Here is a 72,089-nt window from a genome sequence, read left to right as displayed (position 1 = left end):
CAGATTCATATAATATGTACCTATTCTCATTTCTTTTATTGACTTTATTTTCTTTTTTTTGTAAGAATTTGATATGTTTTCTGAAAGAGCTACGTTTTAGTATGATTTCATATACATATATGTTTTTTTTTATCATATTTCTATAAAGTTATATATTTACCAAGTATAATTGCATGAATTCTATAGTAATTTAAATTGTATTTTTCTTATTTACTCGTAATGCATGGATGTAATAATGTTTTGAAAAGATGTGTCCCGCCGAGTTTGTTGTCGGTCCCGTATTGGGATACCCTCCTCCAATTGAGGGGGGATTTAAATCTTCTCGAGGCAGAGGTGTACGGTTGGAGCCGGTATAGCTTTATTTGACGTTCATAAGCGCATTGTAATATGCCTACTTAAATAAACTATTTTTTATCTTTTATCTTTATCTATGGCACTCGTACGTTCTGGAATCTAATAATCGGGGAAACAAAGAGTATGTCACATCATTTTTAAGGTAAACAAACAATTCGGGCAAATGAAATTCGGGCAAATAAAATTCGGCCATATGAGTATTATTTTATATAATTTTCGGACAAACAATAGACAACCGACAGGTGACAATTAAAGACGTTTAAAAAGTGCGAGGACAAGTGAAATTTACTTCGATTCGATGTAAGATTCAATAATATTCGTGTTTCACGGTAGACATGACTGTCTACATATTCTAGTCTACCTGACGGTCTACATATTCACGTGACTTAATGTGCTAAATTAGATAGGGCTTAAGCGACGCCGCAACAACGGTTCGATAAGGAAATATTTAACATAACCTTATTAGGTACGCGAGTAATTGCCTGTTATCAAAGCGGTTTGTAACTTGTGCGTTGGTAAAATTTAACCACAGGCCACATCTATGCGTAGAGTAAGAATATACGTATTTTTTCCTTAAATTAACTTAATTTTTATTGCTGTATGTATGTTAGTTTATAAGGTATGTATATGTAACAATGCGCCTTAGTTGCCTGATAATAAATTATTTTATTTTATTTAAATGTAATCAGAGTCGTATCATTAGAGATCTCGCGAAACCTACAATTAGGAAACAAATCAAATTATTTTTTAGTATTTTGATATGTTTTAAGTAGTCACACTACTAAACTTAAATACCTAGATGTGTTATAAGTACTAAAGAAAATGTGACCAAGTCCGCCATTCCGGCCTCGGTTACTGGAGCACTTGGCCACTTTTTATTTAGTATACCGATTTATATGACATCTATTTCAGATTATAAGCGAAAAGCTTATTATGAAAACCGATGTCATATACATATATTATTCTAAATGAAAAGTGGCCAAGTGCTCCAGTAACCGAGTCCGGAATGGCGGACTTGGTCACATTTTCTTTAGTATAACACATCTATTTCAGTTTATAATGTATACGCATGATACGACAACGATAATATTATCATCGTTGCTTGCTTCAGGAAAATAACTTTGTGTTAACGGTCATGGTGTTAACCTTACAATAAAGTTCACACTTATCACTCCTGTGGACCACCTAGTGTAAATACAGGGTTACGTTAGCCATTGGACAAACCCTGAAATCCCACGTAGGGTTTCTCAGAAATGCTCTAACGGTAATATTTTTTTAATTAGAACAAAAGATAAAAAATAAATTATCAAACAAAAGTTATTTCCAACAATCGACAACAAAAAGAAACATACTGCATTAATCATTGGCAGTGCTTTTGACAATTTGTTTGAAATTGTGCGGCGATGATGACATTTGTCATTGTCAAAAGTCAGAATCTTATTGTTTAGTTTGTATTTTTTGTCTCAATAAAGTCTCTTGTTAGGAATCTTATTAATGTCATAAATAAAAAAGATAACCAAAACGGTCGAAGAAGGTTTCATACTATTATTACCTCAGGAGCTACTAACACAAACACATACAGGTTGCTCCAAAGTAAAAAAATCCTAATTTATTAATTTCTTCGTAACCGCTACACCAATTGTTATGATACTTTGTATACTGGTTCTAAATACCCCAATGCACATGTACATTTCAGCTTTGTCCAATGGCTAGGGACTCCCTGTATAAACAATGATTTTATTACACATGTAGGTAGACAGAACTTATCCGATAGGTACACGTATCAGGATTTAATCAGAAAATAACCCCCTTATTTATAAAACTTAGCATCCTCGTTTTTCTGACAAACAGAAATGTCAAAATGACATTGGGACAATCGATTATCAACGGTTTGTAAGGGCCCATTACCAAGACCGCTTTTTCAACGCGCGTTAAAAAAGCGCTTGAATCGGTCAGTCCGCTAAATTTGATTTAACGCCCAAGGCTTAAAGTCGAAAACCAATAACGCTTGATAAAAAGCGCCACCACTATCGTGTGAATAAATACACAATGTTTCCATTTGTGTCTTTCAAACGCTTTTTAACCCGCGTTGAAAAAGCGCTCGTGTGAATAAGGCCTTAGGTTTGATAAACGTTTTAGAATTTAAATTAAGGCATGTATCACATGTTTCAGCTGATGAATGACCAAATGATTTACATTGACCTGGCGTGGTTGCTTTAACTTAACAACATGTCTTGATGATGATGATGATGAAATGATGATGGTTTGAAACCCTTATTGCGCGGTACATCGGTAGGTACCTACTCGTATTTTTTGACGGATGTATTACGTCCGTCCGATACCGATTAATTAAAAAATATCGAATAAAAGGAAATATTGGAGTAAATACTCTATATATAGTTCACACAACCGATCATACATTACATTAGTTCAGTGTTCTTCGTTTCACTTGCGAGGTAGTTGCTAGTTTGAGTGCACGATGAATATCAATACTGGTACTGTGTGGCTGCGGGTGCTATGGCCACTACTTCTGCTGATGGGAAGCGCAGCTGGTGAAGACATCCATGATTTTGAAGAAGAGGGAAGCGGCGCGGTGAGTGTCGGGGCAATCGATATAGACGGCGTATGCCAAGGAGATCAGGGTCCGCCGAAGATAGTCACAGAGAATTTGATTAAACTTATGAATAATATTTCTTCAGCATTATACGGCGATGATTTTATTATATATTGCTCGTCGACAGAAGCTAGACATCTAGAATTGGCAGAAAATAGAAAACCGCTACAGATTATTGAGGTAAATTCAACAACTGTACGGGTTGATGTCAGGTCACCAAGCATAGGTAGATATGAATATACCTGTGTTAACCAAAAAACTGACTGTAAAAATATTATGATTGTCGGAGTTTTCCCCGTGATGTTCGTCAACGTCAACTTACCATGGGTTCATAATCATCATATAAGTTTTAATGGTTTTTTTCGATTGTACTTTGTGCCAATGGACCAGGATTATCAGGTGTATTGCAGTTCCGATGTTGTTAACCATGTAGTTATCAAAGATAAGAGTGGTAAGCAGCTGCCAACACATGTCATTGATAAAACTACCAAAACGTATCAAACTCACGCGTATCGCTTAGAAGATATGGACTATTCGTGCTCCGCTAGAGAAATTACTAGTACTATAGTGGCTTTAGTGGACTATTATCCTGAGAGTAAATATTTCCAATGCCGCATATATGCATGGGGTATACTTTATTGCACATGGAGTTATCAGAGTAACAAATACACGTATACTTTAGTCTATACAGATCATCACGGTAAAGATAAAAGACCAACAGTTCTCTGCGACAATACTCCAGGCCGTATAAATAATACGTGTACATGGTATATACAACCTTTTTATGAACGTTTTAAGTTGAACCAAAAGATTTCATTGCAACTTGTAACATGTACTCATTATGAAATATTTTGCAATAACGAAACCTTTAATATGAACACTACCTTGCTCATTAACCTAGACTCCATTACCAACATAAAAATGACAGAAACGAGTTCGCATGGTATTGTTATGAAGTGGGTCGGTGCTAAGATACACAAACAAACAGGAACCGTTTTCGGTGACCAATGCAACGATTGCGTTTATACAATATATTACCGTTTAAAAGAAGCCGAAGGAAATTGGCGACCAGCAGATGCGTCGTCAGTGAGTTGTGATGTTGATGGAAACTGCAAGTATACTTTAGCCCTGCCATACCCGAATACTACGTATGAAGTCCAAATATCCACAAGACTCAAGGATGTTCCTGACGGGTTATGGTCCGAACCTAAGTATATAACCGTATACACAAAATCCAGATTGGCATGCGCGTGTAACCCGGCGCTCAATACATCAGCAGATCCTACGATTATCACTACTGAGCCGGCTCTATGTAAAGCATGTGCTCTAAGAGAACACTTAATAAAGAAGAACTTAGCGTTGGATGAATATAGAAGGAAATGGAATCTTAAACTTAAAAAAATTAAGGCAGTTATGAAAGTTTTATCAGCCAATGAGGAGTTTAAAACAGTTTATGATCCTGAATCTAATTAGCCAGATACGAGTATGGCCAGATAAATGCGTATTCGATAGTTCATATGTGACGTTCCACGAGAAAAGGTACCTTATGAGGGTTTCTAGTTTCGGAGATATGAAATGTTTTGTAAAGAGGTGAAAAAATGCTCAATTTTTTTTTATTGTGTGATCTGAAACCTTAATGCGTAACGTTTGTTTACCTGTTTTTATTTTTGTTATAAGTTAGTTATAAGCCTAGTAATGTCGTCTCAGAGTTTAGTAGAAAAGGTACCTTATGGAAAAAAGATTGAAAATTCCCAAAAAAACTAGTCAATACGGGAAAAGAAGTTTGGTAGAGAACTGTATTAGCATTCTGCAAAACTAATTTGATAATTTCAGTTCTGGTCGAAGGGCCTAGCAAATATTATAACCGTACATAGACCGACATCACAAATCCAAGTAGCCTGCTATTATACCAAAGTTACTCTCGTCAAGTCTTTCTTAACTAGAATAATCTTCATTTGGTTTGGTCGCATGCAGTAAATCAGCCATTGGTTGGTGCTGAAAAATGCCAATATCCGACGCATTACCTTATGGAATATCTGAGGTCATTGAACCTCAATGCCGCTTATCTTCAATAGCAACCGAAATATATTATTGATAGGAAATAGACGATTTATACCATCTTAACCCCAAAATATTATTAGTTTATCCTAACTGTTCCATCATCATCATGCCTCATCATGTAACTTAATCACAAGGTACCTTTTCATTACATACAAATTATTGGTCTTTTTTAAGATTATTATGACGAAGAACTAATTAAATTTGGGGCAGTTTAATGTAAATTAATATTTTCTATTCATAAAAGATAAACTGTAATATGATTGATATTTTGTAGTGATGTATTATTAGATTTATTTCCATAAGGTACCTTTTCGTAAATGTATGGAGCAAATACTGTTATTGTTATGTAAGTTTAAAGTGGCATAAGGGGTTTAATATAGTATTTAGTTGCGGTTTTAGGGTTTATTTCATTTGAATGACAGAATTTCTTTCATATGTGCTCAGAAAAATTGATTGTGTGTCACATTAAAAGTAAAAATATTCAATTTTGTGATTTTATATGAAAAAGTCAGAAAATACATTTTCACCTCTAAATCGGTATTGTTTTTTGCTTAAACTGTCTGTCAGTGTCGTTTTCTAATAGATAAAATTTAAATCTTGAGAGCTCATTGCAATCAATCGTGAAAATTAAATAAAACTTTATTTTCAAGAGATTGGTTAGTATACACATAAATCAGTCGATATCAAAAGTTTCTATTTGCATTACAGAACAAGTCGCAATATTTTTTTAATCTCAGATATATAAGGTATTATTATTTGTAGTCAACTATGTAACTTACTTCAGGAACATAGTTTTATAGGCGGCTAAACTTAAAACTTCTCTATCGTAAAGTTGCTCATTTCACAACATTATTTTCAAAAAATCATATCTCTGTAACTACGCAACCTAGCAGGTTGATCTTTTGTGTTATCGATAGCTTATTTATTGTAGATTACTGGGGTATGCATAACTCCATACCCGCCATAAGGTACCTTTGACCGTGGGACGTCACATATATCGTCACTTAGAGTCATACACATAACAACATGTCATGATTTTGTAATAGGTAAGGTTAATTCTTCGTTATAGTAAAGTTCAACTTGTTAAGACTTTTTTTAAGTAATAAGATAAGAAAGAATTATAGATGTTTTATGTGTGTTCTTATAAAAAACCTGCCAAGTGCGAGTCGGACTCGCGTTTCTAGGGTTCCGTACATAAGTCCGACTCACGCTTGACTGCACATTTCTAATAGGTTTTGCTGTCATCTACAGGTAAAGAACTATTTTGTGTATTTTTTCAAAATTTTAAACCCAGTAGTTTCGGGGATAAAGGGGGGGTAAATGGTCATTTTTTGGCTATTTTCTTAAATAACTTCGAACCTATGTATTTTAAAATGATAAAAAAACATGTGCATCTTTGGGTCACTAATTTACATATGTGTAGCAAATTTCAACTTAATTGGTCTAGTAGTTTCCGAGAAAATAGGCTGTGACAGACGAACAGACAGACAGACGCACGAGTGATCCTATAAGGGTTCCGTTTTTTCATTTTGAGGTACGGAACCCTAAAAACCGGCCAAGTGTGAGTCGGACTCGCGATCTATGGGTTCCGTACATTACCCAATTTTTAACAATGTATTTTTATATATAAAACGCAAATGACTTGCCTTTCAAAAACCCGTAGGGGTCGGATCATAAACTAAGTAATTAGTCCGACTCACGCTTGACCGTATATTTCTAATAAGTTTTCCTGTCATCTATAGGTAAAGAACTATATTTATTGTATATTTTTTTCAAAATTTTAAACCCAGTAGTTTCGGAGATAAAGGGGAATGGTAATTTGTAATTTTGGCTATTGGTAATTTTTTGGCTATTGTCTTAAGTAACTTATAAACTATTTATTTTAAAATTACAAAAAAAATATATCTTAGATTCTCAAAATGAGCTCTTTTATTTGATATGTTACACGATATAGTTTAAAAAACATTATTTTTTCATTTTCTCAATTACCCCCCAAAAGTGGCCTCTGTTTAAAATTCATTTGTTTACGTAAAATGTCCGTCTTTGAGTTACGAATTTATGTAGATATATGTACCAAATTTCAACTTAATTGGTCCAATACTTTAGGAGAAAATGAGCTGTGACAGACAGATAGACAGACACACGAGTGATAAAGGGTTCCGTTTTTTCCTTTTTAGGTACGGAACCCTGAAAATGTATTAATTAATAAGTGACAAATAAAAGTACAGGGAGTAGAAAAAATAAACCCAGACCAGCTATTTGCATTTATTTAAACTGTGCCTAAAAATCTTGTACCTTTTACTTCTTTCTTTCCTCAGTTAAATTAAATATTTTATTATACATACATACTTGAAGTTAGTACTTATTGGCGTTGTTGAGTTACATGTGTCGGTTTAAATTATATGTAGTTTAATTTAATATTAAATGGAGATTTATTTGTCACCTACTTCGGGTTAAAGAATTTTATTTTTCTCATAAGAAATTTTACATTTCACTTGACGAGAACTTAGAATAAGTACATAGTGGTTGTCAACAGTAAGCATACAAACATTTCTTAATGCTAAATCTTAATAGACAGTTAATTTTTTATACTTAATTAACTTAATTTTTAAATTTAATACTAGTTAATTTTATTGAGCAATAATGCCTTCATATATGCTAAATCTAATTACATAATAAATGCTAATCACTCTAAAAAACGGGTAGAAAGATAAAGGATGACTCACGTTAGACCGCGCCGTGTCCGGGGCGGAGCTTCCGGCGCTTACTTTTCTATCACATGACAGGCGATCACGTGATGCTTTCTATAGAAAACGATGCGCCGGAAGTTCCGGCCCGGACACGGCCCGGTCAAACGTGAGTCATCCTTTAGGGCTGATTTAGAAGGCGCGCGAACTCGCATGCGATTTTAGTTACATTGCGGACTATTGGTTACGTCCAATTCGTCCGATCAAAACCCGCAATGTAAGGAAACTCGTATGCGAGTTCTCGCATCGTCTAAATGAGCCCTTAATGTTATTTAAAACGTTTAGTATCCTTACTCGTTTACACAACTAGCTAAATAACTGATTGCTTTCATGTTAACCGCTACCAGCAGTGTGTTCGAATAATCCATTTGAAACAGGTTTCAGCTGTGAGATGGTAAAGGAGCTTATAGAGAACAGGACAAGATCACACATGCAGTATTGCAAGCAGGGATAGCCCTGTCTGTTGTGTGTATACACGGCTTAAATTAGGTACAATTGATGTACAGTAAAGTTAATGTCATGCGTGTTTGGGTAAATACACCTTGAAGCTAATTAAATCCAACATTAGAATGTTGTGAATGTGTTCACACTTAATTCATTCATCCTAGTCTATATAAATTGTACTATTGTAAGGCATTTTGACGTCTTAGGGAGACATTCTCTAAATTTGACGTAACTTAAAAGTGACTTCCTTAAAATGTGACGTCTTACATATATTGTAAATATCGAACTCAAAATTTGACGTTCCATGAAAGGTATCTCGAAATTAACTTCTTCAGAAAGTGATAGCACATGAACGTGTTTACAAAATTAAATACACTTGCAATTCTCCCAGTTGTACAAGTCAACTATGAATACAGAAATATATAGTTTATAAATACAAAAGCTTGTAAAATACGTGGGACACATCGCAAGTACAAACTAGTCTAACAATAAAGACATTAAAGCGAGTCTCCAGTTAAACGCTGCCCCAAAAACGTCACAACACTAATTTCATTCCAGGTGGTCCCAGTCGAAGTTACTTTGCCGCGCTGCAGGATATTTGTATGGAGATTAGATTTGCTTCGCACTGGCCCTCTGCATACGTAATAGGGGATCGGCTGAAAAAATTGAACTAACTCGAACTAGAAAACGTGACCATAGAGACTATTCTGTCCTCATTTTTGTGCATTGTCGATTACGTCCCATGATTGCCTGCAAACTATTGGCAATCTAAAGGGGCCCACTCATTACCTACCAGTTCGCCGGACGATATCAGCCTGTCAGTTAAACGCCAAATTTGACAGCTCCGAACAACTGACAGGCTGATATCGTCCGGCGAACTGGTAGTCTGTGGGCTCCTTAAGCAGCTAAAATGACAGTTTGATTGGCCAATTCACTGGCCAATAATTCTGCTTTTGTTTCATATTTAGGTAAATGGAGTGATTGAACTGCCATATTAGTATTTGCTTAGAGGATATAACCAAATACAGGCGTTTCCCTCTGTCGAAAATAGGCGGCCAATGGTCAATACACATTGTATGGACTGACGTTTATCTGACATGGCTATTTTTACGTTACGTATTATTGTACCGAAAATTAAAGGCAAGGCGTTTCCGTTTAGTTATATCCTTATATCCTCTAAGAGTATATGAGATTTATAAACAAGGCATTTTCATAAAAATTAGATCAAATCCGTAACAAATTGTGAAATCAGAATTGGGCTCAAGATCGTCGTAAATACTTTTGCCGCAAACTGTATAGATGGCAGCAGAGTTGTTGCTAACTGTACACTGTAAATTCTCTTCATTTTTATCTCTATCCTTGGCACTTACGTACTCTTATAACAACAACAATATTTTAAACTTCGCTCGCGCTTATTCCCTCGGGACATTTAACAGATGACTTGTAATTTTCCTGGCAAAAACGTCGATAAAATCCACTTTATCATCTCGGAGTCTTAAAACATTCTCGTTTATTGTTGAAGTCAGGACAAAAAAGACAAGCGCGCTACCTAAATTATACACGAAGAGCTTTACAAACGATATAAATTCGCAAACAAAGTGACCTGTTCACTATGATCTTTAGTGTAGTTTTCAAGCGGGAGGAGACAGCGGATAGTTAGAAAATAATAAAAAGGTCACACAAAAAAAAATTTCATAGTAAGTAGAATAATTTTGATTTTTCGAGTTGCATACTCTCTAGAGTTTCAAGTGCCCATTGACCACTTAAATTACTTACGGCCGGTTCGAACATTGGTTATAAGAAGTCACAGCGGTACGATACCGATCTGTCAGTGTAGAAAGTGACGTTTTTTGGTTGAAGAAATGTCACTTTTTGACACTTATTGAACGGTATCATATTGGCAGTTAGTTCTCCGTAACGTAAATATTTTGATGACTTAAAATAAATGTTTATATTGTATGTATGTATGACTTTCTATCGTCATCGTCGTTTTAACTTCACTCTTGGTTTGTTGGCTAAAAAAAAATTTGGCTATGGGTACTTAAAACAAAACGGACTTACGTGGTCATTCTCTAAAATATTCTGGGGTCGTCTAATTGCCAGGACTCTTTTCATACATTTTGTATGTGTCATGGCATGGCAATTAGATAGCAGAAATTTTTGAAAATGACGGAAAAAATCTAGTGTCTATAGAATTAAACAGTAAAAACCAAACAGTACCTAAAAGAAAAGAACGTACTTCCATCTTAAAGTCCGACAACGCAGTTACAACCCCTCTGGTGTTGCGGGTGTCCATGGGCGGCGGTAATCGCTTACCATCAGGTGATCTGTCTGCTCGTTTGCCTATATCATTAAAAAATTGGCCAAGTGCGAGTCGGACTCGCACACGAAGGGTTCCGTACCATTATCTATAAAAACGGTCACCCATCCAAGTACTGACCCCGCCCGACGTTGCTTAACTTCGGTCAAAAATCACGTTTGTTGTATGGGAGCCCCACTTAAGTCTTTATTTTATTCTGTTTTTAGTATTTGTTGTTATAGCAGCAACGGAAATACATCATCTGTGAAAATTTCAGCTGTCTATCACAGATCACGAGATACAGCCTGGTGACAGACGGACGGACGGACGGACGGACGGACGGACGGACGGACGGACGGACAGCGGAGTCTTAGTAATAGGGTCCCGTTTTACCCTTTGGGTACGGAACCCTAAAAACCAAAGATCAAAATAAAATAATAAAAGCTATTCACACGAATCGTATCTGAAGGTTAACGCTCGGTTGTGTCAAAATTGTAAGTACGGAATTCCCATCCAGTTCGCAACACGAATAAAAACGCATGCTCATGTCATACGGCCCTGTCCAATTCAGATGCCGATTCTAATTTTAAAAATATATAGTTTTGATCTTAAGCTAATTTTACGGTAACTCACTTGTTTTTAGTCACTCGATATGTTTCAGAGCATTGACGTATTATCTAAGGACTGGCCTTACGGGCACTAAAAATAGTACTAGTTCAGCGGTGTCACTCACGAATTCAAGCCAATCGTGCAGCCTTACGCAACTTGTTGTGACCAATACTGCGAACTCATCAACCAATCGCGTGCGTGATGCAGACACTTCAACCAATCGCGTTGTAGCGATGTCACATGTACTGACCCCATTCATGCCTCATTCTTATTGTCCGTAAGGCCAGTCCTGAGATATATACGTCAATGTTTCGAAGATTCTGGGTCACCTTTTTCAAACACTAACAGTGCGAGCAGCGTTTACGATGTCGGTTCTCCGCGTTTTAATTCTAGTTTTGTTCTTGTAATAACATAAAGTGTAACCATGTGTAACCATAAAGACGAAATTTGCTTGTATCTTTATACGAATAATCTGTCAGAGCGTCCTTATGTCAAGTGACAATGTGGTACCTTTTCATTAAGAACGTCACATATAAAAAATGTAACGTTTTGAACTAAAAGTTACCACATTGTCGATAAAATTTCAAATTGAAAATAGGAAGTAGCGCCTTACTGACAATCTACAATAAGTACCTTTTTGGTTTAAAATGGCACAAATGCGAACTTATCCCTTACATAGATCTCTTCCAGCTAAGCTTTAAGAAACTGAGACAGTTAGATAGGAAATGGGAATAGGAATAGGATTTTTTTTTCTTTCTTTCTGTGTATGTATTGTATAACTGTGTACTTATACTGAAAATTCTATTCTATTCTAAATGGCAGTCAATCTATCGTATCAAAACAAATGTCAATTTCTCAAATCAAAATTGGCCTCCCTGTCCAATTCATCTAATCCACTTGGACTTTTGCCCAGGTTTTTAAAACGAGTGTTTTCAGAGGCAGTAATTGTTTTAAAACACCATCTAAGTCTTCGACGACACCATTAAAGCCACGTTCGAGGCGGTTGTCAACGTCTCTCTCAGCGATGACCAATGGAGGCAGGCGGCTTTGCCGGTCCGGCATGGGGGCATAGGTGTGCGACGTATCCAGGACGTTAGTCTGCCGGCCTTCTTGGCGTCGGCCCATGGGGTGGCGGACCTTGTTGCTGATATTTTATCCTTGAACGGCGACAGGGCGAGCATACCTTTCGTGGCCGACGCGCTGAGGGAGTGGTTGGCTCTCAATCCTGGAGCAAACGTGCCGGAAAACCCGAAGGTTCAGCGGGCGTGGGATGACGTGGGGTGTAAGGACACGCTGAACGGACTTATTGGGAATGCTGTGGGCACGGATCACGCAAGACTTCTGGCTGTATCGCAGTCAGAATCCGGGGCATGGTTGCATGCGCTGCCTTCTCCACAATTAGGCACCCTGCTGGATAGTGACTCATTGCGGGTGTCCGTTGCTCTCCGCCTGGGCTGCAAGGTATGTGAACCACATATATGCATTTGCGGTACCATGGTGGGGGCCGACGGCCACCACGCTCTGAGTTGCCGGCGTTGTGCTGGCAGGCACCCGCGTCACCATGCCCTCAACGATATAGTTCAGAGGGCTCTCAGGTCGGCGGGCATTCCGTCGGTACTCGAGCCTCCAGGCCTTAGTCGCACGGATGGCAAAAGGCCTGATGGGCTAACGCTCGTACCGTGGGAGAGAGGGCGGTGCTTGGTGTGGGACGCTACGTGTGTCAGCACCTTCGCCGCCTCGCATATCAGTCGCACGGTGCGCGCGGCTGGAGCGGCGGCCGAGTCTCAGGCTGCAGTGAAGCGGCAGAAGTATGCCCCCTTGGGAGCAGGTTACATTTTTGTCCCTTTCGCGGTAGAAACGGCGGGCTGCTGGGGGGCGGACGCGAAAAACATGGTGCGCGACATAGGCCGTCGACTTAGGCAGAAGGGGGAGGACCCCCGCTCCGAGTCGTTTCTGGTGCAAAGGCTATCCATAGCCATTCAGCGCGGCAATGCCGCGAGTATTATGGGCACTTTTGCACCGGAAGCGTCTAGGAGCGGCAGCAATGTTTAGTTAGTAACTTGTGTGTGTTTAGTTTGTAAGTATGACATTAAATAGTAAATAAAAGTATGTAATTAGTTTTAAAACATACCGTAGAACAATAGGCTTGTTAACCATTGTTGCTTTAGGGTTGTTTTTGATGTAAGTGTGTGAGACAAAAGGTTTTTCGGACTTGTACAGTCTGGAGTTAGGCGTATGCGTATTGTAACGTTAATATCAAATACAACATTTTGAATAAAAGGCAACGTTTAGTAAAAAAACCGGCCAAGTGCGAGTCGGACGCGCGCATGAAGAGTTCCGTACCATTACGCAAAAATGGCAAAAAAATCACGTTTGTTGTATGGGAGCCCCACTTAAAATATTTATTTTATTCTTCTGTTGTATTTGCTGTTACAGCGGCAGCAAAAATACATCATGTGTGAAAATTTCAACTGTCTGGCTATCATTGTTCATGAGATACAGCCTGGTGACAGACAGACGGACGGCCAGACAGACGGACGGACAGACGGACAGTGGAGTCTGAGTAATAGGGTCCCGTTTTTACCCTTTGGGTTACGGAATCCTAAAAATACGTTAGCTAACAACATTCGGAATAATGGGTTTAGAAGTTATCAGTTGTAATTAATTTCAAGGCGTTTATAAATACTTGACGATTCTTAAAAACATTATAAATATTACAATTTTATTAACAATTAAACTAAAACTAAAACATTTTTGTGATGAACACATTAAGCGCTTACCGGGATTCGAATCCAAGACCTCCTGCTTCGTAGGCTGTAAGGCCGTTGTGTGCTTTTAAATACTGGCGACCCGCCCCGGCTTAGCACGGGTTACACAAAACCTTAACAAATTACACACCTAAACCTTCCTCAAGAATCACTCTACTGATTGGTGAAGACCGCATGAAAATCCGTTCAGTATTTTTAATTTATCGCGAACATACATACGAGTACTTACACACAAACAGAGAGACGCGGCGGGGAACTTTGTTTTATAATGTGTTACATTTTAAGCACCACAGTGCGAAAATTGTTCCGCAAGTTACATGGTATAGTCGCCGTCAGATATATCGGAGCGGCCAAGGTGTTCACAATATCTGAACACGCGCTCTAACGCCCTGACAATAGAGGCGTTTTCAGATATTTGTGAGCGCCTTAGCCGCTCCGATATATCTGATGGCTGCGTATTCCGTACGCTTCCGCATTCCCACATCAAACACACGTACGCTCCATCTTAATTACTGCACAATGTAATACACAAATCATTAGAATTAGCGACACACCGGCTGTCCAAATATTGGCACAGGTAACAAGGCTCGAGGGTTTGTTCCCGGCGAGGCTTGGATTGTTTTGTTAACATTGTTGGCTAATACTGAACAAAGCTGCTACATGTTTGGTCTTGTTCGGATTGCATTTTATATTAAGTTTAGAATTTGTGTGTTTTAAACACCCGTATTGTACAAAGCGTAGATTTAGAAATTATAAATCACAATGGTATTTAATTGGTTCAAATTAGTAGTAGTGACTTCAGAAAAGGAATAGGTACCATAACTTAGAAGTAAGTTAATATTTTTGCACTCGCTGATTAGGGACACGTTTAAGACACACTGAGAAAATGAAGGCTAGAAATAAATTAGTTTTTGCTGTCTACAACCGAGTGATTTGGCTCGGAGGGAGCCTGGAAAATTCGTTGTTAAAATCAAAGAAGTCAACTAGGTTAACGTAAGTTGGTAAAATTATGCAATTGAAGGAGATCGTCGATTTTGGGCCCAGAGTAAACCATCACGTATATGGTACAGACTATTAAAGTAATTATATACGCATTTTATTACTGAAAAAGATATAATATTGTGTAAAAATGAAACGGGAATTAGAAATATATAATTAAAAGACATTATATTATTCATTTCCGTAAATCAATGTATTATATATTAACAAAAGCCTTGCCGTCGTCAACATCTTTATTAGCATTGACATAACGCTCAAATTCACACAAACCGTGAGGTTTTTTCAGGACACTATGTACCTACTTACAAATTTGAACATCGTTACTAAAATTCTATTGTATAACAGAAAAGTAATTAGTAGTGAAAAAGTTTTTCAACTTAAGCCCCTGTGACGGATAGTGAAACAGCGTAGCCACATATTTTGACTAAGGTGTAGAGGTGAAATTAGGGCTTGTAGAGTTGGGGCGTGTAGAGTTAGAAGCTTGGATCTACATGAGACATTGACAGTGGCTATACGGCATTTCCTCGCTGTATCGCAATGCTGATATATACCTACTTTTAAATTCTAAATCGACTGTAAAAATGACTAAAATAAGTAGTTAAAATATAGTAATTTGACTTTTTATTTAGTTACATAGTTTGGAGATTGAAAGGAATTCGGAATACGACGATATCATGCTACTTTTATTTAACTAACCGCAACCATTTTTAACAATCTGACAAATATTTTCAAGTAACGCCAACCTTAAATAAACCTTACTTCATTGAAAGAAGATTTAAAATGAATCTGTTCACTCTCCGTAGAAGTAACGATGAACTTCCGAATAAGATCAAAATATAACTTTTTATTGAACGCGGATACGATTTCAGTTTCACTTACATGTCAGACTTTTGTCTATTTTCTTTTAAAAAGTCAAAACACTTTTACATAATAGTGTGAGTAGTATACGCTTTTGTATATAAAAGCTTTTCTTGTCATGTTCAAGTTTTTATTGCAGTATTTCTCATAATTCCCGTTATATTTCGTGATTCTGTTTTTATCATCATGATCTAGCAATTATAACGATTAATTTCCTATACATATTACATGTATACGTTCAATTTGCGAGTGGGCCCAAACGCCTAAGAAAATCGACGATCTCCTTTATTAAAAGTAAATAACACGCGTTTATATTGACTAAGACACTTAATTGAAAACAAATTAGTACTTGGTTAAAACAACCAAGAACGTTTAGCAATAATTGCTTGTTTGTGAATTACAAAGCTTTATTCCGCATTTTAAATAAGTCTTGGTTGTATTTAACTAAATAAATTTTAACGAAGCCAAATTGGTACTTTGCTAGAGCTTTTTTTTTTCCGTGCACGTGTAGTCAAGCGGACCCCAGGATCTCGTGAGCCGTGGCAAAATGCCGGGATAACGCGAAGAAGAAGAAGATTTCTGAGGCATAAATCAAACAATCAAAAATTATGTAAACTCCAATTATAATTAAAAATCCAAACATTTTATACAAAACTCTAAACTAAAATCTCAGTGGCATAATGCAGTCAGTATACATGTGTGTAATGTCGTTTTGAAGCAAAATATTTCAAAATATTTTTCCCTCTCTACATAATTACATAATTACAAACTCATATTGCAAAGACTCAAGAGCCCTCAACGTAACGTACCCAACGTTCAAGGAACTTGCAAACACGAATCTCCCCTAATTAGTAAATATAGGTTGTCATCACTCATCAGACAGAAACGGAGTTGCGTCCTTAATGAGACCGAGGCAAAGTGTTGAATATCTTTCTTATGGCGTATTTCATACCAAGTGTTCATACGTCAGGAACCCTTAGGGGCTATTCATAAATTACGTCATTTCAAATTAGGGGGGGGGGGGGTCTGGACATCGGATGACGGTAACATGAAGTAGGAGGAAATGTGGTCATTTGAAGCATGATTTTTGGATGATTATAGGGGGGGGGGAGGTCAAAAATCGCCAAAAATCGATGACGTAATTTATGGACAGCCCCTTAGCTTTTCGCGTGGTAAACGTGGAAAATGCGGTTGGTTAAATGATTGTCATTCAATTTTGAACTCTATTTTCCAAGTTTTAAGAAACAACATGTTGTTTGGTGGGTGAATTAAGATCAACGATTTGACGAAAGAAAGACCAGACTTTAAAAAGTAAGTTTATCGATTTTGCACTCTATTACAAAATACATAAGATGGTCGTTAAGTAAATTGTGATGGAAAATGATTACTCTAGTAGCTACTTAATAAAAGACTTCGTAGTTGTTTGTTAAATGTTATATTTATGTGTGATAGACTTATAGCTAATTTTCTATGGGACGATAAACCTTCGCGCCTACATTTTGTTATAAAATTTGCCGCTATATTCTAATACTCACGGAAATTGCTTGACAGAGTCTATGTAATTCTCCCGTTTTTAAGTATCTCTGTAGGTATCTGTATCTGTATCAAAAAATCTGATTCTAATTCCTTCATAGATCCATAATACGGTACAGGAAAATGAATAAGATCATTTATTATATTTTATAATACTGCACCACTTATTTACGAAGACCTAATTGCTATCTGCAAAATCGCAGGGGGCATTGCACAAAATGCACAAAGTTGGCACAAGACCTAGAAGTATCATAAATTAGACCTACTGAGAATTGTCTTGTTAAATATTATTCTGTTCTCCGTATATGGACGGTCAAATGACCCACTGCACTAAATCAAGTTGCAGCTTTCAGGCTCTGTCGAATAAAAAAATGGTGTAGATACCTCGGCCAGTAAATAAGAAAACCTCAAATCACATGTTTGGAGACCTCAGCTCCGCCGCGGCCGACAACTACATGTGATCAGAGACATTTCTTATTTTACTGCCCTAGGTGTGTAATATAGGTACTATTATTTCATCACACTTGCGCAGTAAGCGTGCTATTTCAAAGTCCATTTAACTCCCACGGGAGTTGTAACTTTTTTTTAAATGATGTCACTAGCTCATACGAATCAAGTAAGCTATAAGTAATATACTTGTTTAAAATCAGGGTATAAATGAGTTTTACTTTAAAAATACTGACGTCTATTAGTTTTTTTTTTATATTAAAAAATATTTAATTTAACAAATAGACGTTTTAAATATTTTTACACGATTTTCGTGGCTGAATTCTGGATGGGTCTGTGTCTTCGATGTCTAACCTATCAAAAAATTCACAGATTTCGTGCCTCACACGACTATCGAGCACATTGGAAATGAATCTACGGAATTCGAAAAAATATTGTCGCTGAGCGACGAGAAAGTCTGGATAAGGAAAAAGTTACAAAATAAAACTACAACGTTGAATGATAATTATTTTATTCTTAGACTAACACAAGTATCCTGGACATAACGCATGTGAACAAACAAATTGCAAAATTTCCACACGCGTATCCAAGTTTGAATAATTGTCGCCGTGGCGCATAAGTATAGGTACATATTTCATTTTTCGATTAATAAGCAGGATATATTAATGTTCAAAGTACAAGAAAATTATTACACGGCAAATCCGTAGTCAACTCGAGAAGTGGTGATCGGCAGCGGCCCATTTGCTGCAAGATATGAAATTTTCTTGACAGCAGTTTGACGCGACGAGAGATGACTATAACAGCGTTTGTCTATGTTGCACCAAACCTGAGTTCCAATAGGTACTACCAGGGTTCAGCATCAGCTATCTTGGGTAATGCTCTACCATGTGCTCATCATGACGAATCGGGTGTCCAAAACAGCGTGTGCCTATGTTGCACCAAACCTGAGTTCCGCTAGGTACAACCAGGGTTCAGCATCAGCTCTATCTTGGGTACTACTCTCCTAAGTGCTCATTATCTACGCCCGTCTCAAACAGGATAGATAGAGTTAGACCAAGAAAAATCTGCAACGATTTTGAAAGCCCACGCAGTGCAAGTGTTATTCTGCCGTCATAATCCCGATAATTCACAACAAACACCGATAACGAACTCTGCGAAACATGAAGTCATAAATGTCCTGTGAAAAATGTCGTTCTGACTTTTTGACTATTTTAAGGTTAGGCTACAGGGCAAACCCTTAACCCGATCGTCTTTGTTTTAGGCTCAAATTGTAGCTGACTAAATTGTCCAGAGCCGTTTTTCTCAAATTTTTGATATCATTCTTCGTTTCCAAATTATCGAGCACCAAAATCAAAAATTCGGAAAAAATTGAATTTTATTTTCACTATTTCGACCATAACTTTTTTTGTTTTTGACTTTTTCGTATAATTATTTTTGCACCTTACAGCTCTCGTGATTATGCGTCTTTTGAGCCTATTTTTTAATATATCTTCACAACTTTCCGAGATATAAGGGGATCGCACTTTTTCGTGAAATCGGACCGTATACTGGAGCGAACGAAAAGACATTTCCAATGTCAAAATGTCAATATGGCGGATGAATATATGTCTGAAATGTCACACAGCACACTACTACTGCAGCCAGTGTCTACAGTAATGCTTGCTTACTCTAGATTCGAACAATACCTTAAAGGGTCTGATAATATAGTTATAACAATTAAAAAATCATGCAACATCCTCTAGTTTAGTTGCTTAAACAAAGATACTTTACACCAATTTAGGATAATATTTTTTTTTTGCTAGTATGGTAAAAGCATAGCTACCACAATAATCTACCACAACACCTGGCTCGCATGACCTAAGCTGACAGACTACATCAGCGGCAACGAGCAAAGTTTGATTGCGAGCACTTCAGAAATTCATTAGGCCGCGCGGAGCCGAGGAATTACGTCTGATAAAAACTTTGCTTGGAGCCCGGCCAGGCGATACTGGTAAGTAGATATGTTAGGTAGCATACCTATAGGTACAGGCAATATCGGGTACCTACCATTTCTATTCAATTGCCGCAAAACGATACTGAGTTCTATGTAAGCTACATGCTTCGATACTGATAAGTATATATGTTAGGTAGCATACCTACTCGGGCAATATCGAGAATGAGTACCTAGCATCTTTATTCAAATGCCGCAGGACGATACTGTGTTCAATGTAAGCTTCATGCTTCGATACTGGTAAGTATATATGTTAGGTAGCATATCTACCCAGGCAATATCGAGAATGAGTACCTGGCATTTTTATTCGAATGCCGCAGGACGATACTGTCTTCAATGTAAGCTTCATGCTTCGATACTGGTAAGGTTAGGTAGCATACCTATTCAGGCAATATCGGGTACCTAGCATTTTTATTCAACTGCCGCAGAACGATACTGTGTTCATTGTTAGCTACATGCTTCGATACTGGTAAGTAGATATGTTAGGTAGCATACCTACTCGGGCAATATCGAGAATGAGTACCTAGCATCTTTATTCAAATGCCGCAGGACGATACTGTGTTCAATGTAAGCTTCATGCTTCGATACTGGTAAGTAGATATGTTAGGTAGCATACCTATTCAGGCAATATCGGGTACCTAGCATTTTTATTCAACTGCCGCAGAACGATACTGTGTTCATTGTTAGCTACATGCTTCGATACTGGTAAGTAGATATGTTAGGTAGCATACCTACTCGGGCAATATCGAGAATGAGTACCTAGCATCTTTATTCAAATGCCGCAGGACGATACTGTGTTCAATGTAAGCTACATGCTTCGATACTGGTAAGTAGATATGTTAGGTAGCATACCTACTCGGGCAATATCGAGAATGAGTACCTAGCATCTTTATTCAAATGCCGCAGGACGATACTGTGTTCAATGTAAGCTTCATGCTTCGATACTGGTAAGTAGATATGTTAGGTAGCATACCTACTCGGGCAATATCGAGAATGAGTACCTAGCATCTTTATTCAAATGCCGCAGGACGATACTGTGTTCAATGTAAGCTACATGCTTCGATACTGGTAAGTAGATATGTTAGGTAGCATACCTACTCGGGCAATATCGAGAATGAGTACCTAGCATCTTTATTCAAATGCCGCAGGACGATACTGTGTTCAATGTAAGCTTCATGCTTCGATACTGGTAAGTATATATGTTAGGTAGCATACCTATTCAGGCAATATCGGGTACCTAGCATTTTTATTCAACTGCCGCAGAACGATACTGTGTTCATTGTTAGCTACATGCTTCGATACTGGTAAGTAGATATGTTAGGTAGCATACCTACTCGGGCAATATCGAGAATGAGTACCTAGCATCTTTATTCAAATGCCGCAGGACGATACTGTGTTCAATGTAAGCTTCATGCTTCGATACTGGTAAGTAGATATGTTAGGTAGCATACCTACTCGGGCAATATCGAGAATGAGTACCTAGCATCTTTATTCAAATGCCGCAGGACGATACTGTGTTCAATGTAAGCTACATGCTTCGATACTGGTAAGTAGATATGTTAGGTAGCATACCTACTCGGGCAATATCGAGAATGAGTACCTAGCATCTTTATTCAAATGCCGCAGGACGATACTGTGTTCAATGTAAGCTTCATGCTTCGATACTGGTAAGTATATATGTTAGGTAGCATACCTATTCAGGCAATATCGAGAATGAGTACCTAGCATCTTTATTCAAATGCCGCAGGACGATACTGTGTTCAATGTAAGCTTCATGCTTCGATACTGGTAAGTAGATATGTTAGGTAGCATACCTACTCGGGCAATATCGAGAATGAGTACCTAGCATCTTTATTCAAATGCCGCAGAACGATACTGAGTTCTATGTAAGCTACAAGCTTCGATACTGGTAAGTAGATATGTTAGGTAGCATACCTATTCAGGCAATATCGGGTACCTATACCATTACTATTTAACTGCCACAGAATGATACTGTGTTCAATGTAAGCTACATGCTTCGATACTGGTATGTAGATAATTATGTTAGGTAGCATACTTATTCAGGCAATATCGGGAATGAGTACGTACCATTTTTATTTGAATGCCGCGGAACAATAATGTGTTCTATAGTCTGTATCTTATAGTATTTAAATAAAAGTAAAGAAACAATTTGTACATTTCCGAGTAGTTATAACATTTATTGGTTAACCAACCAAATATTAGGTCATTACCTATGAAATTGGCGTTTTGTCCGGAGAATTTCAACGAAACACGAATTTCCATACAATTAATTTTGCGGATATTTTTTTGATGGCTAATTCAAACCAAACAAAATTTTTCCAGTAATTTTTGACACCTTTAAGGTATGTTTTCAATATCTCCATTTCTTGAAAATTGGTACCATTAGAAAAATATAAGTAATTTTAATACTCGAACCGACAGCACATGAAAAGACCTATTTTCAAGGCTTAATTCTGAACACTTAACAATAAAAAATAACAATTAATTGTATGTAAAATCGTTGTTTATTGAGTGCACTGTAGTTTTATTGTAATTGTGTATGTACTTTTGTAAAAAAAAAAAACTAGGATCAGACTTATATCTATGAACAAAAACGCCAATTTCATAGGTAAGGACCTAATACAAAAACGCCTGGACCAGTGACTGAACGACTTTACTTTAACCTACATTTATTAGATCATGTAATGTTTTCATCTACCCTCAGCTGGCTTAAGGAGTCATTTGAGGATAGATTTTGTTTACTTTTATTGAAATACCTAAAGATACAGAGTATAGAGTTAAGACCAAGATAAGCCTGCAACGATTTTAATAGCACACGCAGTGCAAGAGTTATTTGAAACGTCAAGCTTTTAAATCCTGACGTATAAATGACACATGCACTGCGTGTGCTATCAAAATCGTTGCAGACTTGTCTTGGTCTAACTTTACCTGTATGTAAGGGTGGTATTCCAACTGTCCAATTTATTCGTCCAATGTGTATTTGTGTGGAAGCGCTGGTGGCCTAGCGGTAAGAGCGTGCGACTTTCAATCCGGAGGTTGCGGGTTCGAACCCCGGCTCGTACCAATGAGTTTTTCGGAGCTTATGTACGAAATATCATTTGATATTTACCAGTCGCTTTTCGGTGAAGGAAAACATCGTGAGGAAACCGGACTAATCCCAATATGGCCTAGTTTACCCTCTGGGTTGAAAGGTCAGATGGCAATCGCTTTAGTAAAAACTAGGGCCTACGCCAATTCTCGGGATTAGTTGCCAAGCGGACCCCAGGCTCCCATGAGCCGTGGCAAAATGCCGGGATAACGCGAGGAAGATGATGATTTTGCTAAGTGAGTGAGATACAAACATTGGACAGACGGAATAGGTACATGCTGTAAAATCAAAACATGACGGTTTTCTCTGCTACTTATGACAACAACTGAAGCAAAATTGCTACTGAAAACAACTGAAAAAAATGAAATAGTTAATTAATAACGATGTGAAATACAATTTTTTCGACTACCAACGCGAGGAAAATACTAATTGTAAAACTTTAAACCTCTAATCCATATGAAGACCATAAAATTTTTATCATTTCAAAAAATCAGTCTTACATTTTTCTACGTAAAAATATCAGTGTATTTTTTACCTGCTTCCAGTACACCATATTATTAGTTCTGCCAAGAAAATACAAGCGACTATCTGCCGTATTCGAACTTCAAGATCACAAGAGACGACACATACTAGATCCATTCTAGATACGTTATAGTTTGGATTTCAACTAGTTCTCTTTTGCAGCTCAATTCGGGCAACCAGTGTCACTTTTACGTCAGATAGTGTTAGATATCTATTAGATGTGAATTGGATCTCTAAGTCATATCTTGTGGAAATCGTTCAACAGTATCTCCAGAATCGCATAAATGTCAAATTTTACAGGTTAGATCTTAAACATAACGTTATCGTATCTTGGTGACGTCTAAAGGATATCTAGTAGATGTCTATTTCAAAATCCGATTCGGGCCCTATGTTTATGAGAAAATAAAATAAAAAGATAGTATATTATGCAAAGGCCATAAAGTGAAGCCTTAAAATGAGATGCATAGTAAAACATGTCATAAATACATCCTCTTTTATACTGGACACGTATGAAATCCCCTTTTTAGGGTTCCGTAGCCAAATGGCAAAAAACGGAACCCTTATGGATTCGTCATGTCTGTCTGTCTGTCTGTCTGTCTGCCACTTTTTTCCGAAACTTCTTATAGCTACCCAAGTAGCACAGATTAGCTGTATAGCAGCCGCATAATGAAGTACGAATACGCTTGAAGCTGGAATATAAAAGCTGCATAAGAGCTGTATAAGCGTCTTTTCAGCTTTTATAACTCTTAAATGGGCACAAATTAGGCAGCCTTAAGTTCACATAGCTACTTAAGAGCGTTGTAGCAGCAATTTAACGGAATTATAAGGGGTAACAGGAGTTATAAGAGGTGTATATTGGCTGGGTAAGAGACCACCAGTTACCCTTTATTCAGCTAATATGTCACATGTGCACCCTAATACCGGGAAAGATTGACGTTGGGCTGAATAAAAGATAATTAATAACATACTTTTACACCTCTGCCTTAAAAATCAGCTATTATATTTAGTATAGTGACGACGAACGCAGAGGTGAATATATTTATATTGAAGCAAAAACGTTAAGCGCAACGACACCATAAGTCATTTTGTTAAAGTGTTTAGTTAAATGTTTGTACATGATCTTTTATATATTAATGCGAGAAAGATGTTTGGGAATGCAAGTTTATTGACATTATATATATACATTATCTAAGAAAATTTCAGTGCGCCACGAAAATAATCAGTATTTATTTAAATTAATGATATAAATAAGCTATGTGTAAAAACTATTTCAGTGGTTTGGACAGAATTATGAGATAAAAAGTTAATAATACGTTATAGGAAGTACTAAACTAATGATTTAGGTTAAGAACTCAGGCACAAAACCATATTGTTACCCTTAAAAGTTGGAAAAGCAATTTCAATTTTGTAGGTTATATACAATAAAATGGCGGTCAATGTTAAAAAGCAACGTGAACCGTTAAAATTATTATATGCAGCATACGACTGTTATATATCTGATAAAGGTACTTAAGTGAACCACTATAAAGTCCAAGTCGTTATTTCTATACACTAGTGAACCTCTAAACAGTTATAAGGCATCTTATGAACGTTTTAACAGCCGCTATGCAGACAGTCCCAATGGTAATATAATAGGCTGCTTAGCGGTAAACATGTTCAGCGCTAAGCCGTATTATGCGCCACATGTGTTCGATTATACGTCTATTGGTTTCATAATAGGTTCACTCGTTCTCCCTTATAATAAGTCAGCGAAATAAAAGCTGCTTTAGCGGTAAACATGTTCAGCGATAAGCTGTATTATGCGCCCCATGTGTTCCATTATACGTCTATTGGCTTCATAATAGTTCATTCGTGCTTCCTCAAAAAGTCAGAATAATAAAAGCTGCTTAGCGGTAAACATGTTCAGCTATAAGCTGTATTATGCGCCCCATGTGTTCCATTTATACGTCTATTGGCTTCATATTAGTTCACTTGTGCTCCTTTAAAAGTCAGCGTAATAAAAGCTGCTTAGCGGTGAACATGTTCAGCGATAAGCTGTATTATGCGCCACGTGTGTTCCATTATACGTCTATTAGCTTCATAATAGTTCACTTGTGCTCCCTTAATAAGTCAACGTAATAAAAGTCCACAATTACCTCCTTATACAGCACATGGCGTAATTTTATCCACTAAACAGACCTTATAACGGTTAAAGCATTTGATAACCCTTAAAGCTGTATAGGGTCGTAGCAAATATACCTTTATATCACTCTTTGCGTATTAATGGTAGTTTTCAGAGCCGTAATGCAGCTTTTAATCAGCTCTAAGCTATATAAATATCACTGAGATCTATTATACAGCTGTAGGACCACGAGTGTGCTCTTATTATAAGTGTCTTAATATGCACAGAGCGTTAGATAGAACTAAAAGTGAGTAGTTATAGAGCTATCTGTGCTACTTGGGTAACTATACCTGTTGAAACTTGGTACTTAAGTAGATTCTGTGAACCGCATTAAGATTTTCACATAAAAATAGAAAAAAAAACAATATATTTTGGGGGTTCCCCATACTTAGAACTGAAACTCAAAAATGTTTTTCTCATCAAACCCATACGTGTGGGGTATATATGGATAGGTCTTCAAAAATGGTATTGAGGTTTCTAATATCATCTTTTTCTAAACTGAATAGTTTGCGCGAGAGACACTTCCAAAGTGGTAAAATGTGTCCCCCTCCCCTGTAATTTCTAAAATAAGAGAATGATAAAACTAAACAAAATATATGAAATACATTACCTACCATGCAACCTTCCACGGAAAATTGGTTTGAACGAGATCTAGTAAGTAGTTTTATTTTAATACGTCATAAATCGTAAACCGCAATTTTATTATGTTACTTGCTGCTACGGAACCCTTCATGGGCGAGTCCGACTCGCACTTGGCCGCTTTTTTACCCTTAAAATGTACAAACATTAGCGTTATTAAAGTATACGCCCTTTTAAAAACGTAATATAATTTGCACTCCGCTAAATGTATGAAGGTAAAAGTATGCACCCATTCCATTATCATAAAAAAAGTGTCGGTTTGCTGTATAGATGTGTAGTATACAGATAAAAACAGCAAGCTAACCACCTAAATTCACGAACGCAGTTTTAAATTAGGAACCTGAAAAAGTTTCAAAATCGACCCATACAATTTACAAGATTTAATTTTATTTGTCTTTTTAAGTGGTTAAATATTGCTTAGCACTGGTCTTCCCCTGAACTTCCAGGATCTCATATAATTAAAAACTATACATTATAACAGTCTAATTTTACAAACGTAGCCGCTGTAGGTACTCAGAATTCAGATTTTCTTTCGATTTCTGTAATTTACCAGATCATTAAAATTTCATTTCTCGTGATGTTTCCACACTTCATAACATTATGGTGTAGGTAAACGTCTAAATTTTGCATAAAAAAATAATTAATTATATTTGTCTAGCATGTGCCTGAGTCTTCGTCCGCGTGAAATGATGATGAATTGATGACAATTGATAAAACTATTCTATCAGGCGTATTATGATTTTAATAACAGTTTATGAATTCGATCTGGCGCCTTTCTTTGACTTTTTTCTGGAATTACATTGAAGTAAATCATTTGATTTGTTATAAGTACTTATTATAATTTCAAAAAATAAGTGAACTTAAGTAATGAAGAAATTAATTTTGATCAATATCCTAAAACTGATTTTGTTGTGACAAACCGATCTGTTAGCTGGTGTTAGTGTAAAACGTAGTTCACAATTCCCAATTTTTGTGTAAGTAAAAACACCGTCCGGTCCGGTCCACCGTAGTTAACAAAATATTTTGTTAGTGTCATGCAAACATTTGTTTTAGTGTAAGTACTGTTTTGTTCTCAACCACTGCGACAGCGAGCTTTCTCCGCTCCTCAGAATGACGAAGAAATAAAACTTTTATAATACCCTGTCGTTTTAGGGGCAGGTTTTTCGCCGCTTCAGGAATGTTTGTTGTCTCTGTTTACTGCCCGTGTCGGGTTTGTCAGAGACTTGTACCACAGAATAAGTAATAGTACCTACCTACTACCGTACAGAAAGGAAAACTTCCTACAAAACCGAAGTTTGACAGCGATGCAGGGTCGAATCATGATATCCCTTTCTAGCTTATGGCACTATCCCTTTCAACTATTTCAAGTAATCATCTTATCTGTGGTCGTGCACGCAAAGGGACTTCAAATTGTGCCAACCCTAATAATTGCTCGGAGCAATGCTGAGCCGAACGGAGCCGAGTTTGCACGAAGTCAGGAGTGTCTCCCCACTGTGACATGACATCTTAAGGTTTTAGCTTGACTTTGCACTAGAGTATAAATAAAATAAATTAGAAAAAATGTTAATTATTAGTTACCTAAGTCACTTTTATTTACTTTTTGATTTATATTTTTGTGTTCGTTATTTTTCTTGTTGATCCTAAGGCAGATAGGCTGTTTGTTGAAAATTTAAGTAAGCTTAACAAACTAAAAGGCTATAGGTAACCAAAACTCTGATAAAATGTACTCGTAATTCGACTAAATAATACAACAAAACGGCTACTTGAACTCACTACCAACTTACTTGTTGCATGATACAAGCTAAAATAACCTTATTTCCAAAGCAATACGAGCTTTAACGACTGCTACATACGTTGGTAGATCGATAACAACCAACTAGAAAAGCACGTTAAAATGTTAATTGAAACTAAATTTCAGTCTCGTAATGCATACGTGATTTGTATTGCAAAACCAACCGTGATCGATAAGACTTAGAGTTGAAATTTGAATGAAATTATAAACAAGATACGAGCTTGACAAAGTTCATTAGGTTATTTATTTGTGTCACGTAGTGGATTTAACTTTTTGACTGATTAGAGACAATATTGACTTTTCACTCGGTGACGAACGAGGTTCGCACATTGATTGAATTAATTTGGCCTCGGTTTTGGCGCAATTCTATATTTAAATGTTTGAAATAAGTTTATTTTGGAGTGAAAATCTGGGATTTAATTTGCATGTGTTGATAACTATTAAATTAACTTATAAGTGACATCAACCGAGTCTGATTAAAGGATAAAACTTTATGATTTCTTGTATCACCATACCATAATCTCTTATATTTATTTATGTATCTTAAAATAAAATAAATTAATTTAAAGTTCATACTTCTTAATTAATTTCGTAGTAACAAAATTAGCAATGAAGAAGATTTTTGAAAGGATGAAGACATTTTAGATGATTGATTGATACACAAATGAAAATTGAGATATTTGATTCAGTTATTCCTATTTTTCTTGTTTATGAGCCCTAAGTGTTCTTATTAGTGTATTGGTGTAGGTAAACCAAATGAGACTAGCGGTATTGCGGTTATAAAATGTGTCAAAGTTTTGATAAATGTTATTGGATCGTTCGCGCTAATTGACGCGCAAAAAATCCACTGCGAACCGTGACGTTTTTGCAGTTACTGGTGCGCGCACTGCGAGTAGAATCGTAGGTAACTTATACAAATTAATAATCTGAATACCATAATAATATTGTAAGTATTTAAAGATTTTTAAACGGACCTGTTTAGTTGAAAATGAGTTGGATAACAAAACGCTAACATAATATCTCTTCCCTAGAGCGGGCAGGAGGAATTACCCATTAATTTCAGTATCAAATGACGGTTGCGACGTCTATGTGCACACTCCACGCAGAAATGTGGTAACACGGTAGACTAAGAGATAGTTACGGAAAGTTACGGCGCGATTCGGGAAATTAATTAGATATTATATATTTACTATTTCATATCTCTAATTCATTTTCCGAATCGCGCCGTTAAAGGCCCCCTGCATGAACTATAGGGGGCAGCATAGGAGCCGTAAATATTTGGCGCGAGGCGTAAATGTGTCGTTTATGCTTCCGATGTAGCCCACAAGATGGCAGAACCTACTATGCACAAGGAAACGTACCGACGAGGACGGTAGATGGTAGCACTTGCTTTGGCAATGTACATTTTGTACACATATGTTTCCGATTCAGGCCACAAGGTGGCAGACCCTCCAATGCGCACGGTCCCTATTCCATTTTATATGTAATGCAATTCGATATAAATACCTATATACATATTTTTACTCCACAGAAGAGTGAAGAGACTAAAGAGTGGTGTCAAAGAGGTGGAAGGATGTTGGTAGTGCTATTGGTCGGTGTCATATATTATCGCTTTTCTAGTTTCTTTCGAAGTGGTGAGTCTTTTCCTTTTCTCAGAATACTATTCGTAAATCATGAGTATCCTATTTCTCTTGATTTTAAGAAATAGTGTTTATTTATTTTTGTTAATAACCTCCTTACTTCGTGTTTGTGTCTCTCCCGGTTTTTCTGATCAAATGTGGATGTCAAACATGTTATTTATCGATCGCAAAAATAAAATGATGGCGAGAAAATATACCGTGATAAATAAACGTGTTAGTGAATAATAAAAGTAAAATAAAAGTGATACTATCTGTGTCATGATAAAAGTAAATAAAGTGATAACTAGGAGCTGCTGCCTACATTTGTCCTACCCAAAGGACATAGAACACCCCTATGTATGTGGTGTATAATATGTAGTTCAACTTAAAAATACAAGTAGGTAGGAGGTTAAAAAATTAGTTAAAATTCTAGCCACCTTTGGTGTTGTGGTATATTAGGTGTAATGGTGTATGGTGTCAATTGTGCTGCATAAGAAAAAACCTTCTATCTTTTCACTTCTAGTCTGCGGCCTCTACTGCGATAAGGTAAGCAAAATTATTTATTTTTGCAAGAAAATAATGGGTGTTTCATAGATAAATTGACTTATCAATCTGATTTGTTCGTCCATATCTTTTTTAAATCCGTTAACATAACAACTAAAATATTAATGTTATTTCCTAATTGTAGCCTGCACCGTAAATCTAAGGTTCTCTAGAACTTTTATTTTATTCTCTAGATCTATAAAAAACTAAAATATCAACAGACTCTGGAACCTAGCTCTTCGACTATTACAAATCAAGCTGCCTGTTAACAGGGCGTTGTTCCGAATTCACGACACTGTTGCTATCAATCTATAGTGCATTAGTCCATATACTCACTAGGTATTAATCGTCAACCTTATGTAGTAGGGGATAAGGTGTGAACTGGCATTTAAAAATTTTACTATCGTTGTAAGCTTCTAAATCTGTAAACTATTCGTAATAATTCTTAAAAGCAATACAATAAATTAACCATTACGAGTACTTTAGGAAACTTTTTAAATTAAAGGTATTTAATATCAAATATTGCGTTGTAAAAGAATTTTATTGTTCTTTTAAAATATCGTGGAATGTAAACGAATTGTGAATATTTTTACGTATTATTATATTAATATTTAAAACGGACCGTTTTCGATTTCATATTTCCCGTGCGAGTGCTTTAACGAAAAAATCTAAAAGCTATTTTGCATTCCTCACAAAATATTCGAATGAAACCACTCACCGAAGGCAATTTCCTTTTTTCGAGTAAAATGGATTCCTCTCACACCGTAATTATTAATTTACCGTAATTTAACTTACACTTTTGTAACTTCAACTGAATTGCCAGGCACCGCCACCACCCGTTTCTCAAAAACTTGTAATACAAATGGAAGTCCCTTTCTAACAAAAGCTGTCAAATGTGACATCCGCTTGTATTACAAGTTACAAGCTTTTGAGAAACGGGAACCAGGACTCTTAAAGTTTAAACGTTGTCATTGTGGTTGTGACTTTCTAACATGTATGAGTATAGAAATAACAGAAAAGTGAAAAGAACTCACTGTTTTGGGCGAGACGGACTCCCTAATTTCTTTTTATTTAAATCCACGGCGAGAAAAACATACAACGGCATCGAACTGTTTTGTTTAGTAGAACATAAGAGAGGAGGTTTAGTAGAACAGATTACAGAAGCGCTGGTGGCCTAGCGGTAAGAGCGTGTGACTTTCAATCCGGAGTTCAAAGTTCAAACCCCGGTCCGAGCCGGAACTTATGTACGAAATATCATTTGATATTTACCAGTCGTTTTTCGGTGAAGGAAAACATCGTGAGGAAGCCGGACTAAATCCAATAAGGCCTAGTTTCCCCTCTGGGTTGGAAGGTCAGATGGCAGTCGCTTTCATAAAAATTAGTGCCTACGTCAATTCTTGGGATTAGTTGTCAAGCGGACCCCAGGCTCCCATGAGCCGTGGCAAAATGCCTGGATAAAGCGAGGAAGAAGAGAAAATAAGAGGTAGGCGAAAATAGCCATGGTGTGGGTGCCGCAAGATGGGCGAGGAGCTGGCAGGCCCTGGCGGAGATGGCGGGATGACCTGGACGCATATCTCACCGGCTGGCCGGAGATTGCTCAAAACCGAGACGGATAGAGACACGGGAAGAGGCCCATCGTAAAGGCTAGTAATCATAAAAAAACCGGCCAAATGCGAATCGGACTCGCGCACGAAGGGTTCCGTTCTGTACCATAACGCAAAAAACGGCAAAAAAGACATGTTGGTTGTATGGGAGCCCCACTTAAATATTTATTTTATTCTGTTTTTAGTATTTGTTGTTATAGCGGCAACAGAAATACATCATCTGTGAAAATTTTAACTGTCTAGCTATCATGGTTCTTGAGATACAGCCTGGTGACAGACAGACATACTTACAGACGGACAGCGCAGTCTTAGTAATAGGGTCGTGTTTTTACCCTTTGGGTACGGAACCCTAATAAAAAACGAACATAAGACAGATAAAAGAGTATTACAGAGTAGACAGAAATAACTGAAATAAGACAACACAGAGAATTAAAACCCAATTCACAAAATACGATTCCTTCTACAAAGTATTTTCATATCAAAAATAGAATTCGGTGTAAACTCGTCCATCCTTTAAACGCCGACCCAGCAAATGCTTGTAAAAATTGGTCCGACTTGATAATAAAAGGGTAGGGTATGTGTGCCTTTACCTGCCCAGCACTCCGGTCACGATCCAGAACTTTTACAGTTGACAGCCAGCGTTTTGTTGAGGCTAAGTGGCTTTGTAGTTGTGTCGGCAGTCCGAGTAGGGAAAATGAGGGGTGAATAGATATTGTGGAATTGGTCAAATCTGCGAGCCAAAGCACATATTTTATTTTGGATTTTACGGGCCTATAAATCCCGGTCTTTTGATAGGCTTGCGTGGGGATATAGATCCAACACGTAGAGGCCCCTTGGAGAGCTTTAATGTCATGTAGAACGCCTGCTGGAACCCGTTCACTGGCGCAACAATAGACACCCATGAACCGATCTCAGCAGGCATTGGGACTATTGTAGAAAAAGTGAACTGTATACCGGTCTATAGATTTATTGACGGACGATGAGACTAGGCTATTGTAGAGAGGTCGGACACCTGCATGTTTTACACGTTATCGAGGCAGGAGGTAACTTGCCGCTGACTAGATGGGCCCCTGAAACTACCGTCGCGGAGATTTATAGTTCATTTTATTATTAAGGATCACCAACAGTGGCAACAAGTCAACAACATCTTATAAACTAATACACTTGAGTGCTATTTAATTAGAATTGCGTCACCAATTACAGGTGAACACAGCATGCATTGATAGTAAGCTACTCTAATACATTATGATAAAATAAGAACAGATAATCATTTACTGTAAACTAAAAAACTAGACGAAAACTTAACACTAAGGTATAGTCCCCTGCTGGGGTGTAGGGCTCGAATCTTTTTCTTCCACTAACTCCGGTCCTGGGCAACTTGGGTAGCCTCCTGCTACCCCATCCCCAATACACCCAGCTCTTGCTCCACAGAACGGCGCCAAGTAGATTCAAGGCGACCATGTACCTATATATACTACTAAATATAGATTTGTTTTGTCAATGTTGTATTTCTTGTAGTGTTGTCTCAAAATCTTTTTTTTTTAATTTATTATTTAACATTTATACAATTGTACATATCGGCCCTATCAAGTCCGCTTCTTACAGCTTCATAAAATATGTCAATTACATCCATATACGTGAATATTTAAAATATAATAATTACAATCTATTTATTAAGCATAACTTCAGCCAATCTATATACCATTTGTGCCGTGTCCGATGTTACCAAGGTCTCAAAATCTGTTTTAACAAAGTTTCCGCTTCGCCTACCCTTTTATTAATATCTCAATTTCACTAACAGATTTATCACATCTCCTATTATTATAATCCATTTGGTGTTATTAAACTAGAAATATCGTAGTTGCTACACTAAGAAAAGAAAACATTTCTCGCCTTTCTCATTATTCTATAGGAAAAACGCTTATTATTCTAGACAACGCTTTTACTTCAACTACTTTAGTTCAAGGCGAAAAAAGGCCTAATGCAATTCGAACCCAACGGCATTCAGAGGATTCTAAGCCTTATCGCCACTATATACAGTATAATGATTAGGTCGACTATTGTCAAGCGAAGGTCTAAGAGATATCGTAAATCATCGTAAGTTGGCGTGCGGGAAACTTCGTTAGTATGAAAAACTGCTGCTTTTACCGTTAAGAGTTGCGGTATACACATTATCTTGATAAAAGTTAGAGAGAGTAGATATACATAGATTTTCCTATCCCACATTAAATATACTACGGTATTTATAAGCATAGAGGTGGTGGAAGATACCACAGAAACCTAAAAAAATATGCTATAATAGTTATTTGTTTTACAAGGGGGCAAAGTTTTTGTTTAACCGCTCGTATTGTTTAACCGCTCGTGCTAATATATTGATACCCGAGCAAGCGAAAGATTCTGAAATTGAACCACGAGCGGTTAAACAACAACTTTGCCCCCTTGTAAAACAAATAACTATTGTCATTTGTCTATTATTTTATTTGTTATTTATCTGCCTACCGCTGCTTGAAATCCAATTTTTTTGTATTACAAACAATTTTAGTTAGCTAAGGGCCACTTGCACCATCCCACTAACCTGGGGTTAAGCGGTTAAACCGTTAACCCAGTCTCAAATTGTACTGGTAACCATGGTAACTCCAGTTTTAATCAGTTAACCCCGGGTTGGTGGAATGGTGCAAGGGGCGCTAAGTGGGCTAATAAGTTGTCCAAAATAACTTACACGTGCTCTTGTTTTCTTAATTATTATTAAATTAAGTTGTGCTTATATCATTTTGAATACCCGGCCAGCTTAGCTAGGTACTCCTGTGGCTGACTGTATTATAGCTAGAATTAAATAGGTCTACCACCATTAATTAAATGCTAAGTAAATTATGCATATACATAGGTAGGGGCATTTATATTTTTTCTAAAAATATGCTATGTTACAACACACAGCAGAAACGCCACCAAAAATAAATGCATGGTCCCAAAAAAAGTAAAAAATTACACCAATCCACAACCGCGACCTAACACATCCGATTCATGTAAGATAAGATAAGATATATTACCTACGAGGCCTCGTAGGTAATAATAGACCCGTAGATCATACTTTAAAGAAAAGGGCTTTTCTTTGCATGTGAAGTTATGAAAATCTGCTATATCGTGGGTAATGAAAGCGATTTTTCTCTTTTAGAGCTAAGGAATATACGAGATAGACTTGAAATTTATTTTCATACTAGCTTTGGATTGGCTTCTATGCATTAAGCGTTATATGTGATATAATGTTTTATTTTGCATTTTTCGATGTTTTATACAGTTAGGTGCAAAACTGACCCATCAGTAACGTCTTACCTCCTTATTCATAAAACTTTACGGGCCTGATTTAGTTAAATTATGTTTTATCCCTTTCTTACAAATACATAAGTAAAAATTACAGATAAGGACAAGCGTTTATGAATAAGGAGGTTATTAGATTGCGTGATAAATACACATAATAGTATTCCTTGAAATTATAAATGAAATCTGCCTAACAAATGATATAATTTTAGTAAATTGGGTCTTAAACCTTGTAATTTTTATTTTTCCAATAGTTTTAGTTACCTCGCAACAGTAATGCAGCTGCAGTTAACATCCGAAGATCAGAACGTCAACTTAAATCCTATTTAAACGGATATTTGAAAATATCCGTGATCCAAAAAAACCTAAAAATCAATGGCAGCTATCATTTATCAAAATCATATTATGCCATAGTCTTCTCTTCCCAGAGTGACACAAGCCTACGTCACAATAACATTGCCACTTTATATAGCGCTATCGCATATTATTATATAGCGCTGTCGCATGATGACGTAGGCTTGTGTCAGTCACGTGGTCGAAAGAGACGGAGTATATTATTATACCTGGCCCCAATTTCACCACGGTGACAGGTGCGACAATTGTAAAATCACTTTTGCTGACGTCACAGGTATCCATGGGCTACGGTTACTACTTACCATCGGGCGGGCCGTATTCCTGTTTGCCACCATCAAAAAAACTTTATTATATCGGAAAAAACAGATATTTCTTTTGCGAAGTTTCTGACAATTGTCAAGATTTAGAAGAATTGTAGGTAATTCTTGACAGGTAATGAGTTATATGTCGGAATTTCGTGACAATTGTAGTGTTTTTGTGACAATTGTCATAAACTTAGCAAGAGAAATATCTGTTTGTTTCCGATATAATAAAGTTTTTTTTAATAAAACAATGATGGTGGCAAACAGGAATACGGCCCGCCCGATGGTAAGCGGTAACCGTAGCCCATGGATGCCTGTGACATCAGCAACAGTGATGTTTTACAATTGTCGCACCTGTCACCGTGGTGAAATTGGAGCCAGGTATTATGCTATGCTTGGAATTATCCTTTAGTTTTGATATACTTACTCCTAATTAGTACCTACTCATATTTAGATACATTATTTTGCTGGCGTTCATATGCAACGTCCACTTACCACGAGGCGCGTCGTAAGCTTGTTTGCTACCGACAAAATATAAAAAGAGAATAATTGAAATAATATGCCTACTTGAATAAACTATTTTTTTTTTTTATCTATATCTTTAACAAAATCAATCGAATATTCATATATGGCAAAAAAGAAAAAATACTACTGTGAAGTGTATTAACAATGCAACTATATTCCAAACCTTTTTGTATTGAAAAGTGCATCCGAGCTTGGGAAAAATGATTCCATATTTTGCACCAATATTTTTCGAGCCCCAGGAGTGTGTGCATAGCTCCGTGTTATTTATTTTTGTTACCGGACACTATGATTCATTTTACTGTTACGTTTTACCTGGATGCGACGTCAAATATTTAGGTACCTACTGTCTGTGACTCGCCTTATACATATTAGGTATCACATGTGTTCTGTGTATCTCTTTAACACTTTCAGTACTAAGTGCCCCACATCTAATACAATATGAACACACCGTGTTATACGTTGCAGTGAATTTTATGATTTGTTCTACTAATACTATGTTATGTGGACGGAAAATCGTACCCATGAAGTTCCATAAATAAGTAAACTAAGTACCAGACTTCATTGGTCTTGAAAACAAGTCGCCCGTTGGTCCACAATTTTTAACATTTGACGCCTTAGAATGCATCAAAAATACAGCATGTGTACAATCGGCAAAGTTATTACCTGCTCATTAATAAAACGAAGCTTGTATATAGGTCAATGACAGTGAATAACTATGTCAATTGTACAATTTTTAGAAGCATATAAAATATTTGCTATTGAAAAAAAAACTGTAAAGGAAGTATCAAAACTTTATTCCATTTAGGTATTGATACAAATCAGTTTCCGTAATATGTACGCATTGTACCTACCGACTAAACTTAGTTTACGTATTAATCAATAATGTTAACTTTTACATGCTCTAAAAGTTTCGATTTCGTTCGATTGATTTTCTTATATTTCGGATTCGCCTTCACTGATCGCCTGACGCTGCTTCTTGTCATAACTCTATCGAAAACTTCTTCACTGGTGTCTTCGCTTCCGTCATCAGAGAAATGGTTATTCATGCTATCATCCATTTTCTTTGGCCTAATTACTAATGGTTCTATCAAACTATCTGAAAGCACTGGATCAGCCGACAAGTAAGAGTCATCGTCGCTCATTACTCTTTCACTACTAAGTTGTCTAGTCAACCCTTTATCTGTGTACGGGATATCTAGACTGGTTGACTTCTTTTCATCTTTCTTTTTAGTGCACTCACGATTACATGGTTTATATTTCATAGGTGAAAAATCTACTCTTCTTAAGAAACTAATGGATTCTGCAAATCTTCTGCTATATTTTCTAGTTGTTTTAGCTTCGATCTTGTTCGTGTCAGACTTCAGATTGCTTTCATCCATTGCTACTCCCGAGTCAGAATTGGAATCGACAGGTGCCACGATGTTGATTTCTGGTAAACTTAGTTCCTCGTGGAGTTTTAACTTTCTATTAAGCTCCTCGATGACTTCCGTCTGCTTCTGTATGATATCATCTTTCTCTGCTATTTGTTTTATAACTGTTTCTTTGCTTATCGCCAAGTTCGCCTCATAGTTTTGAAGTTCACTCGACAAAAATTCAAGTTCCTTTTTTCTATTTGCTTCTAGTTTCTTTATCAGAGCTGCCTGCTTTTGCAGAGACTCCTTTAGTTTTACTATTTCTTGCTTGTGTGATGTTGTTAAGAATTTAATGATGTTGATGGCTTCTTGTAGCGTTGCTGGTTGCATGATGTTTTCTTTGTTTGGGGACATTTCAATTCCCAAATTAGATCTGTAACAATAAAAACGGCCAATCAGCGTGGTCATTATGGTGCAACAGCAAAGCTGTAATGGGACTTAACTACTTCATTAATTCTTGTGCAATACCTAATTTGTTAATGAGAGAAGAAGAACTTGTTTTATCTGTGAATTAATAAAAAAAAACACTAATCGTCCGTCCCATTTGCGTTTCGTCGTAGTATTTATTAATTGCCAGTCGAATTTGGTGTGAGAGAGTAATAAAATTACAATTCACTATCATTATTTGTTAATTCAATTATCAGCATAATGAATGTCATTATGTGATTCTACTGCATAATAACAATTACTCTGGAACCTGTAGTCGACTATAACATAATGTATAGCTTACAGTTACACAAGTCCATATTAGTTTGTTATATCTAAGTGTACCTACACCGGTATCAGAACCATAATATGATCTTATTGTTCTCTGGAAGTTGTAATGGAAATCAAATGTGTGATATTTTTATGTCACATCCTCACAGTAACAATACAGTGTTGATACTTGGAAATATAAGTAGAACTGCAATGTGAAATTAAACAATGACCCTGTAATGTTATTACCGATTACTGTGACAATTAGTTCAAACATTTACCTACTTGTTTTGGGATAATAAAATACACTAGGTATAAATGTTCACCCATTTCTACTGGTTATATATTTAGGCAATAAGGACTCAATAGCCGTTACCCAAATATATACATTATAATGTATAACGAGAAAGGGGCCACTCACTTCGCCGGTTTAATTTCACAGATTAAGTGTTCTGAAATCCGGTTTGATCAAGCCTGAGAACCTATTAAATACATAACAAAAGATAAATTATATTGACTAAAAGTAACGAGTTTACAGAGATAAACCGTGGGATCCTCAACAGAAACAGTAACAAAAACGTATTTTACAAACACGTGTGCCATAAAAGGAAATGGCTTCCCGTCTCATCAACTGACCGATCTTGTATTAATTGCCCCTTGTTACATGGGAAACTTTATCTCGATTAATTATAAAGGAATACTTTATATGTTCGCATATATGTAAGTCGCTTTTTTATATAGGTTAGGTATTCGATTGGCTAATTGTGAAAGCAGGATGATTAGTAGTAAATTGTTATAGTATTATGTTTGACCGTTTACACTCTCAATATTTATATGGAAACAAATATTTTTTAGTTGTTCCTTTTATTTTATAAAGCGCGACAAGTCAATCATGGGTATTGTAAATTCATGTTATTTTCTTCAAAAAATTTTACCGTGTTTGATAATGTGCATATTAAAATCCTCATATCAAGGTTGGATCTAGCTAAAGTTCATGCGATAAATAAGCCTAATTAATTACCTTATGAACTAAACCTATAGATCCATTTTTATTAGCTACCTAGTTCGTAACGTAATTACATTTAAAAGGCTCATGATTTATGCATTAGAGAGGTAGTTTATTATTTAGTTTTGGACAACTTGTGGAGGCCTAATTAATTTAGTGAACTGTGAAATCGGAAAAAAGTATTATTACAATGCCCATAGTTAGAATTTGGTAAGGTAGGTGTCTGAATGTTAATTAAGTTACAAAATCATATGTAAAATGTATTTACAGTAAGTTTTTTAGGGTGACATACTTTCCGTAGTGACCTCTTTCTAGTTTTTTCCATAACATTATTGCATTTACCCAACTAAGGAATTTTAGTTAAATACCACGTGGTATTATTACGTTATCATCAATTAAATGAAGTTGATTCTAAAATATTTACAGTACCTACATATTTTATGGTGCTACTTTACGTGCCTGTAATACGTGCCTATGCCAAAAAATTTAAGGGCCATAAAATATGTACTGTAAAACGTTGTACAATACACGTGCGAAAAGGTAATTCGCACTTGTATCATAATTTACTATTATTGTCCCGACAACTTGACTACATATTTTACACGAAGTTTCTTATCTACTCTACCTAGAAATCGGAAAACCGATAAGCCTTAGATTTATTTAATTACAGCTTTGACGAATTGCAAAGAAGTACCTACAGTAAGCTGTAGAGTTAAGTATGCCCCCCTGCAAAGAAATTTGTTTGCAGGGGGGGTCACTTAACTATGCAGCTTGCTATACCTACATACGAGAACTCTATAGTCTATACAAATAAACAAATGTACAATTTGCTGTGCAGATACATTTTGTGAAGGTTACCGAACTTGAAAACAAAGGAACTAAATTCTCGAAATTCCACAATACAAAGTATACTGAAATGTCAATGCCAGTAATACATCTGTCAAATTGAGATGCGCGAAGAATTTAATTATAGAACATGACTCTTGTTACAAGGGTATTTCACCAAACGAGGTATAGTTAATATATCATAGGACGACGTTACACAGACCCATACCATACATTGTTAATACGATCATATTCGGAGGTCAGAGTATAACTGTTATTCCATAGAGCGCGCGTGCGTTTTTTTAGTGAATTGCCAAGTATATGAATGTTTTAAATTTAGATATTTATTCTCATAATATAAAATTACAATATAAATTATCCTGAAACTAATCTACCTACACGAATTTATAGTATGATCGTCAGTAGATATAATTTACATCATTTTATAAATTCAAAAATACAATTTAATTACGCCTACGAGAGAAAAGCGGCGACCCCAGGTCCGGCGCATTTTTAATCCAGCGTATTTCGCTAGCCGTGCAAAGAGGAAATGCCAGCAGCGTGCTAGGTACATTTAGCCGGGTACCTATGGCCTAATAGCATAAAATACCCTTAATTTTTATATTTACCTAGTTATAAGTTTGTAAATTTCTGTACCTATTTACATTTCAATTTAAGTACATACTTTACATTATCATCAAATAAACTCAAAAATACAATTAAAAAATGTCGTAATGAGTAATATATGTCAACAATTTTATCAATTTATGTCAAACGTTACTCACTCGCTACTATTAATGAGTAAAAGTCTAAAATCAATATAAAAATCTAGGGAAATACGACCATTCCACACTTTAATCTCATACCGCTAACATTCAAATGTGTTTTTCTTTTCACAGAACAGAACAACACGTGTAAATTGAATTTAACTAATATTTAACAAATGAGAGACGTTACGGTAAGGGACTTTGCATTATATTAACGAGAAGTTGAAATCAACCCATGTTCAAACATAAACAATATATATGATAGCCGCCGTCTCAAATTTCAAAACACTAACTCTTTTTAGGTACTGATTGGAATTCCTGCCTGTCCAACCACAAAGTACAGAGGTACGATCTATAGATTGCATAATTATATTTAAAATCATACGAAGTGGATGCACTTCGTTAAAATCTATAAAAAGACCGGATTGCGGTCAACCGGGTCTTAAAAGCCGCAATTGTCGTTGAACCAATTAAATAAGAAAGTAAGTATTACATGGTACCAACGATCGATTTTGTATTTACATTTTTAATTACTAATATAATAAGACAACATAAACCTAAAATTCCTATCTTGTGCACCAACTTATCTATGTATTGGGCCTATAATTAACTGGTAGAGATACTTTATAGATTAATAAATTATAACGCACCTGCTAATATAAGATCCCAAGACACCTCACAGAATACAGGCCATTGGTATCACAACACAAATGTCACAGTACTTTCACCACCGACGTTCGAACACTGACTGAATGCTAAGACCACATTGACATAGCAATGCAAGTGTTAAAATGCTGTTAATCACCATGCATTGCATTGTACTGCCAAGTTGAGATTGCCAACCGCGAATGAGTTGCCAGATAAATTTGAACCCTAATTAAAGGGATTAAGGTGGTATAACAAAGGGAAAACGGATCAGCGCAAGAGCAGGTATAATTTTAATCGCTTCCCGAATGCGGGTGCATCGAAAGCTGACTAACCAGGTATACCTGCGCTCTCCAATTACGCATAGTTCTTATAGATCTCCACAAGTTATAATGGATCGTGAAGAATTCACTCACCCTTACTCGTCTAAATAAAATAACAAGTGGTCAGGTCTCTACCGGTTAGCCAATGGTATTGCCACGTGTTTCTTTTGTCATTTTTGTGAGATCTTCAATACTAGTTTGATCCTGTCCTTGCATGCTTGGAATTCATATGTCGCTTTATACTTTGGTGCTATTGATAAAAATTACAATTACAGTGATCCATCTCGTTATTCTTAATTAAGTTTATTAATTATTATGCCTAATGGCAAATTTATCATTATTTTATTTCAACAAAATGCAAAATTTTCGGGCCGATAAGGCTGTGGTGATTTAAGTCTCACGTGTTATTTCTTTTCATCAATTAGTAACTCTATTAATATCTTTATATTAGTAGATTATTGTTTCTGAATAATATATGGATTTTGGGTGACACTGTCTACTGTTTTTTGTAAGTACATATGTAGGTATATTCTCTTCTTAAGAGGATTTTCGTTCTAATCTAAATCTAAATACGGGAGGGCGAGGGAGAAGCGTTTTTTTATAGAGCTGATTTCTTCTGCTTCTTTCTCATTGTGCTCTGTCACATCATGTCATTTACAATGGCAATATTTAATATAATAACGTAAAAGTACTTATACAAAACATTTACGACAATATATTTGGTTGCTGTTGGGACAAGTATCCTTTGTGTGTAGGTATTTCTACCAATCGGTACAAACTCCGCTATTTCTAACACGCTTTCCCATTTCTACAACACAAAAGTTTTCAGCTGCCAAAAGGCATTCTTCCATTCGTTCCTAAACTATGCGATTTCGAACTACAGCTCCTAGAGAGCTGAGATTCCGATTGAAAATAACGAAATACCTACGTTGTAGCACCACATGCTTTTCATCTTGGAATCATATCGACTGAATGTCACACTCAGTTGACAAGCAAGTACAAAGATGAAAGAAATGCTAGTTTGTAGCAGCTACTATTGCTTAACAGTGTTTTGAACGAAAATAAATACTTTTTAACCGACTTCAATTTCATAGAAGGAGGAGGTTCTGTATTCGGTTGTGGCTATTATTATTTTTTTAACCGACTTCCATTTCATAGAAGGAGGAGGTTCTGTATTCGGTTGTGGCTATGTTTTTTTTTTATTATGTATGTTCATCGATTACTCCGAGACCCGTGGGCCGATTTGAGTAATTCTTTTTTTGTTCGAAAGGAGGTACTTCCAAGGTGGTCCCACATTAATCTGGTGCTGTTCTGATGTTGGGATCGATGAGGAATTGAGGGAACTCCTCAATTTTTAAATGCACATGTAGGGTGATTTGGGTGTTACCTTAAGCAACTCGAGCATTTTCTCTCGAAAACCACCAATTTGATGAAGTGGACTTGATGATGATGATTGTTTTGATGATAATCATGACGATTTCTTAAAATGTACGACGTTCAGCGATTATTCCGAGACCCGTGGTCCGATTTGAGCAATTCTTCTTTTGTTTGAAGGGAACTGCCTCCAAGAGCGTCCCACATTAATCTGGTGCTGTTCTGATGATGGGATCCGTGAAGAATTGAGGGAACTCCTCAATTTTTAAAGGCACATGTATGGTGATTTGGGTATTGTCTTAAGCAAATCAAGCATTTCCTCTTAAAAACCACTAATTTGATGGAGTGGACCTGATGATGATGATTGTTGATGATAAATGATGATGATTTTATAAGTGTAGATTACTCCGGAACCCGTGGTCCGATTTGAGTAATTATTTTTTGAACGAAGTTACCTCCAAGGTGTTCCCATAATATTGTTGGTTATAATCTGGTGACGGAATTCATAAGGAAATGAGCGAACTCCTCAATTTTTAAAGGTACGAGCATGGCGACATCGTTGTTTTTTATAGTAACTCAAACATTTCCTCCCGCTAATAACCCATTTGATGAAGTACAACTGTAGCCTTACCACGAGTTTGACACTACATCTTCGCTATCGTCTTCGTAACTTACTTTCTATACATCTCGCTCGCACTAATAGGATGCCAGTACGAGCGAGACGCATAGAAAGTAAGTTACGCACACGCTAGCGAATATGTCAGTGTTAGACTTATGGTAAGGCTACTGAGGAGTCGGGAAATGGCGGTTGAAGGGTTGGTGGTTCAGGCTTCAGGGTCGAGGGGTTCCGTGATCAGGGGTTGATGTGCTGTGAGGTTGAGTGATCTGGGGGTTGAGGGATTGGGTCAGTGGCGGGGCGGAGGATGGATTTTGTGTTTGTGCACAGTAGTTGATGATGATTTTATAAGTGTAGATTACTCCGGAACCCGTGGTCCGATTAGAGTAATTCTTTTTTTGTTTGGAAGAAGTCACCTCCAAGATGTTTCCGTATTGATTTTGGTTCTGGTCTGATGATGGAATCCATGAGGAATTGAGGGAACTCCTCAATTTTTAAAAGCACGTATTAAGTGATTTCGGGGTTTTCTAAAGTAACTCGAGCATTTGCTTCCGAAAACCACCAATTTGATGTACTGCAACTGTAGCCTTACCACGAGTTTGACATTGACATATTCGCTAACGTCTTATGCATCTAAATGTAACTTTTTATGCATCTTGCTCATACTAAGGTTAGTACGAGCGAGATGCATAGGAAGTAAGTTACACACATGCTAGCGGGTAAGTAATAGAACGTATACAAACCTATAATATATTGCTCAGAATATATAAATTCAATTAGTATAATTTTGAATGGCATAACGTGCAATAAGTATAACGTGCGATACGTATAACAATGAATTCTGTAATTTTATAATGTATAATGAACTTTACATATAATATCGTTTCTGATAAGTATAAAAAGGTATAACGTTGAAATAATATAATATACAAAACAAATACCACGCAATAAACCTAACCTTTTATTTTTCTGGGGGGTAACAGTTCTAACCTAACCTAATACTTTTCTGGTAGCAGTTTCTTTCTCTGAGGGGTCACAGCTCTAACCTAACCTAACCTACTTTTCTGGTAGCAGTTTTTTCTGTGGGGGGTCACAGTTCTTACCTAACCGAACCTACTTTTCTGGTAGCAGTTTCTTTCTCTGAGGGGTCACAGTTCTAACCTAACCTAACCTACTTTTCTGGTAGCAGTTTCTTTCTCTGAGGGGTCACAGTTCTAACCTAACCTACTTTTCTGGTAGCAGTTTCTTTCTCTGAGGGTTCACAGTTCTAACCTAACCTAACCTACTTTTCTGGTAGCAGTTTCTTTTTCTGGGGAGTCACAGTTCTAACCTAACCTAACCTACTTTTCAGGTAGCAGTTTCTTTTTCTGGGGAGTCACAGTTCTAACCTAACCTAACCTACATTTCTGGTAGCGGTTTCTTTTTCTGGGGAGTCACAGTTCAAACCTAACCTAACCTACGTTTCTGGTAGCAGTTTCTTTTTCTGGGGAGTCACAGTTCTAACCTAACCTAACCTACTTTTCTGGTAGCAGTTTCTTTCTGTGAGGGGTCACAGTTCTAACCTAACCTACTTTTCTGACAGTAATTAGTTTCGATGACCTATGAAATACTAAGCTATCCAAATAATTTTACTGATGTTTTGTTCAGATACTTATATGAGATGTTATTCATTATTTTAATTTATATGCATAATGAATGTTATATTAAATGTAATTAGTTTATTTGTATGTTATACCAAACAGCGGTATGTATATAGTATGTTATATTATTTTTATGTTATACTAATTGAAAATATAGATTTAGTGCATTATACATAAGATTAGTATACGTTTTGAACGTTTGTAAATTGAAATTATATCAAAAGTTCGTATTCATTATGATACGCACCCCATGCTAGCGAATATATCAATGTCAAACTCGTCGTAAGCTGGTAAGGTTACTGATCGGGGGTTAGGGTTTATGAGTTAAGGGGTCAGGGATTAAGGGGTCGGGGAATGGCGGTTGAAGGGTTGCTGGTTCAGGATCGAGGGGTTCCTGGACCAGGGGTTGATGTGCTGTGAGGTTGAGTGATCGGGAGCTGAGGGATTGGGTCAGTGGCGGGGCGGGCGGATGGATTTAGTTGACAGGAATTATAATTTCCCAGACGGACTCGACAAAATTCCTGATTACATATTTACTAAAGTAATAGGTACACGAATTTAGTGTTAAACATGATCTTGTTTTTCATTCATGCGTCGCGCTCTTAACATAATGCGTTAAAACTAAAAATGGTAAAATAAAAACTTTTTACAAAAAAAATGAAACCAACTTCAAAAAGGATGAAATAAAATATTATCCTTTTTTATGTCTATGCGTTACCAACTGATATGTTTGAAGTCGGTGCCAAGCCAAGTAGTAACAATACCAGTCAAGAATAATCAGCTTTATGGCTATAAATCCCATTAGAACTGTACTAATAACTATTATAAATGTGTAAAGAATTCTGTCTGCCTCTTTGTCGCCTTTTCATGGCTAAATAACTGAACCGCTTTAGGTGAAATGGCAAGAAGGTAAATTCCTAGAATTGTTTTATATTTTGAAATGTAGTCCTCTGGATAAGGGACGGGAAATAACTCAGTCCCAATCCCACACTTGCGTGCATCGTGACTGTTCGAGCATTAGTAAGAAATGCTCTTTAAAAAATACGACGGCAAAAAAATGCATTTATATTTACACTAATCTGCCGACAAACATAATAGGTACGGACTGCGCCAAGAAGGTTTGATCGTGTGTTCTGAGGTGTGTTCTTAGGTCCAGTCGACGTCAATGATATGTTTACACTTTTGCACCTTACTCCTTTGTAATAAGGCGAAAAGTGTAAACATATTTTTAACGTCGACTGTACCTACAGAAAGTACGTTCATTGTTGTCGTGTAAGGCAATCCAACGTAGGTAAATCCTTATCGAATCGCACCAAAGTCATGGTATGCTTCAAAATTTGGCTTGGCACTGACTTCAAACATATCAGTTGGTAACGCATAGACATAAAAAAGGATAATATTTTATTTCATCCTTTTTGAAGTCGGTTTCATTTTTTTGTAAAAAGTTTTTTTTTGTATTTGTTGTTATAGCGGCAACAGAAATACATAATCTGTAAAAAATTAAACTGAGCTATAACGGTTCAAGAGATACAGCCTGGTGACAGACAGATGGCGAGACGGACAGACGGACAGTGGAGTCTTAGCAATAGGGTCCCGTTTGTACCCTTTGGGTACGCAACCCTAAAAATGAACGACAAGTAGCTACGATTGTACAGGTAGGTAATAATTTACGAGTATTTCTTTGGCCACCATTTCGTCACTTTGAAAAAATCTCATATCCCGAACAGCTACTCAAACTTAAAACGCAGTAAGTCTGTATGCATCCCATACATATTTAGTTACCGTAAAATGGGGTGAGTAGGGTCAAAACTGAAATTCAAACCTCGATAACATTTTATTTTTACATATAAAAACTGAATGGTGTATATTATATAATAGGTGTTCCGGACGTTTGTATTTCAGTTTTTATTTTATTTTGGGTAGTTCCATTTCATAACTTTGACGATATAGAGGAAAACCCACCTCACCCGTAGTGCCTCGTATTTGGGTTGAGAGGGGTTTTCATACAAGGTGATTTTGGAAGATTGTTGGATCGATTTTTTTTTTTATTATGCGTACTATAGCTCCATTTTAAATTGGAATACATTATTTTTGTAGCAGTAGCCTTAAAATCCCTTCTCACCCCCCTCTCAAACCTTCTCTCCCCATTCATAACCCACCTCTCCCCGCGAAACCTACTCACCCCTTTTACGGTACCACATTTTTCTTTTGATTGATGCGTGTTTTTTTAAAGTAGTCACGATTTGTAATAACATATAGTAGGCTTACTTAACATTGCCTTCCGTGCCAAATATTCAGGCCAATACGAACGTGCACTGACATCACGAATATCACGATATCTTATCTTAACAATGTGATTTGGTTACTGTGCGTCTCGCCCGCGACAATACATGTACGGACAAGTACAAGCGAAATGTATAATAAGTAAATGTCATCAGTTAGACATCATTCTAATGTCAGTGTACGTTCGAATTGGCCTGATTGACTAGCTTGAAAAAAAAATGATAATGAAATAAAATTATTCAAGGTTTATTATTTATGCCAAAAATATCAATTCTTTATCCGAGCTACAAAAAGTTTTTTTTAAAAAAAGCTCAATATTCTCACCGAGAGCGTTTGCGTTTTGTGTTATGTATTATAGTTTTTGAATTGAACCTAAGTGTCTTAGTGCAATACTTAAAGAACTTGTGCCAAGAAACTTTGTTTCTTGGGGCTAAAGATACTCATAATTGAATTGAGAATTATATTTCTCCATAAAAACAAGAAAAAGCATTGGTTCAAGAATACGTTACTCAATGTAAAATATTATATCGCTCCTTGAGAAACATAACGTCATTATCCAAAAAATTGGATTTTTGAGTTAATAACGCCATCTAGCTCGTATGATCGTAACGCACGATTAAGATTTTTGTATAAATTGTTATGTTACTATCATTAGTAAGTATATAAAGGGTCTCATAGTAACTAAATGATAAACAGAACTGAGTAGGATAAAAGGGGTTAATGAAACTGTCTTATTGTTCAAAAATAGTAATTGTGATCAATAGAATGGTACTTATCTTTTTGGTTACTTCTAGAAATGTAAGTGTTATTTTTAAAAGAATAAATTACTTTAACCCAAAAGGCATATTGAGTAACGAATTTATGCATTAGCAGATAAGTTAGTGAATAACTATTTATTTTAATTTAATTAATATTAGTCCTCAAATAATAATGTTTTATTATTAGCATAAATATTTATTATTCAATAGGAAAGTCAAGTGTTAATAAAACTACTAAGTTTATATGACAGATACTCATTATTTATTGGCAACAAAATATGAATCATTCAATAAATAAGGTCTCGTATAGATTTAAAATCGCATTTTTAATATCAATAAAAGAGTATTCAAAACACAACAATAATCATAAAATGATAATACTACTTATTGACTCTAAATTACATTTACATAATAAATTTATTTAATTTAAATAATGAATTTATTTTATTTTATTTAAATTGTACAAATAATGAAATATAAATAATCAGATTAAGGTACTTAACTCTGTCCGTGGCGCTGGTAGCACTACAACTGACCGCTCGTTGGCGAGCAGCCACGTTTTATACCTGGTTCAGGTAAGTTACCTGTTCGACCAGTTTTCTTCGCCTACCGACATTATTATAGTATTTTAAATATTTGAGTGAAATGTACCTTAAAATGTTACAATAATTAGATTTAATAATGACAAATCCAACACGGCCATACTGACTAGTACTTAGATCTCGAAGTACATAACTTATAAAAATAATCCAAGCTATAATAATATATTGCACATGTACATATTTTATTTTAATACACATCTTAAGTCTACATTTTACACATTATATTGTTCTAGATTATATAATCCTTATGTGAAGTATAACATATAATCAACCGTTCAACAAGTAGCCAAAAGCCCTGACATGTATGCCCCAACACCTGCTGCTCGTGAAGACAGGCAAACATCAGACTAGTGACCGACCAGCAGTATACATATAATTAACAATCATATTAGTAGCCAAAAGCCCTGACATGTATGCCCCAACACCTGCTGCTCGTGAAGTCAGGCAAACATCAGACTAGTGACCGACCAGCAGTACAGGTACATTTTATCAACAGTTATATCAGTAGCTATATGTCCTGACATGAATGCTCCATCACCTGCTGCACGTGAAGCCAAGCAAACATCAGACATATAACCGACCAGCAGAATAACATTAGTCTCGTTTTAAATTTCATATAACATCACAACATTACATGATAATAATCAGTTTATTGTATTAATTATACTAACATAAACAATTTACACATATCCAACACGGCTAAGCTAGATATAAAGCATTCTACAAAAATATTGCTATCACATGTAGTTAATTATTGCATTATTTAATTTTAAAATAAATTGATTAAATCAAATCAAGATTATCAATCATAGGCGTCAAACAATAGAGCTTATATTTTTAGTGGAATGCTTTAAAATAATATTATGTACGAACTATTACTATTACGAAGAATCGTCTATGGAGGAGTTTTGATCAATCCATTCACCAGGCCAATATCGCAGTTTTTCTTTTGCTACAGTAATTTTTCGTAAATTTCCTGTACCATGCAAAACAAATCGATCATGATCCAGAATTTGAACTATGCGATATGGACCTTTAAATTTAGGGCTTAATTTATCATTTCGTCTATGTTGTTGGTTAACATAAACCATATCACCGATATTATACACTTTGTTATTGCGCCTTACTGAATCAAAACGCTCCTTAGACTTTTGTGCTAATAAACATAGTCGTTGATATGCAAGTTGCCTATCTGCTTGTAAGTCAGTATTAGAAGTATTTATATTGTCTCCTAAGACTTCAATTAATCGAGCCTGTATTCAAGGGATATTTACTCTACGATCAATCAATAAATATTCTGGAGTAAATCCGGTGGATTTCTGGACACTGGTGTTTAAAGATTGCTGAACCTTCCACAAAGAGCTCGGCCAGTCTGACCTATCATCACAAGAGGTTCTTAACATATTAACTATAGTTGAAACGTAACGCTCTACTTGGCCGTTACCCCTTGGCGTACCTGTTGCAATCATATGATGATCTATATGTAGTTCCTCAAACAGTAATTTAACTATATTAGCACTAAAATTAGTTCCTTGATCAGTAATTACTAACTGCGGCGCAAACAAAGTCAGTATCTCACGGATAGCAAATATAAATTCGTTAGAATTTAGAGTTTTAAGAGGTTTTAATATGCAAAATTTAGTAAAACCATCAATCAGAATTAAGATGTATTTAAAGCCATCATTTGAGACTGGAAAAGGACCAGTACAGTCTAAATGGATAGTTTGAAATGGCACTGGTGTTTTAATAATCGGATGCAAATATCCTTGCTTAGGGCCGGAAAAGCTCTTACGTTCTATACACACTAAACAATGAGAGAGATATTTTTTTACATAAGCTGCCATTCCTGGAAACCAGAAATTCTCACGTAGTTTAGAAATGACTTTCTCGAAACCGAGGTGACAATTTTGATCATGATAGAGTTGTAAGGTACTAAATCTACTCCCTTTAGGTAAATATAATTTTGGGTCATGGTCTGGATGTGTCTTATAATGTAATAAATTATTTATGGTCACATATTGATTTGAATCTAATTCTCCCTGATGAAGTTGTTCAACAAGAGATCGCGTCTGTGGGTCGTTTTGCTGTGCTATTTCCAACCATGATCGAGCTTCGTTATTGTGGCTTTCATTTATAAAATGTATGTTATGTTCAGAGGGTGATGGAGACTCAACAGGATTGCGGCTTAAGAAATCAACATGTGAAATGTACTTGCCCTTTTTATATATAACCTCAAAACGAAAGTCTTGCAGAAAAGTCCACCATCGTGCAACACGCGGTGACAAGTCTTTTTTATTAACTGTAGATTTTATGGCATTGCAATCAGTTATAATTTTGAATTCAATACCCAGTAAGTAAACACGAAAATGTTTTAGAGCATTGTAAATGGCCAGAGTTTCTAAATCATATGAACTGTATTTAGATTCAGCCGGGGTCGTCCTTTTACTATAATATGCAACTACTCTGTTTACGTTATTATGTTTTTGAAGCAAAATAGCGCCATAGCCTAAGGCACTAGCATCAGTATGGACCTCTGTTGATAATGTCGGGTCATAAATGGCTAATAATGGTTTAGTCACTAACCGACCTATAATGTAATTACGAGCCGCATCCTGTTCGGGTCCCCATTCCCATTTTTGATTATTTTTTAACAATTTTGTTATACACGCTGTACGACAGGCAAATTCAGGTATAAATTTTCGAAAATAGCTAGCTAGACCCATTAATTGCCGCACTTGTTTAATGTTACTTGGAACAGGGGAATTTATTAACGCCAAAACCTTCGAGTCGCTGGGTCTAACTCCCTCACTCGAAATATGTCTACCTAGGTACTGAATACTTTCAGTGAAAAACTGACACTTTTCAGGGTTAATCATAAATCCGGCTTTGCTTAATGCCTCAAGGGTTTGCTCCAAATATGACAGTCCTTCTTCAATTGATGAACATGGAATTAACAAGTCATCTAAATAAACCAGTAAGAATTTCAGGTGATGGACAGCTTTATTTATTGCTCTCTGAAACACCGACGGGCCATTACAGATGCCAAATGATGGCCATTTTGAATTTTTAAAAATTCAAAATGGCCATCAGGCGTAACAAAAGCTGTGTATTTAATAGAGTCCTGCGCTACCGGTATTTGGTAAAAGCCATTCTTCATATCTATTGATATATAAAACTTGGCCTTTCCTAATTTGTCGATTTGATCCTCGATGAGAGGGAGAGGGTATCTGTCCTTTTCGATATTTTTGTTTAAAGCCCTGTAATCAACACACATTCGGTCGCTTCCGTCCTTTTTCTTAACAAGAAGAACGGGGCTTGCAAATTGGGACTCACTTTCTCTAATAATATTTTTGCTTAATAAATCTTGAATTATCTCATTTACCTTCTCTCTCTCAATCGGGGCCAAACGATACGGGCGATAGTTAACAATTTCCTCCTTTTTGAGCCTGATTCCTAATTCTCCAGTCCTAACTGTGCTTAGTGATTCGTTTGTAGGGATTACCGATGAATACTTTTGGAAAATATTTATAAGTTTATTTTGTAAATTTTGGTCTAAATGCTCAATAGCGGGCTTAATTTGGGACATAACGTAGTCACTGGGATATGAAGCAATATGGTTGATTACTTTATCAAGTGTTGGTTGTTTACGCTTCAATGTGCAACCAGAAGAATCAGCAACTATAGTCACGTCATGATTTTCAACCGTATTCCTTCCTATAAGCAAGTCACAATCGAGATCCGTATCCTTAACTACGTAAATTTGTAGTTCTAAACAAACATCTGAAAATCTTACGGGGACTACAATAGTAGCAAAAATATGCAGTTTGCCATTTCCTACGCCATTGAGGTAAAACGAACATGGTGACAAGGGACAGTTAAATCGCTTTGCTACAGATTCTTTTATAATACTGTTAGCAGATCCTGTATCAATAAGACAATCGAGAGATGTGTTATATATATCTACTTTAGTGAGTCATAAATTAGCTTTAGACTTTTCACTTTGAGAGCTCGAATTTGTGAGAGCAGTAAGATTTTGCGCCTTGCGATCTTTATACCAACAATTCATTTCCTCGTGACCAATTTTTTTACAAATAGTACATTGTTTCTTGGTAGAGGAATTAGCAACTGAACTAGTATCAACCGATTCTGATTTGACATCCTTTTTTAAATCAGACTGCAATTTGTAGCACTGCGATCTAAGATGCCCTGATTTACCACAAAAGAAACACTTTTTTCTATCTTGAGGTTTGTCATGCTGTTTGGGGTGCTTGGGGCTCGAAGAAGCATCGTCTACTTTGTCAAGGCCGGTTTGTTCAAATGGTCGTTTCTTAGACTTAGCATAGGTCGTAAAAAGAGTCATTAACTCGGCGGTTGTCTTTACATTACTGTTAAAGGATGCCATTTTGACATTTACATCGCGTATACTACCACAAACTAGCTCGATTAACTGCGGTTCTGTAAAACTGACTTTAGTGTTTCGAAGAAGTCTAAGTTTTTCTCTTGCATATTCACAATATGAGTCAGCAGAATCAGAGTTGTAAAAAACAGCTTTGCTTAGTTTTTCAGATAGGTTTTTCTTAGGTGGGTACAAGTCTATTATTTCGGAGCAAAAGGTTTCCCATGTCCTACCCTCCTCAGGATCCCAAGAGTTAAACCAAGATAATGCAGAGCCCTTCAGGGCCTTACCGGCTTTAGCAACCATAACGACGCCAGTCCATCCGAGTTCTTTGCCGAGGGTCTCGATATTGCTGCACCATGGCTCAGCTCCGTTGTCGCTGGTAGCAGGATCGAATGTAGGAAGCGCGACGTCATCCTGTCGGCGGTTCGCAGAAACTGCATCTCGGATGGCGGTGAGCAGACTGGTTAGCAGATTCGAATCCATACTCTGAAATATTTTATCGATACTGTTAAGAGACGTCTAGGTAAAACTTATCTCCACTTCTGAATTAAGATTTTTGTATAAATTGTTATGTTACTATCATTAGTAAGTATATAAAGGGTCTCATAGTAACTAAATGATAAACAGAACTGAGTAGGATAAAAGGGGTTAATGAAACTGTCTTATTGTTCAATAATAGTAATTGTGATCAATAGAATGGTACTTATCTTTTTGTTTACTTCTAGAAATGTAAGTGTTATTTTTAAAAGAATAAATTACTTTAACCCAAAAGGCATATTGAGTAACGAATTTATGCATTAGCAGATAAGTTAGTGAATAACTATTTATTTTAATTTAATTAATATTAGTCCTCAAATAATAATGTTTTATTATTAGCATAAATATTTATTATTCAATAGGAAAGTCAAGTGTTAATAAAACTACTAAGTTTATATGACAGATACTCATTATTTATTGGCAACAAAATATGAATCATTCAATAAATAAGGTCTCGTATAGATTTAAAATCGCATTTTTAATATCAATAAAAGAGTATTCAAAACACAACAATAATCATAAAATAGAACCGTTTTTCCCCCGAAGGGTAAAAAACGGATATTTAGGTTCCTGCCGAAGCTTGAACCACATTATGAGATAACACCCTTGTAACTCAGCCCTAATCAAGCGAATTCATCAACTAGTAGCGCCATCTATCGCGCTACCCAAGTACTAATGTCGCCCGGTTGCCAGCGCGCGGCTGCTTTCTCTTCAGTACCACATAAGCCGGCAAGGCCCTCAGGTGTGGTTCAAGCTTCGGCAGGAACCTAAATATCCGTTTTTTACCCTTCGGGGGAAAAACGGTTCTATTTAGGTGTCCGTGCCTTCGCTTGAACCACATTATGAGACGTGTTTAAACCTCTGCCGGCGCTGGCCCGGGCGTACTGTGACTGATAATATTTAAATTTATGCAAAAATCACTTGATAAGAATATGGGCTTGAAATTTATTCCTTATTGATATACTAAAGGATTGTTTACGTCAAACCTTAACTAGATTTTCCTTATTTGTAATTACCGATGGACGAGACAATTGTTAGCACTGACTGGCAACATAAGTTATCCATTGCGACTATAAAACTACTTAACTTTTTATATAAAACAAAACTGTGTGACTATTAGTTGAAAGACTGTCCCTAAAATCATAATTAAAGACATAAGAAGGTACTTGTAGGTCGTACAAATTTAAGTGTAACCAGTATCTGAAGTAGTAGCTCTGATGCGTGTAACGTGAACCTCATCGAGTGAGTTTTACATTAAACCCGTCCAAATTACCTGATTCTTTCATTACAATAGCCCACTAGGTGATAAAAAGGTTTTGTTGTATCATGTCATGATATTACTACTACTTATCTACTGCTTAACACAAATAAAGCACTGCCGGCCCGTCCACTGTTTAAAATTTTTGTAACTAATTGGAAAAGCTCGGGTCCTCTCTGATTTATCGTATTTTCCAACAATTTAATGTAAATAGGTAAGTTGCATCATAGGCCAGATGTAATGTAATATGATTTTTAATGTGGACAAATAACCAAAGGTTTGTATAGGTACCCACTACAATACGATATTGACATTATTTAGATATTAATACATAGTTATTGACTAGGTATACCGGGTTTATTTGTTAATGGGCTATCATTACATAAGGACAACTTATTCCGTAAATGTGTTAAAAATTATAAACATGATGTTCTTATTTGTAGAAGCAATTGAGATTTATTTCGAATCAAGTACTCCTCTGCCTGAAAGTAGCGTCAGAAAGTGAAGAAGAAAATACAACACTTCATGATTTCATGTATGCGGTACTAACAAGTAACAACTCTCAACAACCTAGCAGTAGTTTCAACTGAGGCGATAAGACATCCTTCCTTACTGATTAGTCTTAGGTGAGGGTTGCTTTAAAAACAACCATATTAATAGTAAGCCATCAATAGATATTAATTCTTATATGAAATGGTAGGCTCCTACCTATTTTAAGTGTCAATTATGCTGCTAAATTTATTACTCCCCACAGATAACTGAAAACTTGCCAATTAGGCTGGTGCCGGGTCAACCAAGCTTATATTATATGCTTGTCAGTCATGCAAGCGAATGTAACGAATGAACAGAATCACTGACACGAAGGTGACAATCGTATGGAGGCGATGATTATGAATTTAAAGTAATGCTGACAACTCCAGTTGTTGTGGATGGCATCTCACCATGATGTTGTGCGTAGACTGAAGATCCGACTACCAAGTAGGATATTTTAGAAGATTTTTTAATCTTTGAATAATTCCAATGCCTTCACCCATAATTTTTAGGCTAATTATAATAAAGGCTTGTAATTGTAGGTTGTTTAATGTTCACTCTTTCTGGTGGCAAGCTGATTCCCAAACTGAAGATTTTATGGTTCGCGCGCTGGTAATGGATTGTGATTTATTGTTTGACTTAGCACGATTTGTGAGTTTTTAATGCTTTCGTATACATACGATCTTCAAATAAGAGTGTAAAAACCTCTTGACTGACGATGAAAGACTCTTTGAGTAAGAGTAGAGGAGGTGGACCTATCTACTTTAAATTGTATTGCAACCTTTTCCAAACCAATTGCGGAACTTTCGTAACACCCAGACAAATTAAAACATTATTATTATTTGTATATTGGTCCGAACCAGTAAGTTCTTGGCATTATACCATTGCAGTGGCACAAACCACGGGTGTCTCATGATGTCATCTAATCTCAAGTGCTGCCAGCACCGGCGCGCGCGGGCGATGCTGTGGCACAATTCCTGTCAAACCTTAACACGTGTAGACGCGTTCATTACCAAATATTGATTTGATTACTTAATTTGTACTTTGAAGCCCCAATCCTCATTAGGCCAGCGTGGGGACTATAACCCAAGCCCTCTCGCGAGTGAGAAGAGGCCTGTGCCCAGTAGTGGGACGTATATAGACTGAATTATTATTATTATTAATTTGTAGGTACTTTTGATTAGAAATTTAGCAATACAAGGACGTTTTATGATGTTTATTGGCTTTCGTGCAATCAAGTTGTGTATCATTTGATGATCTTGAGGGAACCCTAGGGTTAATTAGGCATCATGATGCCCACAAATAAACAATTATTTGATGATGTAGGCCTTTCTGCGACATATTATATTCATGTCACTACCTTGACGTAACCATACAATAAATAATAGTATGTACTATTACTACAGATTATGACCGCAAGGTGGCGCAAGCGCGAGCAGGCGTCCGTTCCATAGCGGTGCGCGGCAACTACTAGTGCTAGACACCAAAATTGGTGTGGGCCGCATGTACTTGTAGCGACGCGACGAAATCGTGGAGTGAGCTACGCCTGACGTAACGTTGATATATGCCTACTGACATCTCATATTTACTCTATTTAATGGTATAAGCATATTATCATGAATATATAAATATATGAATTGTAGTTGTCTTCACAACTAATGCTGTAATTCGATTAGCAGCGCATCTGCCCTATAACCAAGACACGATGATTTTGTAGGGTACTACACCTGGAACTCTAATTGATTGCATTGACGATGACGTTTCCAATTACATGCCCTACGAGACCTGTTACAACAGTATGCTGTAAACCCTGGACTACTACCTTTCAGCTAAGCTTATTGTACTTAGATCTGGCAATGACAGCAGAACTAGTGTTGATTTTCAGAGTAAATTGCAGGCTCTATTTAACCGGCGAACATATTTGTAGTCATGAGTCACTACTGGGATCATATTTCACTTAGCTCTTGCATTTTTTCCTGAACCACCGTATGTTGTTGTTCTTTTATAAAATCACGTGAGTACTTCCTTATCTGCAAAGGAAACCTCTCATCTGGAAATCGAAAGAAGGATATTTCTGATCCGTGTTCTTTCAGAATCCGGTATCTGCTATCGGTGACTGCCTGCAAATATCTTCTACATATTACGCATGTGTGTACGTTGTACGTTTGTATGTACGTTGGCTTGCCCCGCAGTCCACATGGTTTCAAAGTTTCTGAAGTGACTTCATTTTAATTTGTCTATTTGGAGAAATTAAACAATCATCGTTTAGATGTAAAGCCGTGGACCGTGGCTATTGGTTCGACAGCTTAGTTCTCTTAGGCGGCTTCACCTCTAATTCAATTCGCGATTTTTCGAAACAGAATCAGTAACTCCACTCTAACTAAACTACCGAAAAATCTTTTCATAAATTCTTTATTTATTTACATAACTTGAAGGGGCGCTTCATCTTCTACATAGGCGTAACATTTACCACTAAAGAAACCGATGTTTCACCTATTGAACAATCATGGGTAACTATGCGGATTGCCATACTAATTTAATATTTTACTAGTTGGTCCTTTTAGGCATTCTGTGAAAGCACCTCCTACAAATACCGTCTGTTTCCGATAGTTATATTACCAGTAAGAGTTCATTTCCTTTGAAATTGAACTATGTAACGTTTATGGTCAACGTTTTATGATGTATGATTGTTATACCAACGGCAGGTCGATTGACAACCCGCTGCTTAGATAATCTTCCGAAGTGGAGCTTGTTACTTGAATTTTGAACCTAATTTCACAAGTTTCTACCTGACTGATGTGAATAGAGCACTAATTACATTATAAATGCCTTTGTCTGTTCGGTCTATTGGACGGAATGCGATGGAAGGTACTTGCTGTTTTCTATGTGTTACTCTTAGTTCAGTGGTTTCTGTTTCACAGCTACATAGTAGACGATTTAAAGTAAGTAAAAGATTTCTCTTTGTAACAGGCCGCAATTTTTTAGCTAATTGTCAATATTTAGCGAGTATACAGGAGATGCTTCAGTATTCCCAAAGACACTATCAACCTGACTAGTCATTCATCATTCAAAAGAGGGATTTAGTGCGATGATTTTTCACTAATATATATATGAGTATCATTAACTCTATTCTTTTCAGGTTTAGAGCCTCAATAAACAGATATCTCTTGTTAGCCTATGACAGAGCCGTAAATGAATTGGCATTATACTTGTATTGGTATTCCTATTCAAAAGAGAGAGTTTTAGTTTTCGTTCCTTCTTTAAGGCTAACGTCAATTTTCTTGCCTCCCCCTCTCTCTTTTTGGTATAGGATCTAGTTGGGCAAAGTATAACACAAGGTTTTTCACTTTGTACTTTTCCCTTTTCACAGTTTCTTAACTGCTATTTTTCATGTCGGTTAGTCATACAGTTTAGGATCCTCAGAATGTATATTTTTGATTTGTTTGGTATCTCACGGCAATTGTTTGTTATCAACCCAGACCAACATTTGTACACGACCAAGACGGAAACCTTCCTTTTTCCTGGTAGGTTGAGACAATTACTGTTACTGCATTTCGTTATCAATTTCGCGCCAAACCCGCTAATAGAAATTCTGCTGCTCGTCGTTCTAAAAGGTGACACACCATTTAGTCGGCTACAATGATGATGACGCCACTAACCAAGTCGTGCATTGGTTCATGACCATGCAGATCTTAAATGCGAGGCCCACCGTGCAGACATCGAACGATAAAGCGACCAATAAGACGTCCGCTACCGTATTAATGGTAGACCATGAGACAACGGTTTTTGTTTAACAAGACAACGTCATTTCAATGTCATTTCATAGGACGATGCGATATCGTCTCATAGGACGACGCATTAATATCTCACGATACGACAAAATGTAGTCTTATGGAACAATGCAATGTAGTCCTATGGGAAGCAATATCCTCTCACGGGACGATACCACAGGATGGCGCAATTTCTTCTCACATGATGACGTAACTCATTGCGATGCCTGTCGTTTCACAGGATGACGCCTTATCGTTTTACAGGACGACGCCTGATGTCCCACAGGACGATGTCATGTCATCTCACGGGACTACGCTATGTCGTCTCACGCAACGACGCTTGTCGTCCAACGGGACGACGCCGTGTGCCATTTATACCCGTAGGTATTCTATTTATGGTGATGGCTATAAGAGCTCACTTAGTCTCATCGCTGGGCCACGGGCACTGAGCGGAATGTCACAAGGTCTTTTAACGAGACGATGCTCGTCGTCTTACAAGACGCTGCCATGTCGTCAGTCAGGACAATACCATGTCGTCTGTCAGGACGATACCACAGGACGACGCCATGTCGTGTCACGGGACGACGCCTTGTCGTCTCACGGGACGACACCTCGTCGTCTCACGGGTCGACGCCATGTCGTCTCATGGGACGACGCCATGTCATTTCACGGGACGACGCTTGTCGTCTCACGGGACGACGCCATGTCGTCTCACGGGTCGACGCCATGTCGTCTCATGGGACGACGCCATGTCATTTCACGGGACGACGCTTGTCGTCTCACGGGACGACGCCATGTCGTCTCACGGGACGACGCCATGTCGTCTGACGGGACGACGCCATGTCGTCTCACGGGACGACGCCATGTCGTCTCACGGGACGACGCCATGTCGTCTCACGGGACGACGCTTGTTGTCCCACAGGACGAGGCCATGAGGCGTAAGTACCCGTGTACTTTTTGTGACGGTGCCTGTAGGAAGGTCACTGCGTCTCGTCGCTGGGCCATGGGCACCGAGCGGAATGTCACGAAGTCGGAGGTTTTCAAAATATTTTTACGATTTAAATTTCTTGATCTTTTTAAACTTGCTTTGTAAACGTGTTGCTCGGCTGAGTTACAAAAGCGTACTGAAGAGAAAGCAGCCGCGCGCTGGCAACCGGGCGACATTAGTACTTGGGTAGCGCGATAGATGGCGCTACTAGTTGATGAATTCGCTTGATTAGGGCTGAGTTACAAGGGTGTTATCTCATAATGTGGTTCAAGCGAAGGCACGGACACCTAAATGATAATACTACTTATTGACTCTAAATTACATTTACATAATAAATTTATTTAATTTAAATAATGAATTTATTTTATTTTATTTAAATTGTACAAATAATGAAATATAAATAATCAGATTAAGGTACTTAACTCTGTCCGTGGCGCTGGTAGCACTATAACTGACCGCTCGTTGGCGAGCAGCCACGTTTTATACCTGGTTCAGGTAAGTTACCTGTTCGACCAGTTTTCTTCGCCTACCGACATTATTATAGTATTTTAAATATTTGAGTGAAATGTACCTTAAAATGTTACAATAATTAGATTTAATAATGACAAATCCAACACACGCAATACGAAGACACGTATCGCCCTAGCTCTATTAGAACCGCCAGAGGGCGCTAATGTCGTTATGGCGAATAGAGGGAATAGGTGCCTGTCTCATAGGAACAATGTCATTAAAGGGAAGTAAATTGTATTTTTTTGCTTAGTGACGGTTTTCTATGAGATTCAATGGTAAGTACGTCAATTTACATAAGAAATAGTGTATCTATAAGTACGTACTATGTCACTTTAAACTTATAATATGGTATCAAAATCAAAACTCAATTTAAAGCAATATCGTACTTTTCCCTTTAAGGACACTTGTATTTTTGAATTTAATAGAATAGAATAACGTATTGAAATAAGTAAAGTGACATTATACCTATAATGACGGTTTTGCTTAAAACTTAAAGCCATAATGCTGACTAAAAATAAAAACGTACTGTTCTTTTACTTTAAGTGACATTGTGATTTTAAGAAGCTGACAGAAGTTTTAGCAGGTCGATCGTCATTATCTGTGTAGTGTCAATATGCTAGCTTAGTTTACCATAGCGACAGTTGGCATGCTTAAGTGAAAAATGTCGTTTTAAGCTTAAAGCCACTACAACTGGTACAGAACGCTTATAACGGTGTGGTTAATGAATGTCACTCGTTGTTTAATGTCACTGTGTTGTATTTTTTCTATAAGGTTCATAATAGAGTTGTATTATGGGTACCTACTAGACGATTATTTATAATTAGATAGATATAGCCACATTACGAGCCCTATTGATCTAACTGTGGAACTAGGTTGGTATGTGTAAGATTCCCATATTTATTAATTATAATATAATATTATTTATGTGTTGTGTGATACTTTTTCATTCATCAAAATTAGCAAGTTATTTTTGTGATGTCTGTTATGTTCCAATTTTATTTCTGACAAGGTGACACAAAACACACATTAATTATTATTATCACTAGGTAGGTGATAATAATAATTAATGTGTGTTACTTACTTATTAATTACCCATAAAACTATTGTTCTCTTACAGTAGAAAATGTCTCAATGTGTCTTGAATGACAAAAAAGTTTAAAGCTATTTTAATAAAGTTAATACTACTGTTTTAGTTGAAACTGTTAATAAAGTTAATACTTATGATGATGACGAATTCGTACCTCCTTCAGAAGAGCTAGTTCTAATAACGTAATGTGTCGCTTGTGAGTTTTTTGTTGTTTTTCCGGGTTGGTTTAATTTTGCTACTGGCTGTTTCTAAAGTATTTATAATGTTGTTATTTTGAATTTGAACTTCTGAATGTGTATTTGTGGTATCTCTTCTTGTAAGGTGTCAAAATTACTTCGTAATTCTAAGTTAAACTGATCGTGGTTACAAATAAGAGTGTGTTTCTGTTTAGGTGTTTTGCCTATTTATGAATTAATTGCTTGCGGTGGATTTAAGTCTTAAACTTTATTTTTGCTCTCACGGGTCTGTGATCGGAACTAAATTTAAACCTATTGATGTACCTAATACCTACATAAATAAATATCTAATTAAACTTTTGTCAGATGAAAATATTATTATATAAGTAGTCAATTTCGTGTGTGATATTCCGCCAGGCGAAGTCCAGGTCCAGCGACTTTGAAGTTTTTTTGAGAAAGAAGGAATTACTTATCTACGTTCATGTTTCGACCAAAGGCAAATGGAATAGACCTAGAACTACGGTCGTTTCTGCTGCCAAGGCCATATGTGGTCCAACTATGTATGTGTGCTTGATCTGACTTCACCAAGGACAATGTTCCATGTTTTCTGCTTTTCATCAGTAGATTTATTTAGAGGGTCATAATCTCGTAATACTCTTCAATCTTATCATCGCAATGTGTAGATGTTGATGCGTAGGCTTTGATTGCGGTTAAGGTAGGATATAGCTTTGGGATTTGGGATATGCTTAACGTCAACACAGCCACCTTGTCGGAGTAATTTGATAATCCGACAATGTTGTCCTGCCACTGCGGTATCTTATGCCGGGTAGTTTCAAAGTAGCGCCAATAACAGAAAAGCTAACGGAAAAACGTCTGAGGTGGTACGGTCATGTACAGAGGCGTCCTGTAGACTACATGGTTAAGGTAGCGCTCGATATTTCAACGACGAAGCGAGGACGTCGAAGACCACCTGCCACCTGGCTGACGATGGTTCAGCGAAGCCTGAAAGACCTCAATATAGACGCCGACGTTGCACTCAATCGTGCAGAATGGAGGAAAAGAACAGGGAAGGCCGACCCCAAGTAAATGAGAACAAGGCCTAGCAGGATGATGATGACGTGGGTATCTTCCGCCCGGGGATTCTTAGCACCACTTTTACAGGGTACTTAGCGCCGTAACGAGGAGTCGTACATGTCAAATGAGATTGGGCCATAAGCCCACCATGCTGGTTCAGTGCGGGTTGGTGGATCGCCAGAGGCTTGTTTGGTATTCCACAGGGTGACCACGTGCAGGAGAGGCTGGTCTGGGGTCCGTTACATGACATTCGGGCCCCTTACATCGCATCCCCCAATTATTATCCTCCCCTTTGTTTATTTACTTTGGTAATTTTTGATCGTAAAAATATAGCCAAACAAAACAAGCTAAGAATACTCTAGTTTTAAAGAAAAACTAGTCTTATTTGCTAATTTTTTAAGACTGAAAGCCGCTTACTTTAGTAAATATTAATTAACATCCATGTAAAATGATTCTATTTACGCTTTTTCTTTGAAATAAACGTTAAGTTATATCAAATAACTGGATATAGTGTCACTGTTCCATAAATTGAATCAATATTGCGAAGTCGTCATGTGACATTAAGCAAAACTAAACGGAATAGTGACATTACAATTTTCTTTTAATTGAATTATCTTAGAAATTAAACAAAAAAAACACAGTTTACTCAAATGACTCACAAGATTAGTTTAAAATCTAACAAAATATAGCAAAAAACTCTTTCTTTTATCTCTAGTACGGCAGTTTTAGACGTTTGAAGATTTCGAAAATTTTAAAGCTCTGTACCCAAAAAACACGTTTTTCGCTTAATGACACTGTGTTTCTCAAGGAGCGATATTATTTATATCTAGAGCTGAAATTTCTTAGCGAAAAATTTAGTATATCTTGTAAAAAGAATTAATTTTCTTAAACTGAAATCATGAGAATCATGTTGATTCTCGTGATTAGTTGAAGATGTAAAATTTGTTGTTCGAAACTTGTTCGAAACTAAACTAAAAGAAAAGCCCTCTTATTGACTAATTGACTATACAATAATGTAATAAATTCAATAGAGGTACAACTGTTCTAAAAGCTTAACAATATTTAGTACCCGCCAGACGTCATGTTTCTCGGAAAAATCTTAACACCGCGAACTAGGATTTTGAACACACGGTACAGCGACATCGAGCAGGCAATTTGACAACTAAAATTAACTTCTTGCAAATAAACCAAACACTCAAAGCAAAATTTTGGTGCTTCTTCTTTGAAATAGCTTTGGTTCTTGACTGTATATTGAAAATATTAAACCAAAAATTTATCGCTCTTGTCTAAAAACTTAAAAGTCTCAAAGGAAAATTTTGGTGCTTCTTCTTTGAAATAGCTTTGGCTCTTGACTGTAGGTTGAAAACATCAAACTAAGAATGAATCGCTCTTGCCTAAAAACTTAAAAGTCTCAAAGGAAAATTTTGGTGCTTCTTCTTTAGAATTGGGTAATATTTTTGGTTTGATGAAGAGTTACTCAAGCTAAAACCGTTTATTAAGAGCGTGCAATATCTCTTGCCAAGACTTTTTTTATTGCGGTGAATAATTAATATCTTAACTCAAATCACTAAAATTACCTTTAAATATGTGTAAACATAAAACTAAACAATTATTATTCTCCTTTAAAAAATGATGATGGTTTTAACTCAAGACATATTTACTGGACTAAGCAATTTATTATTTTCTTTAAGCAGCCTGCGCAAGAGAGTTTTTCGTTTTGAATTAAGATATATTTTTTATCTGTGTAGATATATCTAACAAACTGCAATCTATGGAGTCTGTGTGGCAAAATTAAATGTACCTATGCAATAGACTATATTGTTTCCCTTATATTTGAAGACCGAAGGGTCTTGCCGCACGGACTCTACCTCATTCCTTATTACATATATCCAATTTTCCTTATTATTAATAATTGTATTAAAGTGTCAAGTAGAAAGAAAAATTGCAAATGACTGCCTATTTCGTAAAATTATACCATAGTAGTATATAAAACGTGTTGAATAAAAGCGAAACAAAGAACAGAATATTACAATTACATTATAGACCGATACGAGTATTATATGGGTATCATTAACTCTTGAAACAGTCCACAGCCCGAGCCCATCGGCTCCAACTTGGCCAATTATAACTTGCCTGACTTTTCTGCCAACAATGAATTCCCGAAAACCCACAAATTTCAAGCCAACTTATTGTGAAACTTGATAATAACCAGTTAACAGCGAGTTAATAGGGATTTTTTGAGTTCGAGGTTTCACATTTCAAAATAATGAATTATTTGTAGTATTGAAATGTTTACAGCTGTGCAAATAATAGGGATTTTTCCTCTACTTAAAATAAATAATTTCACACCGTGCACGAAATAAAGTACCGGATAATTATAAGAAAAACATAGATAGCAGTTATTTTTAAACACAATTTCTATTTAATAAATCGGATTGAAATATAAAAAGTAGGTGGGTTGACCGTGACGTCACTATACTCGTTTTCATATAAATTCCATAATAGCAAATCGTTTTGACAGTTCTAAAAAAGAAGCTGATTTGACTAGTAGGAAAGTAGCCTAACTGTACATATGGAAACAAATGATGTTTTTTTAATCTCATAAATTCGAAGATTAGATTAGATTAGATTAGATTCTCATAAAGAGGAAGAAGAAGGGGTCTCATAAAAAACAACCAACATGATTCAAGAGGTAGAATAAAGGAAAACTCATGCTAGAACCCGAGCCATGGTCCGAGCCCGGGCCGAGGCGTCCGACACTTCGTTTTATATAGAAAGCATCATGTGATCACTCCTCATAGAAATCGAAGAGTCAGACGCCACGATTCGGACTCGAACCGTTCTACCTAAGTGGGTCAGTAAACAAACATTTTATTTAAAATTGTATCACAAAGTAAATTAATTTATTGTTTTTATATATTATTCATTCCCATTAATTCAATATAGCTCCACGATGATGTACTAAAGCACCATAAGTAGTCCTTAGCAAAATAAGTGAATCGTTAAAATTTCACTATTAAGGTTGCTAATTGGTATTAACAATTAGTAAGTGCTGACGGAAAATAATACCTTAAATCTCGTTAATGGCAAGGAAAGCTTTTTGCGGAATAAAACGTTTATACTTAGAAAGCCCCCCTCGAAGGGATTAAAATTAATTGATGTTAATAAGCAATTAACAATTTGTATTTTAGCATTTACAAATAGCCCGAAGTTCCAAGTACATTCAAGGTATTAAATATAAACATGGACAGAGTGCCAGAATATTTAGAACACGACCTTCTTGCCTATTGAGTGCAATTGAGGGGGGACTTAAATCTTCTCGAGGCAGAGGTGTAGGGTTGGAGCCGGTGTAGCTTTATTTGACGTTCATAAGCGCATTGTAATATGCCTACTTGAATAATAAACTATCTTTATCATACTTGGGTCAACCAGAGACATATAATTATGTTGGTGCAGAACAGCAGAAGTGATTCATAAGATTATAATAATAATAAAATATAATTTTCGTCATAAAATAAACCCAATAGGCGTTTTTTCTCAGCTTCCGCTTGACAAACGTAATTTTGTTCATAAGAACAGAGACAAATACTCAGTAGCGAAGTTACTCCCAGAATTTAATGAGTTTCAAACTGTTTTCGGGAAAACCCGATTTTAAAGTCACGGTCAAAGTACAATTTAACGCCGTTTGATGAAACTGAATTTTGTATAATTCAGGTAGTGTCTTAAGCATTTAGTCTTTTGTTGATAATATAAACGGCTGTTTAAGAACTTGGGACATTTCTGTATAATTCAGTATACTATTTAATGTTGAAGCACTGTACTGATTTCTCAAATTTTAGTCTATGTGATATAGTTTATGTTACTTTGACTTCATCACCTAAACGGAAAAAAGTGGCCACCATTTGCCGTTTAGGTGATGAAGCAAAAAATAAGCATAATATAACTATGTGACAAAGGTACTGGATAATACAGAAATTAATCGATTTATTAGAAAACACTATCCCCCTAATGAGGGCGCCACTGGACGGTCGGTGCAGTCTTGAAATACGCGAGTGACCGGTTTTAATACATTTAATAGATAAAAAAATTATGTCAATCATTTTGTAAGACCATAAAGCGGTTTTCCGGTGTGCTCGAAATGCACTGGAATATCAAAACAATATCAAAACCAACGCACGAGACCTCAGGGCCCCCTACTAGATGGTGTGCTCAAAATACGGCACCTATGCAATTAAAAATTCACGAGGCCATGCGCTTGGAAGAGAACCCTTTGGAGGAACCTGGTCTTCAGAAGGACATGATGTCACGTTCCTCAGTATTGAGGGACCGACTGAAGAACAATTAAAACCAACAAATTTTAAGATCAAAATACAACTCACTAATTATCCTTTACATATCAATCAATATTTTTTTTTATACCACATCGGTGGCAAACAAGCATACGGCCCGCTTGATGGTAAGCAGTCACCGTAGTCTATGGACGCCTGCAACTCCAGATAGAAGTGTTACATGCGCGTTGCTGACCTTTTAAAAACCTGTATACTCCTTTTTGGAAGAATACTGTAGAAGTGTAGACCCTCGGGAAAACCTCGGAAGGGAGCTCATTCCACAGCCGGAGCGTCCGCGGGAGGAAATTCCTCTTAAATCGCACAGTACGCGACCATTTAGGTTCTAGGGTGTGAGGATGAACACCCTGTCGACGGCGAGCGGTGATAGAAAGCGGCCGTTGGCATCATGTCAAACAATTCTTCAGAGCACTGCCCATTGTACAAGCGATCATTTTGCAATAATAAGGGTTGGTTTACAGGTGTTATTACAATATTTTTATGTACACTCCTTAGTCAGCCATAATCTTTGCATTCTAAGTCGTGCATTCGATAGAGCAACTGCAGCAGCGTATGCAATCATACGAAACACTGCATTTACTATAAACTAGCGCTAAAACTTTTCCCAATACGCGCAAGTTTATTCATGTATTCCCCGACTATGCCGATCGATTTTTGTGAAGCCACCTGCGACAAAACTTGGCAGATTCCAACGATATTCACCGCTGGCTTGCGGACTTGGGACTTACGTAAACTTTAACTTGATACGTTTTCAACTGTAGGTAACCGTTTTTACCGGAATCAGGTGCGAACGGGTATGCATCATGTTATAAAAAACATGGCATAGTTTATTATTGTTTTAATAGTTTTTTTTTTACTTTCTTTTACAGGTTGGGTTATTTACAATCCCCTTTTCGTTAGGTTGGTGTTACCTACAAATAATAAGAGAAATATTTATTTAACTTCACTATAGTTAAAACAATTTTACATTTTGCAACTTTAATAAATTGAATAATAAATAAGCTTAAGAAATATCCTCAGTGTAGTCAAATAAACCTCACGACTTTCGCTAGGTTTAGGTAAAGGTGCCTAACACGTCGCAACACCACCTTGGTTGGCGATAGACACTCTATGCACTAGATAAGAGCTCGCACGACTAGCTTAGCTCAATTTTAAGCGGTCACCGTGACCTATTAAAAATAGATGTCACATACTACAGAAAGAGTGACCAAGCTCTCCCGATGGCCGATGGTAGGTAGTTACGTAATCGCAAAAGTGAAGTTGGCATGGTTTACCAAGAACACAAAATTGATGATTTCTCCGAAACCATTAGTTTTATTTGACTGAACATACAAGGAGGTCAAATCAATTGCTTCTAAGGTCCTCTCATTCGCCTTCGTTCGATCCGTACTGTATTTTATCCTCACTGAGTAATATTTCTTTGCCATTACAAACTTTCCTCGTATTCTTATCAGTTCTTACTTTGTATTCGCGGAACTAGCTTGCTTAACCGAATTCTGGCTAATGTCGGAAACTATACAGAAAAGTTCGCAAACTGCCGACTTAGTTACAATAACGAAAACGCGCAGCGACAGGGGAAACTTACTTGAGTAACAAACGTCGGAGTTGGGGAACTTATCAATAATGAAGTGGCTAGTTTTGTGAGTAAGCATTCATAAATACCCCCTCGGTGGGTGGTTTGCGCCATCTTGAAAAAATATGTGTGGACTGGGTAGTTAGTAATAAAACTGATACATAAATATTACGCGATGTTACTGCCACAATATTGGTTTTTACTTGATATTAACATAACTGGCACTGCATGAACTCATAACGATAGCACTGATATATCAGTACAATCATGATCAGTGATCGTACATTTTCCAGCATTTTTGGTGCAGCGAAGTGGTGTTAACGGAATTGGTATAAATAATTTCAACCCTAATGATTAATTAACGATTATTACGTTGATATTAACCTTAATTTACTATTTCAATTGAAATTATCTATACCAATTCCGTTAACACCACGCGAATCGATTTGGTGCAGCGGAGTGGTGTTAACGGAATTGGTATAAATAATTTCAACCCTAATGATTAATTAGCGTTAATTACGTTAATATTAACCTTAATTTACCATTTCAGTTGAAATTATCTATACCAATTCCGTTAACACCCTCTGCTGCACCAAAAATGCTGGAAAATGTACGATCACTGATCATGATACATTGAGAGTAACACAAGTTTACGAGTATACTGTGGGACCCACGGAACACCATCGATGGCGCAGGCCGGGGTTCAGGCAGACCGAAAAGGAGATGGCGGGACGACTTGGACGCATTTTATCCGTATTGGCGGAAAGTACAAACGATAGGGTTGAGTGGAGGAAAGGAAGTGAGGCCTTGGCCCAGCAGTGGGACACTAAAATAGATTAACACAAAAAAAACGAGTATAGTCAAAGCATGAATGCTTTATGGCCAGGATAGAAACATCTGCCGGCTGCATCCCCGGCAACTATCTGAAAGTTGCAAGCAACTATCACAAACGTTGCTGTATACTTATATTTTAGGGCCACTGCTGCAGATATATCTGATTTCAGATCTTGAATGTCTATATAATTATGGTTGTTAATACATTCAAATGTGAATGTGTACACAGAAAAAAAAATAGAGAACAAAAACAAGCACCAGATACGTCTCAATTTTAGTCCAAGGTATCTAGATCCAAGATAACTTCGACTAAAATAATCTCACTGACGATTCAAGAAAGTTAAATTCTCAAAATTCAAGATTGAAAGTCTTGCGAGAAGAATTTTATTGTAATTCTTGGCCCAAGATCTTTATACGAGACGTTCTTATTTCTTGGACGAAGACATTTTCGTGTTTCCTTACCTATATCGAAATTCGAAAAGATCTTGAAACAAATAATATTTCCTGGTTCAAGATCTTTTTGTTATCTGTGTATGGATCTCAAAAAAAATCAAATGAAGTTTCTAAATAATGAAAAACGATTTATGGAATGCATACAATCATATTTTCGAATCCATACAGATTATTATGCGTTTCTCAAAACTTGCAAATAGGGTAAGTAAAGTATTATCCTCAATTTAATAAAATGGAGCAGCTTTTTGCCTCACAAAATACTCTGAGCGTCTGTTACCCAGGATTTCAAAGTAAAAGCCAACATAATGTACGAAAACGGTAGTGTTTACCTAATTCCCAAGTAATAACGTATACAGTGCTCGGTCGAAACGTCACAAGTCCGTATGAAATTGGTAATAGATACGACTTTTCTTAAAGTAGCATTGCATAGCGAAATAGCGAAATTGCTTCAATATCCTTCGTAGTTATTGCGGCGTAGTCATTTGCTAATTGACTAAAAGCGGTGTAGTGGATGACGGTAATATGATTATATTGCATTGCCGGTTACTATGCAATCGTTTTGTTATCAGGTATATTCATTAATTGTGCTATTTGTACAGTAGATTTCAATTCACAAACATCTTACAAGCCAATGTTCTAAGAATCTCGCCTCTAAGACACTGACAATAATGTATTTTCTTTCTTTCTTCCTTTCTTTCTTTCTGTCTCTCTCTCTCTCTCTCTCTCTCTCTCTCTCTCTCTCTCTCTCTCTCTCTCTCTCTCTCTCCCTCCCTCCCTCTCTCACTCTCTCTCTTTCTCTCTTTCTCTCTTTCTTTCTTTCTTTCTTTCTAAAGATCTTGGTCGACTCGACCGTACAATAATATGAATAAGAATGTACAAGATTGCCTGTCAACTATCAAAATTGCGACGATAATGATGTTAAAGTAAGGAAGTATTGAATTCCAAAATAATTGATAATAGATATATCTTAATACAAATGAACTGTTACAGTTAACCTAACTAATACAAACTGAATAGGGTATTTGACTGTATTTAAAAAAAAATAAAAAAAAGAGCGTACTCCCATTTTAAAGTCGGTAAGTCACTTGCAACCACTCTGGTGTTGCAGACGTCAATGGGGACAGCAATTGCTCACCATCAAGCGATTTGTCTACTCTTACATCATAAAATACCTAAGTATCGAAATTTTTGAACAATGAATAGTTATCAATCTGGCGTGTCATACACTTTGCAACGTGAACTATAAGTAAAACAACATTGGTTGTTATAAATCGACCAGGTGACATATGACGAATGAACGTGACATGACGATGTTGTAAAAATAATGGTGAACGAGACAATGCTGTTTCTACTTCCAGTCATAGTTCATTTCTTAATTGTACTAGTAGTGCTATTAAA

General features: G+C 36.6%; 1 protein-coding gene across 1 annotated transcript; it reads right to left on the bottom strand.

The window, feature by feature from the left end:
• Positions 1–37,062: 37,062 nt before the first annotated feature.
• On the bottom strand, positions 37,063–41,702 carry LOC134794480 (uncharacterized). The gene is made up of 2 exons (XM_063766294.1): positions 41,565–41,702; positions 37,063–37,993 (listed from the first exon to the last, which is right to left on the bottom strand). The coding sequence occupies exon 2, from the start codon at positions 37,972–37,974 to the stop codon at positions 37,081–37,083; it is 894 nt and encodes a 297-aa protein (XP_063622364.1). The 5' UTR covers positions 37,975–37,993; positions 41,565–41,702; the 3' UTR covers positions 37,063–37,080.
• Between the last annotated feature and the right edge of the window lie 30,387 nt (positions 41,703–72,089).

Source organism: Cydia splendana, chromosome 10 (assembly GCF_910591565.1).
Source record: "Cydia splendana chromosome 10, ilCydSple1.2, whole genome shotgun sequence".
Taxonomy (NCBI): Eukaryota; Metazoa; Arthropoda; class Insecta; order Lepidoptera; family Tortricidae; genus Cydia; species Cydia splendana.
Note: the sequence above shows the minus strand (reverse complement) of the source record. Positions and strands in the feature narration are given on the sequence as shown.

Coding starts and splice junctions, on each gene's coding strand:
- LOC134794480 (XM_063766294.1), bottom strand. CDS start 37,974: ATGTCCCCAAACAAAGAAAACATCATGCAACCAGCAACGCTACAAGAA.